At 41.6% G+C, this 65,959-nt stretch overlaps 2 protein-coding genes across 3 annotated transcripts; one reads left to right on the forward strand and one right to left on the reverse strand.

Moving 5' to 3' along the window:
* The first annotated feature begins 31,143 nt into the window (after positions 1 to 31,143).
* Positions 31,144 to 51,084, forward strand: LOC135539631 (syntaxin-18-like). 2 transcript variants are annotated; one of them, XR_010455651.1, is made up of 12 exons: positions 31,144 to 31,350; positions 41,782 to 41,849; positions 43,069 to 43,184; positions 48,004 to 48,081; positions 48,189 to 48,255; positions 48,587 to 48,699; positions 49,150 to 49,247; positions 49,395 to 49,453; positions 49,577 to 49,646; positions 49,769 to 49,849; positions 50,074 to 50,732; positions 50,815 to 51,084. XR_010455651.1 is itself a non-coding variant. In XM_064965628.1 (11 exons), the coding sequence occupies exons 1-11, from the start codon at positions 31,198 to 31,200 to the stop codon at positions 50,167 to 50,169; spliced, it is 999 nt and encodes a 332-aa protein (XP_064821700.1). In that variant the 5' UTR covers positions 31,144 to 31,197; the 3' UTR covers positions 50,170 to 51,084. The 2 variants fall into 2 exon arrangements, 1 of the variants encoding a protein (XP_064821700.1); XM_064965628.1 differs by having other exon boundaries at positions 50,074 to 51,084.
* On the reverse strand, positions 51,078 to 60,682 carry LOC135539632 (neuronal vesicle trafficking-associated protein 1-like). Its single transcript, XM_064965629.1, has 5 exons — positions 60,535 to 60,682; positions 60,034 to 60,187; positions 59,615 to 59,731; positions 57,901 to 58,011; positions 51,078 to 52,950 (listed from the first exon to the last, which is right to left on the reverse strand). Exons 2-5 carry the CDS (start codon positions 60,160 to 60,162, stop codon positions 52,759 to 52,761), a joined length of 549 nt encoding a protein of 182 aa, XP_064821701.1. The 5' UTR covers positions 60,163 to 60,187; positions 60,535 to 60,682; the 3' UTR covers positions 51,078 to 52,758.
* Positions 60,683 to 65,959: the final 5,277 nt, after the last annotated feature.

Genomic DNA, 65,959 nt, shown 5'->3' on the forward strand with positions numbered 1-65,959 from the left:
CCTCCTTGCTTGCACATGCTTTTTCAGTTCTGCCCACAAATTTTCTATAGGATTGAGGTCAAGACTTTGTGATGGCAACTCCAATACCTTGACTTTGTTGTCCTTAAGCCATTTTGCCACAACTTTGGAGGTATTATTGGGGTCATTGTCCATTTGGAAGACCCATTTGCGACCAAACTTTATCTTCCTGACTGATGTCTTGAGATTTTGCTTCAATATATCGATATAACTTTCCTACCTCATGATGCCATCTATTTTGTGAAGTGCACCAGTCCCTCCTGCAGCAAAGCACCCCCACAACATGATGCTGCCACCTCCGTGCTTCATGGGTGGGATGGTGTTCTTCGGCTTGCAAGCCTCCCCCTTTTCCCTCCAAGCATAATGATGGTCATTATGGCCAAACAGTTTTATTTTTGTTTCATCAGACCAGAGGACATTTCTCCAAAAAGTATGATCGCGTGGTCCCATGGTGTTTATACTTGGGTACTATTGTTTGTACAGATGAACGTGGTACCTTCAGGCATTTGGAAATTGCTGCCAAGGATGAAACAGACTTGTTGAGGTCTACAATTTTCTTTCTGAGGTCTTGGCTGATTTCTTCTGATTTTCCATGATTTGAAGCAAAAAGGCACTGAGTTTGAAGGTAGGCTTTGAAATACATCCACAGGTACACCTCCAATTGACTCAAATGATGTCAATTAGCAATTAGAAACTTCTAAAGCCATGACATCCTTTTCTGGAATTTTCCAAGCTGTTTAAAGGCACAGTCAACTTAGCGTATGTAAACTTCTGACCCACTGGAACTGTGATACAGTGAATTAAAAGTGAAATAATCTGTCTGTAAACAATTGTTGGAAAATGACTTGTGTCATGCACAAAGTAGATGTCCTAACCGACTTGCCAAAACTATAGTTTGTTAACAAGAAATTTGTGGAGTGGTTGAAAAACGAGTTTTAATGAGTCCAATCTAAGTGTTTGTAAACTTCCAACTTCAACTGTAAGCCTTCGTGGGGGCATTTAAGCCCTGAACAATGCCTGACAGGCAACCTTTTCTCCCATGCTGTGTGCCACCCCAAGACCACAGCCAATCGCATGTAAGCAACAACATAGTAAACTTGGCCCATTTTATGAGCATGCTAGCTAGTTAGTTAGCTAGGTTGTCTTGTTAGCTAGCTAGCTAGCTTGTTATCTATGCCGGTTGTTAGCTTGCATAGCTGATGTGTATACATTGAGTGTTCCAAACATTCCATGACAATTCGTCAGGGCATGTCCATGCCACAGTGATGCTGGCCCATGTTGACTCCAATGCTTCCCACAGTTGGCTGTATGTACTTTGGGTGGTGGACTATTCCTGATACATGGGAAACTGTTGAGCGTGAAAAACCCAGCAGTGTTGCAGTTCTTGTCACACTCAAACCAATGCACCTAGCACCTACCATACCCCGTTCAAAGGCACTTAAATCTTTGGTCTTGCCCATTCACCCTCTGAATAGCACACATTCACAATCCATGTCTCAATTCTCTCAAGGCTTAAAAATCCCTATTTAACCTGTCTCCACCCCTTCATCTACACTGATTGAAGTGGATTTAACAAGTGACACCAATAAGGGATCAAAGCTTTCACCTGGATTCACCTGGTCAGTCTATATCATGGAAAGAGCAGGTGTTCCTAATGTTTTGTACACTCAGAGTAATTGTAAGGGACACTTCATGTTTTGTGGATAATATAAACATGTACAGTGGGTGAGCTCCATTCCTGACAGGCTGATCAGATTCAATTTCAGCCTCAGAGGTTGATCAGATTTAATAGCAGACTCCGAGGATGATAAGTCGGGATTCTGCTTCGTAGGCTGTTTCATAGGTAAAGCTCCTTGCAGGCAGGTTAGCAGTCAGTGCATTATGTATATGATCCAGAATGAGTGAGCTCTATTCCTGGTAGGCTGATCAGATTCAATATGATGCTGCCCTGTAGGCTGTTTCATGGGTAAGGCTACATAGGTAAGGCTACTACACTACTACATTAATAAAATATTGCCCTTTTGCTTGATGACTAAAACCATAGCGAGACAGTGCAAACCAGCTGTCAGCTCATAACTAGCTACCTAGCTAACAAGACTACCTAGCTAGCTCACAAGAATAGGGAAATTAGCTGTGTTGCCACAGGGCTCCTTGATTAAGTGGTTATCATGCACCTGAACGGTGGTACTTTTGATTATTTCGTGATCCCGACAAAACAACTTTTGTTATGTAGTGATCATGACCTAAGAAGGGAAATTAATTTTTATTCATATGTCCTCTCTATGCTTCTGTACCATAACAGCTCAAACCACAACAACATTTTACATGAGATCCTCTCTAAGCTTTACAGGAATATGGCTCTGAACATATACCGCAACACCTCCTCCATAGGCATTCCTGTCTTTTCTGTAGATGTTATATCCTTGTATTGCTACTGCTGTATCATCAAAGGAATTGTCTAAATGAGTTTCAGAGATGGCCAATAAATGAATGTTATCTGATGTTAAAAGTTATTGATTTCATGATACTTATTTCTAAGGCTATCCGTCTTAATATGGGTTATTCTAGCCATTTCCTGGGTAGCTTGTTGGAGATAGACGTAATATTAAGCTACCCAGCAAATGTCAAGAATAGCCCATATTAACATTATGGAGAAAAACATTATTTAGATAATAGTCAGTCAGTCAGGTGCTTGTGAGTGTCAGTTGGGGCGTGTGTGTGTGTGTGTGTGTGTGTGTGTGTGTGTGTGTGTGTGTGTGTGTGTGTGTGTGTGTGTGTGTGTGTGTGTGTGTGTGTGTGTGTGTGTGTGTGTGTGTGTGTGTGTGTGTGTGTGTGTGTGATGTTGGACCGAAGCTACTGACCCAGGAGATTGGCTCTCACACTCCTCCCAGGCTTTTGGGAGGGAGGGTGGACAATGCGCTTGTCGTAGCGGAAGTAAGCAATGTCCCCACGCTCTCTAGCAGCTTTCATAGCTGGGATAAGTTCTTTCCACGAGATTGACCCAAATCCTGTTAGCAAAGTCAGCAAAAAGCTCCAACTTCAGAGCCCCTCAATTTAGCCTGTGAAGGGTAATAGTCCAAACATTAATGAATTTGAAATCGCAACACTTATATTTTAGTGGATGACTCGCTTCTGAGATTCAAACAACCGGACAGGCCAGGGTCCTAATATGTACCATCTGACTTGACTTGGAGGCCCTCCTAACCGCTTACAATTTACTGGACAATCAAGGATCAAATGTGAACAGTTAAAGTGATGGTATAAATTATTGTAGTTACTTGGAGTAGATTTGTTTGTTATAATAAAGGGCCACTGGAAATGTTTGTTTCTAATAACTTCACTAACCTCCATGTAGGTATGACATTTTCTGTATTTTTCCCACGTTGCCTTTCAAATCACTTTACAGCGAGCTAAGGGAACCAATTGGATTTGAAAGATATTAAAGTAGATTGCTACAGGAATCCGAAGTGTTTTATGTTCCATATTTTATGAGTTTTTAATAAAGATACACATATAACTACAGTATAACTACAATGGTTCAGTGTTACTATTTTTGAGATATTTCAAACACACACAAAACAACACACTCAAGAAATTCAAATTTCCTAAACTCACCCTTAAATAATCTGAAATTACGTTAATTGTCTTGAAAACATATGTATTATATGGATTGATAAAGGTAACCCTTAAGAATACTACTAACGTTAAAAGTCCATTGTAGACTAAACTTGCCAAATTGCATGCACAATTGCTCATACATCACCAAGCAATTACAAAGGTCCTTCTAATAGGCATTTTCACAGTGTCCTATTGCGCCAAACACAACATTAGGTCTACCTACCACCCAGTTAGCATGTCAGCTAGTTAGCTCTGTTTGCCTAAGCCCTCTGTTCACGGGAGAAAGTTGAGAAGTGAAGAGTGAATGCATACCGCAGCTGTTGTAGTACTGCGGTGGGAGGGCCAAGAGATCAAACTCACATCAGTCAGTGGATGTGGTGGTGTGTCAGCCGACAGAACGACAAACAGTCAAAACAGAACTCCATCTCAGCCAGGGCAATTACCAGTGTTTGCTTAATCTTTGGGAACATGCTGTCGAGTACCGGGTCAATTACGCCCGTTTGACTCTTCTAGCGACTAAGGGGGATTATTTCTCATTAGGACTTCACAGTTTTGTGTTGGGTGACTAGGGGGCTGGCGTCAAAAGGCTGGCACTCCTCCCCACCCTCCAAAAAACACACACACGCACATACACACACACGCGCAAACAAACAACACACACACACACACACACACACACACACACACACACACACACACACACACACACACACACACACACACACAGAGACAGACTGACAAGCCGTCAGGATTGCTGGAGGTGGAGAATTTTGCATTTTTCAAACACCTGAAACAGCTTTTTCCTGTCATTTAGAGCCATAATCATTATGCTTGATTCTATGTCAAAAAATATGTATATTTTTCTGCATATCTAACCATACCTCTTAGCTGTCTGTATCCTGACTGGTGGTTCTTTTTTTAAAGAAACTAAATATGCTTCTCCACATCTCTGCTAAAATCTGGGTAAAAGATTGAATGGAATGTGAGTGTTATTCAGTACATTTAGTAATTGCTTGCTTTTGTAAAGTCTACCAACCTTGCCAGAAGGCATACCAGTTAATATAGTTAGACAAGCTATGTACTCTAACTTGATTGATAGCCTGAAATGGCTTCTTGGTAGATAGTTATGAGGTTGGGAGATTGGGAATTTATCTGGGTTAGATAAAACCAACTTCAAAAAATTGCTATGTGGCAAGTAGTATTAATTTATTTTATTTTTTTGGCAGCACAAACCTGAGGTGGCACGTGCCCCTGTGTCCCCTATGGGCATTATGTCTCTGCAAAAAGACAGACAGACAGACAGACAGACAGACAGACAGACAGACAGACAGACAGACAGACAGACAGACAGACAGACAGACAGACAGACAGACAGACTCACACATACAGTGCACATACTGATGGAGCTGATGAACATAAGAGCTCTTTCACTGTTCTTTTGTATACTGGCATGCAACAATGTGTCTCATTGGAATACTGCATCTGTAATCATGCACAATATGTAACTACACAGTAATAACTATAACAAAAAGCATACATGTAACATATAGTTACATAGTAACTGCTTTTGCATTTAAATGGTAATAGTTTTTAGCTCTAGGTAAAAGGCATGGTCTTTGAGTCCCCATACATTGTGCTTTTAGCTATAGTGTACATGCCCTCTCCATTTTTGTTTGTGTGACTGTGAATGAATCCAACATTCAGCTAAACATTCACATATCCTAAATGGTGTTATCTGTGTAGTGCCTCTTTCTCCTCTGCAATTACATCAATATGAAACTCCAACCACCTGCAGGCCCATTTTACTATACAATTAAGGTGGCGTGACACCCGAGTTTTGTTAGATCTTGATTCCCGTGCCACATTTAAATGACAGTGTAAGAACCCCTCGGAGGCAGTGTGAATGGGTTTATTGGGATAGTTTAGCATTAGTAATTACCTATAGTAATTACCACTAATTCCACCCACTCCTAAGAATCTCCCAGGTTACGTATACAGTTGAAGTCGGAAGTTGTCACGCCCTGACCTTAGAGAGCCGTTTTATTTCTCTATTTGGTTAGGTCAGAGTATGATTAGGGTGGGCATTCTATGTTTCCTATTTCTTTGTTTTTGGCCGAGTGTGGTTCCCAATCAGAGACAGCTGTCTATCGTTGTCTCTGATTGGGAATCATACTTAGGCAGCCTTTTGCCCACCTGTGTTTTTTGATAATAATAAAAATCAAGAACACTATTCACGCTGCGCTTAGGTCCACTCCTTCCGAAGACAGGTGTTACAGAAGTGTACATACACCTAAGCCAAATACATTTAACCTCAGTTTTTCACAATTCCTGACATTTAATCCTAGTAAAAATGCTCTGTTAGTTAAGGTCACCACTTTATTTCAAGAATGTGAAATGTCAGAATAATAGTAGAGAGAATGATTTATTTCAGCTTTTATTTCTTTCGTCACATTCCCAGTTGGTCAGAAGTTTACATACACTCTATTAGTATTCGGTAGCATTGCCTTTAAACTGTTTAACTTGGGTCAAACATTTTGGCTAGCCTTCCACAAGCTTCCCACAATAAGTTGGGTAAATTTTGGCCCATTCCTCCTGACAGGGCTGGTGAAACTGAGTCAGGTTTGTAGGCCTCCTTGCTCGCACATGCTTTTTCAGTTCTGCCCACAAATTTTCTATAGGATTGAGGTCAAGGTTTTTGTGATGGCCACTCCAATACCTTGACTTTGTTGTCCTTAAGCCATTTTGCCACAACTTTGGAGGTATGCATGGGGTCATTGTCCATTTGGAAAACCCATTTGCGACCAAACTTTAACTTCCTGAAGACTTATGTCTTGAAATGTTGCATCAATACAACCACATAAATGTCTGGCCTCATGATGCCATCTATTTTGTGAAGTGCACCAGCCCCTCCTGCAGCAAAGCACCCCCACAACATGATGCTGCCACCCCCATGCTTGGGATGGTGTTCTTCGGCTTGCAAGCTTCCCCCTTTCTCCTCCAAACATAACGATGGTCATTATGGCCAAATAGTTATATGAGGACATTTCTCCAAAAAGTACAATCTTTGTCCCCATGTGCAGTTGCAAACCGTAGTCTGGCTTTTTTATGGCGGCTTCTTCCTTGCTGAGAGGCCTTTCAGGTTATGTCGATATAGGACTCGTTTTCCTGTGGATATAGATACTTTTGTACCTGTTTCCTCCAGCATCTTCACAAGGTCCTTTGCTGTTGTTCTGTGATTGAATTGCACTTTTCACACCAAAGTACGTTAATCTCCAGGAGACAGAATGCATCTCCTTCCTAAGCGTTATGACGGCTGCGTGGTCCCATGTTGTTTATACTTGGGTGCTATTGTTTGTACAGATGAACGTGGTACCTTCAAGCATTTGAAAATTGCTCCCAAGGATGAAACAGACTTGTTGAGGTCTACAATTTTCTTTCTGAGGTCTTGGCTGATGTCTTTTGATGTTCCCATGATGTCAAGCAAAGAGGCACTGAATTTGAAGGTAGGCCTTGAAATACATCCACAGGTACACCTCCAATTGACTCAAATTATGTCAATTAGCCTATCAGAAGCTTTTGGAATTTTCCAAGCAGTTTAAAGGCACAGTCAACTGAGTGTATGTAAATGTCTGACCCACTGGAACTGTGATACAGTGAATTGTAAGTGAAGTAATCTGTCTGTAAACAATTGTTGGAAAAATGACTTGTGTCATGCACAAAGTAGATGTCCTAACCGACTTTCCAAAACTATAGTTTGTTAACAAGAAATTTGTGGAGTGGTTGAAAAACACAATTTAATGACTCCAACCATAAGTGTATGTAAACTTCCGACTTCAACTGTAACTGTGCAAGGAGAGAAACTCTGTCACCACATGTCCTAGTGAAGCCTACTACTGGCCTAAAAAGTATACTAAAAAGTAACTCTTACTCTGATGGTCATGTTGGGTAATTTTCCTCTAGCCTGATGTCATCTCTTTTTAGCCACCACACCCTCTCTTATTCATTCCTCTTCCTGCTTCTCCTCTTCTAATAACTTTTCTAACATCTTTTGACTTGCTTCTCTCTCTCCCGTTCCCCCCCTCTCTCTCCCGTTGCAGACCCTTTCTCTCTCCCGTTCTCTCTCTCTACTTTTCTCTCTCATCTCTTTCTCGTTTTCCTTCTCTCTCTCTGATCTGTATCATCTGTTCAAGGGTGGCAGGTATCCTAGTGGTGAGGGCATTGGACTGACAACTGAAAGGTTGCTGGATCAAATCCCTGGGCTGACAAGGTAAAACACTGTTGTTCTGCCCCTGAACAAGGCAGTTAACCAACTGTTCCCTGGTAGGCTGTCATTGTAAATAAGAATTTGTTCTTAACTGACTTGCCTAGCTAAAAAACTTTTTTAAAAGTCTACCATATCTCCTCTCTGGCTATCTTGTGTTCATGTTTTGACTTACCAGGGGGTTGACAAGAGGCTTCCTGCCGACAGGCTCAATCAGACAGGATGTCAGTGCACAGTGGGAGGTTGCTAACTAGGGAGAACATCAAAGAACGACTAAATCATTTCATTCTGATGATTTGCTTAGAAGTAATTACATTCCTCTAAATTTAACATCTAAAATATGTAGGAACAATGTTGTCTCTGAACAGACTTAGATCTCATTAGAAATATGTCAGATTGTTGACATTTAACCATACTAGTTATATGTCACTTGTGGTGACATATAGGAACATTGTTTTCTCTGACCCGGTAGTGAAAATATGTAGGACATTTTGAAATATTTAGATTTAGAACAGTCTTTCTCTGTTCTGCTTGCTGTTATTGCTCATTATTGCATAACTTGACAATTACGGAGATGGCAGGTGAATTTGACACCCCCAATAATATACCATGATGAGTTTGAATGATTTGAAAACATTTCCCTACTGTAAAGCGCCAAGGAGCTACTAGCTTCAGGCACGTGGACAGATAGGGGTCTAGTCTACTTGTGCCCGAGCACCTGCCCCTTAGCTCTCCCACCAAGTGCCCGTATAAATTTCTGTTGTTGTTCTGATCCCACTGCCCCCAAGTCGTCGTGATATCGTCACATTTTCCACCCCCCATCCCTACCCTGTCCGTTGGTCTGTTCATACAGAGCTCATGTTCCATGTTGTGCCTTTTTGCCAGTCTGCTCGGTATCCAAACATGCGTGGCTTGAGATGCCATCCCACCTGTCAAGTGTGTGTAGCAAGCTACCTAGTGTAACTATCAACAGTACTATCACAGCAGCAAATCATTTGATTAACACTTGATAACACTTGATTTATATCATCATCAATATTCGGTCCTGTTGGCTGATTCAGGCAGCAGAGAGAGGCGGAAAGACATTGATAGGAGCAGCTGCCTCAACAACCCTCGCTCTGATCCAACTCAATTCTTTCCTCATTTGGCAGCAGCAACACAGGTAGTCTAGTCTCGAGCTAACTAGCATATACTATAATATCCACAGAAACCACTCGTCAGCCATATACAGCGCCGTGAAAAACTTACTTACCCCCTTTCAAAAAAATATATACTTTTGCATATTTTTGATACTGAATGTTATCAGATCTTCTGCCAAAACCTGATAATGAATAAAGGGAACCTGAGTGAACAAATAACACACAAATGATGTACTTATTTCATTTATTTTATAAACATAATTATAAAACACCTAACACCCCTGTGTGAAAACGTTATTATCCCCTTACACTCAATAACGGGTTGTGCCACCTTTAACTGCAATGACTCTAACCAAACACTTTGTGTAGTTGTTGATCAGTCTCTCACGTCCCTGTGGAGGCATTTTGGCCCACTCTTCCATGCAGAACTGCTGTAACTCAGCGACATTTGTGTGTTTTCAAGCATGAACTGCTCATTGCAAGTCCTTCCACAATATCTCAATTGGGATTAGGTCTGCACTTTGACTAAGGGGATTCCAAAAACTTCAAATGTGTTGCTTTTGAACCATTTTCAGGTAGACTTGATTGTGTGCTTTGGATCATTGTCTTGCTGCATGACCCAGCTGCGCTTCAGCTTCAGCTTCAGCTCACAGACGGATGGCCTGACATTCTCCCGTAGAATTCTCTGATACAGAGCAGAATTCAGGGTTCCTTCTTTTAAGGCAAGTCATCCAGGTCCTGAGGCAGCAATGCATCTCCAAACCATCACATGATCACCACCATGTTTGACCGTTGGTATGAGGTTCTTACTGTGCAATGCAGTGTTTGGTTTTCACCAGGCATAATGGGACCCATGTCATCCAAAACGTCTACTCAAGTTTGCCAAAAAGCACCTGGAAGCAACTGGATGATCATCAGAACTCTTGGAAGAATGTTCTATGGACAGATGATTCAAAAGTCTAACTTTTTGGACAACATTTCAACACTTTAAAATTATTTATGTAAGGTAACTGACAAAATAATGGAAACACCAACATAAAGTGTCTTAATAGGGTGTTGGGGCACCATGAGCCACCAGGACAGCTTCAATGGGCCTTGTCATTGATTCTACAAGTGTCTGGTAGTCTATTGGAATGGGGTGATATGATTCTTCCATGAGAAATTCCATAATTGGATGTTTTGTTGATAATGGTGGGAAATGCTGTCTCAGGTGCCTCTCCAGAATCTCCCATATGTTTTCAACTTGGTTGAGAGCTGGTGACTGAGACACACTCACTCGAACACACACACACACCCTTTAAATCAACGTTTCTCCTTTGAGACCCCTCTTTCAAAGTCAAAGAGAGAGCCATGGTAGCCAAAATAATAGGCAACTCACCCTAAGCATGATGGGATGTTAATTGCTGTGTGGAAGCACCTGCTTTCAATATGCATTGTATCCCTCTTTTACTCAAATGTTTACTTTATTTTGTCAGTTATCTGTACATTTATGAAAAATGATTTGAATATTATTCCAATGTTGTCCTTATTAGAGCATTTTTTAAATGTGAATTTCTGACTCAGTTGACAGCCCCATTAATCGATTTCAGCAGTAGGCCTGCTCTTATTAGCCTTCTAAATCACCATGAAGGAGAGTAGAGTAGACCCATGTTGGCATATCAAAACATAAAAATAAACAAAGTGTTTTAATTTGGGACATTTCCTCTTCAGTCTGGGACGGTTGAAATTGCACATTTCATAAATTTCCCAATGTTGTTGTGTAAGTAGTGAACTATTGGTAATGAGACAATATTGTGTAAAAATAGTGACTCAATGCTAGGTTGGCAATTTTAGCTAGGCTAACCTTAGCTAACTAGATAGCTAAGCTAGCACCAAAGCTAGCACAATGTCTGAATCTTCCCCTTTTCCTTTTCAACATCAGTATCAGATGAGCAGAATCTAATTTATTGTTAAGGCCAGCCATTTTTGTAAATGATAATGGAATTTGGTCATATGATTATGGCAGAGTAAAAACTAAGAAATTAGTTATTCAAGACCATGTACTAGCCAAGCATGGTGAAGGGTACACAAATAGAATAACGAGTTTTACATTTAAATGTAGTTAAAGCAGGGGTGTGGTGGTGATTTTTTTTAAACTGTTAAGAGTAAGAACAGAGTTGAATCCTTAACCTTTTACTGCAGTGGGCTAAATGAGGGACACAAATAATGATTATTGGTATTCTTAAACAAATCTTCTTTGAAACAAAAGCATACACCTCAAAAAATAAGATTTTTATTTATCTTTATTTTACTAGGCAAGTCAGTTAAGAACAAATTCTTATTTTCAATGACGGCCTATGAACAGTGGGTTAACTGCCTGTTCAGGGGCAGAATGACAGATTTGTACCTTGTCAGCGCGGGGATTCAAACATGCAACCTTCCGGTTACTAGTCCAACGCTCTAACCACTAGGCTACCCTGCCGCCCCAAGATAACTGTACCATGTCAGATATAGTGTTTAAATGTGTTACATTTTCAGTTTGTATTCCAATGTTACACTTGACATCTATCACAGAAGACTAAAATATAACAAAAGTGTTTGATGTAGAAACACCCGATTTTCGGCAGTACATTTTTTTTACATGTTTTTTTTAATAACATTCCACCCATGAGGAAGAGCGCGCTTTTGGTCATTGACTGCCGGAAAGTGCTACGAGTCTATTGACGCATCATCCATCAGTTTAAGCTAGAGATATTTGGGATTTTTCATGGGCTGCATCTCAATCCATCTGCGGTGTAAGGTGTTTGAGCTCCAGCGGTGTTTGTCGGACCATGAGGCATCCCGAAAATCAGTGAAAACATCTGCAACGTTCGAACGGTTTGGCAGGAGCCCCGCGGGACTCGTCTGAAGTTGGTAGAAACTGATGTGCCAACTTCTGACTCTGCCCTGACTCCTTTCTGACTCTGCCCTGGATTACTGACCTCTGCCTGCCCTGACCCTGAGCCTGCCTGCCGTTCTGTACCTATATGACTCTGCCCTGAATTACTGATCTCTGCCTGCCCTGACCCTGAGCCTGCCTGCCGTTCTGTACCTATATGACTCTGCCCTGAATTACTGATCTCTGCCTGCCCTGACCCCGAGCCTGCCTGCCGTTCTGTACCTTTCTGACTCTGCCCTGGATTACGGACCTCTGCCTGCCCTGACCCCGAGCCTGCCTGCCGTTCTGTACCTTTCTGACTCTGCCCTGGATTTCTGCCCTGGATTACTGACCTCTGCCTGCCCTGACCCCGAGCCTGCCTGCCGCTCTGTACCTTTCTGACTCTGCCCTGGATTACGGATCTCTGCCTGCCCTGACCTGTCTTTTGCCTGCCCCATTTCGGTCAATAAACATCTGTGATTTGAACTGTCTGCATCTGGGTCTTATCCTGAGTCGTGATAGAAAATGATGAAACCTTATGATTTTATATATTTTATATTTTTTTGCCATTTATTAATGTGTTTTTCAGCTGTGATTGGGGTATATTGACCAAGTCATGAGGATGTGTTTGTAGTATTTTCCTTGCAAAATTAACCAGAAACAACTATTTTTTTATTATTCAGAAATCCCCCGAGAGATTGACACCGAAACCCAATGACCCTGAACCTCAATATCCAAAAGAAATGTACGCCCTTGCAAAGTGCAGCGTTGAGTCAGTAAAACTGCCTTTGAAATCCTACTTATTTGAACCTCTGTAAGCCAGGACATCCCACTGAGTAGACTCTGAATATGATAGCCTGGGTATGTAAGGCATGTCTATTATTAGTTCTCTGTCCACATTATCTTTGCTACCTAGTATCACAATTTCAATCTGAGGTCCTTTCTACATTATGTCATATAGGATATAAAAGTGTAATCTCTTACAGATGTAATCTAACAGATGTGTTGCTCAGCACTTCTGGAAGTGTCTGAAACAGCTGTAAAGGATATGATAGATGTGCATACATTTTCTGTTCACACTAGACAGTTGTTAACAGATGATGGTGGAATCACAGGTCTAATTTAGCTTGCCTGTTTTTACCTGTGAATTTCAAAAGTATTTGTAAAAAGGAGAGAGAGAGAGAGAGAGAGAGAGAGAGAGACAAAGATGAGTGTAGTGCTTGTCCATTCAAGTGTGTGTCATTATTTTTTGGCCCAACACCTCGTGAGAATTGACTTGCATTTCACCACAACCATTTTTGTTCACACACCCTTCAATCCAGTTCTTCTATCCTGCACTCATTGCTTGCAGTGTAGACACATATATCATTGCTCCCTTACCAATGGTCTCCAGCGCTACAGCTGTCTTCACTTTGCACTTTATTGTGTACCCTTTTCATTGGCCTGGCAGCCATAGTACACTAATAGCCATCAGGCTGACTTTACACAAACCGCCATTCTCAAAATCATATATAACACTCAGCGCAAAAACTGAGGGCTCCATGGACTCTCACCCCTTTTGAGTTGCATAGCGAAAGTAGACGCGAAAAATATGTATTTATTTGGTGAAGGCGTCTTTCTCTCTGTCTGTATTCCCCACAATTCAAAAAGTGACATAATGAATGGTCAGATGAAAGTTGTGAAAAATAGACACTGAAAGATGTTCTACTGCCAGACGTTCCACAATTCCCAGCCATAAAACTGAATTATTATGCCTCAAAAACATCTCAGAAATGACCTTGACTTGATCTGCTGTGGTGTGGACAGATACATTTGAAGATTTAACACATCTGGGACACTGAAGTGGATATCAGGTTTTGTTGTTGTTGTTCAGTATACAGTTGATCATTATCGCTGTCATATATGACGCAGTCAGGCAGTGCTTTGACAACACCAGCCCCTCCCCTTCTCTTACACATTGAAACCGTCCCTAGGTGTGCGTGAGTAAACATTGACTCTATTTCATTGGCCCAGAGTTATTCGCCTCTCTGTTTCATAGCCTCGTCATTGTGCCCCACTGCCCCTTCCTTTCTCATTCATTCCAAAGGACCCCTTATGACTTTGTCCCACCCCCCAGGCCTTTAAAGTCCTAAAGTCTCCCCCACTACCCCCATGAGTCTGTCAAGCACTGAACAGGACCTGCTTTGACTGTCAGTTAATTACACACCGTTTTACTCTGCTGTTTACCAGTCAAAGGTAAGGCTGGCGGGGGCTGCATGGGGCCTGCGTGGCATTCCTTCTATCAATGTCGGCAGGCCCACAAAGGCCACAATGGGGATGAGTCCCTTAAAGCCGTGGCGTGTCCACCGCTCAAAGCCACCCATTCCTAATTGCCTTCAGAGATGGCTGATAATACCTACTTTGAAGTGAAAATGGGCCCTAATGAGAGGAGAGGGAGAAGGGAAGAGGAGGGAGGAATGGAAGGAGAGAGGGGGGTATCCAGTATCATGAAGTGAAGGAGTGGAGGAGGGGGAGGCAGGGGGCGTGGAGGGAGAGGGAACGGTATAGGGACACTGTCCTGCTTGCAGCCCCCACTCTGTGCTCATGGGAGCGCGGAGGAGTCGAAGACGGGCCCCTGAGACGCACTCCCAGTGGGGGTCCCTCTCCATCCATCTTTCGGGCCCCTGTCAGCCCCTGTCTCCTGCCATGGCCCACAGGCGCCTGACCCCCCCCCCCCCCTCCTCCCTCCCGCCATCGTTAGCAGCGCCTCTCTCTTTCTCTCCCTCTCTCTCTCCTTCGGTCCCACCCTCTTCCTCCTGCCCTCCCGCTCTCTGTGTGAAAGCCTCAGAGGAAAGGGTGACAATAGCACTGCCACTAGGTCTGGCGACAGGAGTTCCCATCAGAACTACATTCTCTTCACCGTCTTGCACGGTGTTCAGGAGCCTTGCAGTTGTAGACTGCTGAAGTTGCGTGCATCACATTTTTTTATCCTCACACTTCATTATCAAGCTCTTTGTCTGCTCTTCTTACCTTGTTGTCATTCTCATTTAGCCCACCCTTTAATCTTCTCTTTTCATCTGATTTGGTTTAACTCTCAATAAAAGACTATGCTTATCAACATAAATCTTCCTAATCTTCCCAAAGCATATCCTTACACACAACAGATACAATTGAGTGAGATGACATATCCTACAGGTTTAATGTCTACATTTTCCTAACGTTAGACCTACGAAAGGACAACAGAGTCAAAACATACAATACATGTACAACCGCCGCTTTCTAACCTGATACAACCCAACAATAGGGTTTCATGGACTGTGTGGCAAGATGCAAGTCATCCCCCTTTGAACAGGGAGTATTCGGCAGTTAAGAGCCTCTGTGTTGAAACCTGCCCTTGTTACGCCATAAAACAGAACTTGTTTGGATAATGAAAAGACTCAGTTAACTATAATCTCCCTTTATCAGGCAAAATCAGCCATTGTGATCCACCTCGGGTTGTGTTTTCCTATGGCCTGCCAATTCAAAGGAACTCTCTGCTCAGACAAAGACCAGAGCCACTGGGTTTTAAATGACAATGCTTTCAAGAATCAGTCAGTATTTACTACCAGAGCAGTACAGTGCATTAAGGCTCAGGCCTGATTGTCTGCTCTGTTTGCCTGTACTAATTGCTTAGAAAGCAGTAATCAGAAGGAAGGAGAGGAGAGGGAGGCTTACGGGGGAATGTATGCAGAACAATTGCAACCGCATAAGGCGTGACCCATACAGAAGACAGAGCCCGAAACAGTTCTTATACAAAGGTAGATCAGGCTTCAAGGTGTGTGACCCCAGTTCATTGTATGCAGAGGGGAAGTGTGGACGTGAAGCATAATGCCTATGATGATGCATGTGTCAATGCATGCGATTATGTGACCCAGTGGCCATAACAGGCTCTGCGTTTTCTAACACTGGCCTGACAAAGCAGAGGTATGCTGTAAGTAGGTCCTCCGAGGGAAGGTCAGAGGTGATATTATCCGTACAACTGTGCTTGGCTTCTCTAATGGGTAATTCAGTGAGAAAAACACAAGTTGCCTTCTGAATCATTATTCTTCATACTTCATAACTCAATCATTTACATTAGGACTGAATGATAATATTTTCTTTCTCTGTGTGTTGCCTTTGCAACACTTTCAGGGGTCCCTTGTAGTCACATGCCCTGTCCTTCAGGAAACCCTTAGAGGTTGTCACGTCAAAACATGAAGGAAGGGAAACAAACGGCCAGCGGACCTGGTTCCATCTAACCACTAGGCTCTAGTCTAGTTAGTAATCAGGACAAGCTGTGCGAAGACTTGGCCAAGATCCACAAAAGTCCAACCACAATTTCTGGCTCCGGGTGGGAAGATGAGGAGAAATAGTAGAAAGAAAACAGTTGGAAAATAGTAAAGAATTATGCTGGAAGAGCAGAAAAGTAGCCATTCTTGTGATGTTTATGGAGAAGGCAAGCCACAGGTCTAGACTGGGGAGGTGGGGTGGTATGGAGGCGTGCATCAATTCATTTTTCTTGCTGACGCAAGCCCCTGGAAAACAGAGAAGCTACTCATCAGATTCTAGGTCAGAAAGAGCCCAAATTGACTGTGTGACATACAGTGAAGGGTAGAGATGGGGGGGGGAGGGGGCAAAATAAATCTATGCTAAAGCCAAAAGGCGGGTTCCAAAATGGTCATGGTTGAAACTAGTATTCACAGCGAATTTCCGGCCACAGTGCCATGTCTAAGTCCCCTGATTATTTTCTGGTTCAGAGGTTGCTTCATTTCAAAGGCCCTCTCTACCCTCATCTACAATTTGGTATGTTTCAGGGGCCTATAATTCATTGGAGAAACACACAGAGAGACTAAATTAAATTAAAAGTGACTTATCAATCATACAGGGTCCACTGTACTCAGTTGCGGTGCAGTGTATACCTCAGTTCACAGTCTGTCTAACATATACTAATACAGGTATTTGCTGAGTGGGGTTTTGCAAGAGAGAGATATAATATAAACATACAAAGGCTTAAATTCAACCATGTTACATTTCCTAGTTCAAATATTCACTAGTGAGAGGGGTAATATATAAAGTGTGTTATAGAGCTTATTTCAGAGGATAAAATAAAAAATAAAAATAGGCCCTATCAATTTTGTCTATTCAGACCTAGGGCCAGATCAGTGGCAGTCGTGCCGTTTAAGATCAGTTAGTACAATTTATTTTTATGAGCATGGCCTTATTTTAGGGTTAGTATCACATTCAATACTGCCTTGCACACTCTTGCTTGCATCTAGATGATCTAGGGTGTAACCATTAGTCCAACAGTTGCAAACAAGAGTTTCTATTGGACAAATTCAAGTATGTTCATCCCCGTTTCGTTCCATTTGCTTCTGTTTAAGAAAAGCTTTTTCAACAGAATCGGCGGAATGAATACAACTTTGATCACACGCAAACAGTTCACTTTCATAACCACATACAAACAGCTTGTTGTCTTGCTTCTCGAATATATGCGTTCTCCTCTTCTCACCTTTCCCTTCGGTTGTGGACTTTAATGCACAACACATCAGCTGTCTGTGACCAGGTGAAAAAACCTTTCCAAGCCAATCCGTCAAATCATAACCACTACCCACAGCCAGTCCACCTGGCCGTGCTGCTGCTCCAGTTTCAACCGTTCTGCCTGCGGCTATGGAACCCTGACCTGTTCACCGGACATGCTACCTGTCCCAGACCTGCTGTTTTCAACTCTCTAGAGACAGCAGGAGCGGTAGAGATACTCTGAATGATCGGCTATGAAAAGCCAACTGATATTTACTCCTGAGGTGCTGAGGTGCTCACCCTCGACAACCACTGTGATTATTATTACTTGACCCTGCTGGTCATCTATGAACATTTGAACATCTTGGCCATGTTCTGTTATAATCTCCACCCGGTACAGCCAGAAGAGGACTGGCCATCCCTCATAGCCCGGTTGTTCTCTAGGTTTCTTCCTAGGTTCTGGCCTTTCTCTGGAGTTTTTCCTAGCCACCGTGCTTCTACACCTGCATTGCTTGCTGTTTGGAGTTTTAGGCTGGGTTTCTGTACAGCACTTTGTGACATCAGCTGATGTAAGAAGGACTTCATAAATACATTTGATTGATTGATTGACATCGTTGTCACCATATTAACTAAAGTAACATCATAGTCAACATACCTAATAGAACTAATACGTTAGTAAACCTGCTACAATCTTGCAGTACAGTCAGTAAGAAGTTCAGCAGTTACACCGACAGGTCCCGGTGGCAATACATTTGAAAAACCAAAAGCTTACCTTGACTTGGAAGAGTTCCAGTGTTGGATAGTCAAAGCCAGCTAGCCAACATAGCATCCCTCTATTTGAGCCGGGTGTTTGAGTAGGCTAAACTAACTAGCTGCATTTGCTAGCTAATTAAGTGATAGTGAAAGTTTAAAAAAAAAAGACGCAATATAGCTACATATCTCTCTTTCTCTCTCTTCACTCTTTTTATTATTTATTATTATTATTTATTATGAAATTCACTGAGGAGGATGGTCCTCCCCTTCCTCCTCTGAGGAGTCTCCACTGAGCTAGGTTCAATCCGATTGCATTTTGTCTGCTATGCATATTCATGGTAAACGGTAATTAATGTTTTCTGGCTCAATCGGGAAAATGACCTTTAAATGTCAATTGTGCTATAACGCGATCTTCCGTGGTCCGGATTGAATCTAGGCTCAGTATTGCTACTGTAAAATTTGTAGAAGTGAAAAAAGGGCAAAGGAGTGCTAATTCGTTATGGTTAGAGATTGTCTTTCTCCAAAGGTCATCACAGGGTAAAGGAACGGCACTCCAGTGAGTGTGGGAAGACATATCAAACTGTAAACGGCAAAGCACAAGAGATAAAATGACAAAAATGTCCCATTCAGATGAAGGTGGCAAAGTCATTTCCTCCTCAGATCCCACATGTACTTTTAAAATCATGATCACTATGTTCTTTGCCTAGCCATGGACTAACCTTCTCCGCTTGCAGTCTGTTCATGAATGACTCTGACATGACACAGAATGGAGATTGCTCAGCTCTGAGGGACGGCCACGCTATATTGTCACAAGATGAGTTACTTTCTTACCAATACCCATATGGTTCTAGTCACATATTCATTCGGGTTCCTCTCCACTCCCTGCCTATTTATAAATACATTGAGTCTCTAGCAAATATTTAGCCTTGGCCAGAGGGGGCCGGCCTGAGGTTAAGAATGAGAGAAATCATGTAAACACAAATTAGTTCAAGTTAATTTCCCTGTGCTGCAGAGGGCTTTGGTTTTGCAGCAAGCGATTTAGTCGAAAGTGTCCATATAACTTTAATATCAGTCACTGTTTTCTTAATGTTACTTAGGTCATTTTTCATTAAGAGAAGCCTACTGTGCATTCGCGGAAACAAAAGAGTCCTACTTCTACTGACCTCAAAATGGGCCAGTTGTAGTCGTGGTAGATTGAAGTGCTGAAGTGACTGTGCTGTTCAGCGTCATGTCTTGACATGTCTTAACTTGTCCCGTCTGCTCTAATGGATCAAAGACTCAACATACAGTAGCTCATAAGAGGGGTGGCAGATAGCCTAGTGGTTAGAGCGTTTGGTCAGTAACCAAAAGGTTGCTGGATTGAGTCCCTGAGCTGACAAGTTTTGAAAAAATTGTTCTGTCCCCGTTCAAAGCAGTTAAACCAACTGTTCCCTGGGTAGGCTGTCATTGTAAATAAGAATTTGTTCTAAACTGACTTGCCTACTTACATTTTTATTTTAATAGAATAGTATTCCATTATCAGAATAGATATAGATTTTATGTGCGCCTTGTGCTCTGATGTTTGACTACAGTCATACTTTCTGTATGTACTTTTTGCAGCCATCAATGCACTGAACACTGTAGCTACCTTTTCTTTGTCACATACACGCAGTGAAATGTGTTGTTTTACAGGGTCCGCCATAGTATTACGGCACCCCTGTAGCAAATTAGGATGAAGTGCTTTGCTCATGGGCACATCGACAGATTTCTGACCTTGTAGGCTCGGGGTATTTGAGCCAGTAACTTTACGGTTACTGGCACCATGTTCTAACCGCTAGGTTACCTGTTTCCCATTGACTTCAGTAAAAAACCGTAAGTGCCTAAATGAGTTCATATTTCAACAATTTGTTTTATGTGAAAGCTGTCCTATTATGGTGAGGAAATGGGACAATCTATGATCGATTCTGTACATTTTTCTGTAGAACAGTTTTCCCTCGAAGGGTATTTTGTCATAATGAATAAACACTGTGTGCTAATTTAGTTGTTACAGGTAGCTCACCAGAGACCTGTTAAGACGTAGTTGCCCTCCAGGAAGAAAATGGATTGAGTAAACATTGTTTCAGCATTATTTCAACTCACCTTAGTGAGGCTAGTTGGTGAGAATTGGCAAGTCATCAATGCACAAAGGTTTTGTTTAAATGAGATGTCAACCACAAATAAACAATAAGGTTTTCAAGGTTTTATTTACATTGTAGTTGAATTCTGCAGTAAAACAAAACTTGCTGCAATTCATGAAATGGCTGCATTTAAAATTGGTACGTGAAGAAATGGAGGAATGAAGGAAAGAATGAGACAAACATAAAACTCAATACATTTTGTGATTAACAACTATAATGCGTGGATTAGTACACCACATCTCTGTAAAACAAGTAAGTGTTGTTTGCATTGTGGATGAAGCTAGTGCTCTCATACAAAGGCTCATGTCAATTACATTAATTCAAGGACCAAAAACATGTTGCTATCGAGGATGTCGGACAATTTTCTCATGATTGCTTGATGAAAGGTATAATTTAGAACTGCCACGGGAACTCAAGTTCCCCTAATGTCATACTACCTAGGAATGTGAAAAAAGACCATGCATAAATTATGCTTTTTATTTGTACATACATTTTTTTTAAACATTATACAGGGGGAAATTATCTATTAGTTTAATTACAAAGAGGATCCCCTTTCATTGGTGGGCTAGTTGATGTCCATTTTTAGGACTGACTATTCCTATGAAAGATCAAGTAAGGTACAACTGATCTGCTCTGCCTGGATGCATTGCATTGTACACTACTGGTCAAAAGTTTTAGAACACCTACTCAAAAGTGAATGTGAAGAGAAAAAATATATATATATAGCTAGCTAGCTATCTCTCTCTCTCTCTCTCTTTCTCTCTCTCTCGCTCTTGCTCCCCGTTCATTTTTGAAGAAATTAATTTGTTCAAAACTGTTCAACTATTGTCTTTTTCTCTCTTTGAGTCAACTACTCACCACATTGTATATACTACAGTGCTAGCTAACTGTAGCTTATGCATTCAGTACTAGATTATTTAATTGGGTGGACAGCATGTCAGTTCATGCTGCAAGAGCTATGATAGGTTGGTGGATGTCCTCTGCAAGTAGTCATAATTACTGTGTAAGTCTATGGAAGGGTGTGAGAACCAGAGCCTCCTAGGTTTTGAATTGAAGTCAATGTACCTAGAGGAGGTTGGAAGCTAGCTGTCCTCCGGCTACACCATGGTGCTACCCTACAGAGTACTGTTGTGGCTACTGTAGACCTTCATTGCAAAATAATATTTTAATCAATTATTTGGTGACATTAATATATTATGTATAGTTTCCTTATTCTTATTTTTATGAAATTCACTGAGGAGTTTTTCTCCTTCCTTCTCTGAGGAGCCACCGCTGATCTGATGGTGTTATTTTTGAACATGTGTGATATGTGACATAGTCAACATATTGCACATAGGACCTTTCGTAGATTTATTTATCGAAAGTTCCTAGAGTAAGATGTGCAGCAGAGGAAAAACTCATGGTATTGGAGACAATGAAGAAATGATCTTCAGGGTTCTTAATGAAACATGGGCCATTGGAAAGTTTGCATTCATATTAAGCATTTTGTTTGTGCGTGTGGTAAGGCATTAAGACACAACCAATCAAGTATAGGCATACTTTGTTGTATAACCTCGTGAAGGTTTTCTTTCATTAAACATTTTTTTTCCTGTTCTTGGCTGTCACTGGGGCCAACAAACAAAAAAACGTAGAAATGACAGTTAACCCGGAGAGCGACAGCAGTGCGCCTGCAGTCTATTTGTAATGTCTAGTAAAAGGCAATGCCCAACAACAGACATGTATTCATACGCATGGGAAAACAACTCACAATTGTTCATACACTTTGTTTTTAGAAATAGTAATCAATGTGTCAATATGAACAGTTTGGGTGTTTACAGGGATTGGTGTCTGGGTACCTGACAGCTATGCTCGTGCCAACTCAGTTCATCTATGACCTAACTCTCTGAAATGACTACCATGACTTCCTTTCCTCATCTGCTTGCTGTCATGACAGTTGATCTGAGGGGACTATAGATGGGTTAAATCCCATGAAGGCAGGGCGGAGTCGCCACCCCCGCTCTCACCTGTCAAACACTGTCAGACCATGGGCCACGAAAGGAAGCAGACGGAGAAATGAGGTCATTGTAAGACTATTGGGACTAAACCAAGAGTTGATTCGTCAGTCGCTGAGGCTGGAGGGGTGTGGCGACTAAGCATCCACCTCAACGTCAGTTGCCTTACCAGGTAAGCGGTTACCATCAGATCTAACCGCATGGAATTCTTCAGGAGCTTGCAGAAACTTAAGGAAGCCATTAACTCAAACCAGGGAAGGTGTTGGTTATAGGGATCACTGTCTGCATTCCAATAAAGGTCTTTGAACACCCATTTCAGTCTTATGGACGAAGAAGAAACTCAACTTAATCTTGGGTTTAGATCTTTACCATTGTTTTAGCTATTATCAGGGATTGAAAAGTGACAAAAGTGTTTTGGTTGAATTCATACCTTATTCCCAACTCTACCTCTACCTGCTAATGTTCTGAAGTATGTCTTCACACAATTACATATGATGCATATCCAAAATATGAGATGAACCAGCAAACAATATCCATCCCAAAACGTTGTGTTCAAATCCTGAAACCATTCCAACTGGTCAGAAACAGGAGAATATAGCTGCAGGGACCAAAGATAAGGGCCTTTGATATAATCTAGCCACGTTGAAACAGTCAATAAATGAGCCCTCTGAAGATAAAGTGGCCAGGACTGACAGGCCAGATAATAGTCCAGACAAAGAGAAAGTGAAGATTAAGGGTAGGAGTTAGGGCTCCTTTTCAGTGAGTTAAGTGGTCTGCCCAGAGGACACTCAACAACATGGCTCATCTGTCACAGAGAGAGTGACTGAATACTATGACCAAGCTACGCTTCTCCCGCTTGTCAAAATAAAGATATATATCAGGGTATTTCTCTATCAAGCATATCACCTACTTTTCTTTTTGGCAGTTTGTGGATTTCATGTCACATGGTACTGTAAATCAGTCCCACTCAAACCTTGTAGAGGACCATTTTTGTTTGGGATTTATATGAAAATACTAGAAAGTGCAATTGATAGAATCGCTTTCTCTATTCAGCAAATCTGCAGTTGATAGCCTGTATATTGAATGTAATAGCATATCTTGATATCCTGCTCTGCAATTCATCAACCTTCTTTACTTAGTCATAGACATGACAAGGCGGAGGTTGTATGTTGTCATGAGAAATACTTTGTCTGCAATCAAGTCAGATAATTAACAATGGTACAGTAGGTTAGGCTGCCAGTGCAAATTTGTTGCCAAGCTAACCACCCACCCTGACATATAGCCTATCATGACAGAACATAACTGCCGCATCTACTATGCTAATGTCAAGCAGCCTTGAAGTTGGAGTGATCATGCAAATAGTTTTCTTTTCATTTTTGTCTTTATATTCCATGATGGTTATTTCTCCGCTGGGCATTCTTGACACCACTGAATGGTCAAGGTGGCTTAGCAAGAACTACCATGGCTCTTAAAGAATGCATGCATTTCCTCTATTTAGAATACCATGGTTGGATACCCCTCCAATGAACATATTGGGGGTCAAACCACCAGTCTTGTCACAGTTTTGTGTCCATATAGCCTCGGGTTCATTAAAGGACTATCTCTTTTAACAGCTCTGGTTTTCTTTCAATATTTGAATACTTCCTTTTTTATGTGTTCAAAAGCATGACATTCAAAAATGTAAATTCAATCTAATATACTGGGTTTTATTTACTCCGTTTTCGTAATATTTACTCTCAACTTAAGAATTGTACGTTTTTGCAACAACTTTCCATGTGGCTCCGTTTTTAGAGGTTTGTGGATAATTCAACATTTTTAGACTTTACTATACTTTTACACAACGTTATGTGCACATTTGAAGAAACAAAAGCATACTTCTATATTAGCATTAAGCAGAATGTGTGCTATGAGGCAGTGTTGTATTACTCGAGTCCTAGACTAGGCCTAGAGTCCGTCTCAAGTCTCGATTTATATGACTTTTGACTTTTGGTGACTCGGACTCACTCGCCTTCCCGTGACTTGTATTTGTACTTGGACTGGATAGGCTACTATGATAAACAGAATATTAGCAGCAGTGGGGTGTGCAGCACAGCAACAAGGGATCTGTTCTCTTGCATTCATCCCTTCAAAACATCATTAGGCTACCGTTCAAAAGTTTGGGGTCACATAAAAATGTCCTTGTTCAAGAAACAAAAAAACTAAAAATTGTCCATTAAAAAAACATAAAATTCATCAGAAATAGACTGCAGACATTGTTAATGTTGTAAATGACTATTGTAGCTGGAAACTGAAGATTTTTTTATGGAATATCTACAGAGGCCCCTTATCAGCAAACATCACCCCTGTGTTCCAATGCCATGTTGTGTTAGCTAATCCAAGTTTATAATTTCAAAAGGTAATTGATCATTAGAAAACCCTTTTGCAATTATGTTAGCACAGCTGAAAACTTGTTCTGATTAAAGAAGCAATAAAACTCAACAGTGAAGAGGCAACTCCGGGATGCTGTCCTTCTAGACAGAGTTGCAAAGATAAAGCCATATCACAGACTGGCCAATAAAAATAAAACATTAAGTTAGGCAAAAGAACACAGACACTGGACAGAGGAACTCTGCCAGCATCCCGGAGTCTCCTCTTCACTGTTGGCGTTGAGACTGGTGTTTTGCGGGTACTATTTAATGAAGCTGCCAGTTGAAGACTTGTGAGGCATCTGTTTCTCAAACTAGACACTCTAATGTACTTGTCCTCTTGCTCAGTTGTGCACCGGGGCCTCCCACTCCTCTTTCTATTCTCGTTAGAGCCTGTTTGCGCTGTTCTGTGAAGGGAGTAGTACACAGCGTTGTACGAGATCTTCAGTTTCTTGCTATTTTCCGCATGGAATAGCCTTCATTTCTCAGAACAAGAATAGACTGACGAGTTTCAGAAGAAAGTGCTTTGTTTCTGGACATTTTGAGCCTGCAATTAAACCCACAAATGTTGATGCTCCAGATACTCAACTAGTCTAAAGAAGGACAGTTTTATTGCTTCTTCAATCAGAACAACAGATTTCAGCTGTGCTAACATAATTGCAAAAGGGTTTTCTATTGATCAATTAGCCTTTTAAAATTATAAACTTGGATTATCTAACACATTGGAACACAGGAGTGATGGTTGCTGATAATGGGCCTCTGTACGCCCATTTAGATATTCCATTAAAAATCAGCTGTTTCCAGCTAAAATAGTCATTTACAACATTAACAATGTCTACAGTCTATATCTGATCAATTTGATGATATTTTAATGGACAGTGAGCCCAGTGACCTCAAACTTCTGAATGGTAGTGTAACTATATTAAAATAAAATGTGTGTGAGCCTGTGTATGAAGGACTTCTTTGTTTCATAGGCTATTATTTGTTTGCGGGCAATTATGACCAGAGGAAAATCTTTGCTTGACTTCAATGGTCACATAAAAATCTTCCCGCTAGCCCGCCACTAGTTGTTGCTAAGCAGATTTTCTCGACCAAATCCAGGCCAAATCCATAAAAGTGTGAATCTAGAAACAGAGAAGCATCGAACCAGCAAGCCGGCAGTATAAGCAAACAAAAAAACAGCAGTAACCAAACTACCAAATATGTCTAAAGTACACAGAATCAGTTGTTTTGCTTCCAAAAGTAAAAAAATATATATATATGTGCACACAAACCAATGCTAATGTGGTATTTTTTGTTAAACAGACCCAGTGACTCAGACTTAAGCACTTGGACCACTGGGACTCGGACTTCAGCCATAGAGACTCATGACTTGACTCGTGACTCGACCATTGATGACTCATGAAATTGGACTCAAACCTAACTCGGACTTAACCATAGGGACTCTTGACCCGACGCGAGCACAGGAGACTTGGGACTCGACTTGGACTGGAGGTTTAATGACTCGACTGCAACAATGCTATGGTGTCACGGGTCATGATGAATGGATATCAAAACCATCCGGCAAATTGACATTCAAAGATGAGACCTCCCAGTCCCACCATCAACAACAAGCTCATTGGCACAACCGCACACAGCCTTTAATGCTAAAGGCACATGCAGCATCTTAAAATGCTTTCAGTTCTACCTCCACTGACTACTAGTGGAATGAGAGCTGTGTTCAGCAATGCCTGCTTAAGTGGGGAAAAAAGGCAAATAATTGAAGACAAACATTTTTTTTTACAAACATTAAGACATGATCACTGAAATGAACTGATCAAAAAGTTCGAAGTAGATGTTATGAATAATAACAATTTTGGAATTGATCAAATTAAGTTGGATCTCAGCAGCAACAACAAATATGCTGGGCTCAATATATTAGTGTTTGTGAAACACCAAAAGCTAAGTATATTATACACAAACAACACCTTATGTTGGAAATACTCAAAAAGCTGATACAAATTGTTACCTAATTTAAAAAAAAGTCAAAGTAAAACCAGCTAAATGTTTTTTTACAGTGCAGACTCCTTTAGGGGAAAAACATTTGAGATGTAAGCAGCTGAGTGCTGAAGCTGCAGAAGAGGAGACAGTCACACCACTCTACTGTTTGGCACAACACTAACAAAGGAAATGAGCAAACCGCACAGAAAATAACAGTATTTTATTCAACACGTTGGGCTCCTACACTTACATCTAGGTGCCAACCCAAGTGTGAAATATTATATACAAATTACTACATTCGTCTCGACAGGACATTCTTTTAGTTTTACTTAACTTGGTAGCGTTGTAGTGTCATTTTTAAAATAAATATCTGTATTGGTGTATGTCAAACATTTACAACGTCCAAATATGCACGTAAGTATACATCACATACCTAAGCAATTAAATGACTTCACCATTCAAAATTCTACAGTGTACTTAGGTAAGAATCCTACAGCAGCACTGAAACTCTTTGTCAATTGCCTGAATTCCTAGCCTGGTAGCCTGGTTGCCAAGCTAGCAACAAACTGGTTACCATGTTCTCAGAAGTTAAGATATTAATGTTCTAGAAATGCTTCATGGGTCATTTTGCAAGAACATTTATTTGTCCAAATAAAAGGTTATTACACATCAGGTCTTGTTACTGTGATTGGTAATCCACTGATCTATTCATAGATCCTTGTCAATACTCAAATGCAGTGCTTTTTGCATGTATTTATTTCTCACTGTGTCCTTCCATGGGATTTGAACTCACAACCTCTTGATTCACAGTATTCTGAGCTCCCTGTTTAATTAACCACCATTTCCATGTATCAGTTAATTGGACTATTCTCATCATTTGATATGATTTACTTATTTCTGCAATTGAGTTGTTTTCTGTATAGTTGTCTAATGTTGGTGCGGGATATGAACCTGTTTAAATGACACTCCTGAATCCATAAAATATTTTTCTGGAGGGTACTTTTAGCACAGCTACAATTTACAGTACTTCAAAGTGCATTCTCCCTATTTTTTACCTTTATTTAACTAGGCAAGTCAGTCAAGAAGAAATTCTTATTTTCAATGACGGCCTTGGAACAGTGGGTTAACTGCCTGTTCAGGGGCAGAATGACAGATTTGTACCTTGTCAGTTTGGGGGTTTGAACTTGCAACCTTCCGGTTACTAGTCTAAAGCTCTAACCACTGCCGCCCCATTGCTTGCACCTATCAAGTTGTTTCAGATCTAAACAAGTGCCTAAGGAGGATGGTTTATGGTTTCTTCTGGTTAAATATAGTTATATAAAGGTTATGTAAAAATAAAAATAAATACTGGCGCAATAAGCACAGGGCTTAGATATACTGTGTCCCTTATTGGGACAGTGGTTAGGGTGTTTGTTGTTTGTTCTGGTGACCTTGGTTCAAGAGTTACTAGGGGAGTCTCACATTTTGATTGTTTATTTGGAAATATTATTTATGCATATTTGTTTATTAGCATAATGTGTATAGATTTCTCTTTTTTTTAATGTATGCATATCTCCACGCCGGTAGAGATATGCATCTGAAAGTAATATACATACGGGTTTCTTGAAAAAGTAACTAATAATATTACAATATTTGAAGACAGTAACTCGTTATAGCTCTGTTACTCATAAAAGTATAGTGCCGTAATATATTCTGTTGCAATTTTGTGAAACTCTGTGTTGTGTATTGTTTTGGTATAACTGGTATCATCATTGCTTAAATGGCAAATGTGAGAAAGTACAAATATGCTACTGTAAATGTGCACATTTCTGGTATTCTGAGAATATGGCTTGAAGTTCGTCAGATGTTGGCGGGAGGAAGACCCCATCTTATGATCCGACCTGCAAGCGGTCCCCTGGCAGTATTACCACTGGTTTCCAGAAATACATCGGTCCCTTCAAGGTTGCTCAGGATTTGCCAACCATGTTCTGGGTATGTTTCTATCAGGAAGACACACTACCACCTGGGCCATGTTTCGGCAACAAATTAGGAACGTTACAGATAGAAATGCAATGACAAGAGCTGATGATTCCTTGAGACACATGTTTGTTCTATGTGATATTTGTGGTGTGGATTTCAAAAAGACGATAGAGAGTTCTCTGAGATGCTCAGCTATCTAGAATTCTACCAATTCCCATTTTTTTCAATGAGAAACCATTTGAATTATATCAGATAGGTGTGTTGTAACTGTTGTGAAATAATGACATGAACATACAGTATATTACTAAGAATGTGAGAGTAGGGTGACTCAAACCCAGGCCAACAGCCCCCATGACAAACACCATAACCACTGTGCCAATAAGGAATATCATTAGGGTATGTGCTTATTGTGCCAATATAGTGAGGCCCTGTCCAGTATTAACCCTAACCTCTACTCCTTGGGCACTTGTGTAGATATGAAATAACTTGATAGGTGTAATCAACAAGATGAACGCACTTTTAATTCAATCTCAACTCTGTTAAAAGTACATTCAATATTTTTTTCTTCTGTATTTTCTTGATGTTGAATAATAATTACTGTATAAATGAACATGCACAATGTAATCACGTGTCAAAGTCTGTCAAATATGTGTGTGTGTGTGAGAGTATCCCTTGCCAACAGACAAAAAGAGCTGTGAATAGATCAGTGGTTCACAAATCAGGGCTTGGCAACAGTAACAAGATGTGATGTGTAGTGAGTTTTTCTGTGGGGGGGGGGGGACTTTTCTTTGGGACCATCAGGCGACGTCCTGACAACTGATACACAGAAATGTTCTTGCAACATTCCCACGAAACATGTCTATTCTCAGAACATTGTAACCACATTGTAGATAAGTTCAGCTTGACATTAAGGCAATGTTATCCTAACTCTAACACCAAACCCTGCTAAAAAAGGTTCTCAGAAGGTTTTTAGCTATCATAAATAGAATGTTCCCCTAACTAACAGAAAACTGGAGACTCAAACATTAGGGGAACATTACAGATAACATTACAAAAACATTATCTCCCTAGAATTGTTAGCTTGGTCTATGCTTTAGCTAAATGTATTCATAAATTTTAAAATGTGGTTAATGTACATTCTAAACATTAAGACCACCCTTGCATAATAGTCAGCAACTCTTCCACAAAATATTGGGGTGAAATACATGCTATTTATTTTATTATTTTTCTGTTGCACTTTTGATCCCTCGATAGTCTTTTACTGGAATGCTGCACACGTGTCAAAGATTTTTTTATAACTCATTGTTCTACAGTATCTGTGCTTAATTATACAACGGGTGGTTCTAATCCTGAATACTGGTTGGTTAAAACCATATTCCCGCTTATTTAGTCCCGCTTATTTACTCTGTTCCATCTGACTGCGCAATCCACTGTCTCATCAGCCCAGCCAGGCAATTTATAAACTTGATCTCCACTATAAAAAGCATCTAGACATTATCTCACATTGCACACTAACATTTAGTTTTCAACAGTGGACATTTGTGTATAAACCTTGCTATCTGTCTTTCCGACATTTGCAACATTGTTTCAATATTCAAATTTGATCTCCAGCTGTCCCATAGTAATGAACGTGTAGGCAGTCTGGATGAGACAGACAGGCATGTTTATGGATATATACAAATAAATGTAAATTAAAAAAGGTCAAACAAAATGAAGTGCAGCTAGTTTGCATTCTTTCCAGCTTCAGTTTGAAGTGATTATGTTAGCTGTGTTGTTGGCTAGCTCCTCTGAAAAATAGTGTCCTGATGAAGGATCACATTTTCTATATCAGGCGAAATTGCGCCTCATTAGCTCATTGTAATGGATGCGTTGAAATAAATCTCACTAGAAAACAGGTTTAAACAAATGCAAATGCAGCTACTGTTGTTATTCTGGCTGCAGTGTTTGACAAGACTGTAAATTAACTGTAGTTGGCTAGCTAGCAAGCAAGGGATAAGAACGTTGGCAGCCAGTTTGCCAGTATTTAGAACGAATGACTGGGTCGCGTCCATAGATACAGAACAAAAAGACTGAACAACTGGGTCGCAGCTCTGGCAACTGAATCGATAGAACGAATGGCTTGGGGAGCAACCCTAAATTTGTGTCAGGACTGTCTCATGTGGAAGGATAAAATACTATGAATAAATTCCACAAAATAACCTTTTTTTAATGAAAATATGTCAATCATTATTTGAATATGTTGGTAACCTTTTGTATAAAAGTAATAATGCCCTCTAACCCGGTGTTTGGAGGATATATTTGCACGGTTTGCCTACCATCGACCATCGAGTCTCGGGCCGAACAACATCCTGCCAATATATCCTCCAAACACCCGCATCTCCGATATTGTCACTAAAGTGGCCAACCATTCATGTTTCGAACGCACCCATACGTCGCAAAAATATGACGTTGAATGTGGTGACGTGTCGCTGTTGACAGTGGCGTGTGCTGCCGTGCTACTGACAGAAATGGCTGTTGATATAACTGTACTGTTCAAAGCCAGTGTCAAAACGGTAAAAACACGAAATAAAGCTATCGGAGTAGGGTTTGATTTGCCTAAAGATGAAATCTTCAAGAAGAGCAGACCCAAACATGGATTTTCTCTCAAGGCGAAGGAAGTGGTGAGTGACACTCACTGCACAGGCTAACGTTTGCCTTGCTAGCTAACGTTAGTTAATGTAGCTCATTTATTTTAATAACAGTTGTGTAGAGATGGAAATTGATAAGAGTTCGCGTGCCGTTATAGCAAATGGTAGCTAGCTAGCTCGTCAGTTAGATAACGTTAGCCGAGTCAGAGGCTAGCGTGCTAACGACATTAGTCAAATGTATCTGGAAGTCGTGAAAGTTAACACCTAACGTTAGCTAACAACTAGCCAGCTATCTAAAAATGCCTAGGTCTATGATGTGCTCGCTACTTATATCGACCTCTAAGTAAACAGTAATACTTTGCTCAAACGTTCAGAACTTGGCATGTAACTTAGCTAGCCACCTACTACTTTTTGCATTTGACAGGTTAGTGGTGCGTTCCAGATCGCTTTACATACCGTCAGTGTATTCTACTAGCTAGATAGCTACACATTTTCTGCGCAAAAGTGGACAGTCACAGATTGTTGGACTGTTGCCTCATGTCGTTGTGGTTCATAAGACTAACACATTCTTGAGCACAATTCGATTTACTGAGTACAACTCTCCATATTTTCAAGCATAGGTGTGGCAGCATCAGGTTATGGGTATGCTTGTAATGGTCGCGAATAAAAAAAAAACGGAATGGAGCCAATCACAGGCAAACTCCTAGAGGAAAACTGCTTTCCACCAGACACTGGGAGATGAATCCAACTTTCAGCAGGATAATAACCTAAAACATAAGGCCAAATCTACACTGGAGATGTAGAAGACTGAATGTTCCTGAGTGGCCGAGTTACAGTTTTGACATAAATCTATTTAAAAATCTATAGCCAGACCTGAAAATGTTTGTCTTGCAATGATCAACAACCAATTTGACAGAGCTTGAAGACGTTTGAAAATAATAATGGGCAAATATTAGGCTTGGGTGTATTTGGAAATAGCCACAGGATGTTTTTTCAATACTGTTTTGAAATGTTTCTATACATTTTACTACTTGTAGCTACTTTTTTAGGAAATACCTGCCATCAAATTGTGCAATATGTTAGAAGATAAAACAGATTGCGTTCTTCATTTCACCTGTCACATTATTTTGCATTATGAAGCTTACCATAGTTCCCCAGAACAGTTGAGCCAGTCACGTGTTTGTTTGTAAATAGCACAACTGGGGAAAGCAGGAGCAGTCGAGTCCAGCTGTGTATTGACAGGGGTCACATTTTATATTGAAAGTCGTGTTTTTTTGTTGTTGCTTCAATAGAGTTATCGGATGTACAACTATAGTTTTTCTTCACAAAAAATACTTTAGTGCAAGCACAAAATTAGTCTGATGCCGGAGCAGAAATTACAATAAGAAGCATTTTAGATTTGCGTTTACAAAACGCCGCAAGATATGTATTATGCGTTTAGAAAAAAAATCCTGCATGAAAAATGAAGAATTCTGCATTAACATGACCCCTAAATGTTTTACTTACTAGTTAGCTAAGTAAGTGGCTGAATTAATAAGGTGTCAGGGCATCATATTGTGTCGTCTTTTTGCCGTGTTTGAGAAGTCAAATCCCTTTAGATAAGTTATCTTTTGATTTCCTTGTGTTTTTTTCTCCTCCGTTTTCTGCCCATCTGTTCGGCTGTAACACAACAAAATGTGGAATAAGTGGAGGGTATATGAGTACTTTTTGAATGCACTGTAGGTAGGGGTGAAGTGACTGGGCAACAGGATAGAAAATAGACAGTACCAGCGTATGTGCTGAGTGGGAAAGTGTGTGGAATCAGTATGCATATGTGTTTGTGGGCATACAGTGCATTCAGAAAGTATTCAGACCCCTTTATTTTTCCCCCCATTATGTTACGTTACAGCCTTGTTCAAAAATTGATCAAGTTGTATTTTTCTCATCAATCTACACACAATATCCCATAATGACAAAGCAAAAAAATATATATTAAAAATAAAAAATAAGTATTCAGACCCTTTACCCAGTACTTTGTTGAAGCACATTTGGCAGTGATTACAGCCTCCAGTCTTCTTGGGTATGACACAACAAGCTTGGCACACCTGTATTTGGGGAGTTTCTCGCATTGCTGCACAGCTATTTTCATGTCTGTCCGGAGATGTGCGATGGGGTTCAAGTCCAGGCTCTGGCTGGGCCACTCAAGGACATTCAGAGACTTGTCCCGAAGCCACTCCTGCATTGTCTTGGCAGTGTGCTTGGGTCATTATCCTGTTGGAAGGTGTACGTTTATCCCAGTCTGAGGTCCTAAGCGCTCTGGAGCGGGTTTTCATCAAGAATCTTACTATGCTTTGCTCCGTTCCTTTCCCTCGATCCTGACTAATCTCCCAGTCCCTGCTGCTGATCCTGCCACCACCATGCTTCACCGTAGGGATGGTATTGGCCAGATAATGAGCGGTGCCTGGGTTCCTCCAGATGTGACACTTGGAGTTCAATCTTGGTTTTATCAGTCCAAATAATCTTGTTTCTCATGGTCTGAGAGTCTTTAGGTGCCTTTGGGCAAACTCCAAGCAGGCTGTCATGTGTTTTGGTACCCTTCCCCAGATATGTGCCTCGACACAGTCCTGTCTCAGAGCTCTACGGACATTTCCTTTGACCTCATAGCTTGTTTTTTTTCTCTGACATGCACTGTCAACTCTGGGTCCTTATATAGACAGGTGTGTGCCTTTCCAAATCATGTCCAATCAATTGAATTTACTACAGGTGAACTCCAAGTTGTAGAAACACCTCAAGGATGTTCAATGAAAACAGGATGCATCTGAGCTCAATTTCTAGTCTAATAGCAAAGGGTGTGAATACTTATATAAATAAGGTATTTGTTTTTTAAAATATTTAATACATTTGCAAAAAATTCTTAACCTGTTTTCGCTTTGTCATTATGGGGTATTGTGTATAGATTGCTGAGGATTATAAAAAATAAATCAATTTTAGAACAAGGCTGTAACGTAACAAAATTTGAAGGGGTCTGAATACTTTGCCGAATGCACAGTATGTAGTGTGTGTTGGGTTGTCAGGGTAAGTATGTGTGGGTCGAGTCCAGTGTATGTACATAGAGTTAGTGTAAAAATTGGGTCATTGCAGATACTCCGGGTAGCCATTTAATTAGCTATAACCTGTCTCGTTTGGTAGTCTTATGGCTTGGGGGTAGAAGCTGTTCAGGGTCCTGTTGATTCCAGACTTAGTACTTAGTGCATTAGTACCGCTTGCTGTGCGGTAGCAGAGAGAACAGTCTGGCTTAGGCGGCCGGAGCCTGAAAAAGTTTTGGGCCTTCCTTGATTAAAGCCAGTTCCAATGTTAGCCTAATAGGAAACACCCAGTGATGGACCGTCCTGATGAGAGGCTGTGTTTCCACCCCCACATCTTCCTCTTTTTTTTCTTACATGTCATTCAAATGCAGTAGGTTGGGGATCGATCCATGGATCTAGATCTGTGGTCTTCCCGGACTTTCAGACTCTCACCACCACATAGTCGCGACCCATCATTGGTGTAGAAATAAAGAGGACTCATTGAAAGCGACTGGCAAATAGAATAAGTGCGCCACATGCAGCATGACCACTATGCAGAAGTGAGTATCATGGATACAAGCCCTATCAAAGGCACCTTGAAGAACTCCTCTGGATTTCCCCAAGGACATCAGCTCTTGATCCATACCTGATGTCCCCACCAACCATAGCCAGGAGAAACAAGCCCAGTCACTCAGCTCCACACAACTATGCTTTGTTATGCCTCTCGCACCCCTGTTGCAACGATATTGGAAATGATGGTTTAATGAAAGCAGGGATGCTGATTTGAGGAAACTCAAACCTAGCCTGTGGTGCCCACTCCCCGACCCTGGGCCCCCACCCTCCCGCTGTCTCCCCTGTGCTACCGATATCATCTGGAACGATCTTGGTGAACCAATGTTTGGAGAAATTGAAATTTTGGAATGTCCTCACTGCATACAGTTATGTGGTGGTTTTCATCTGCCCCCACCCCCTCATCCTTTTCTCTGTAAGACTTCAGATACAGGATCCATTTTTTTTCTGTGTGCGAGCCCTCTCTTCACATGTTTGATTCCATAAACATGCTGCAATAACATTTTCTTTCAGCTTTCTAACAATTTCTTGAGGAAAGCCGATCCTCCCAAGAGCCAGTGATTAAAGGTGGAAGATCAAAGCAGAGAAAACATTAAATTAGGTCCCAAGTAACAATGTTGACGGCCGGCCCCTAATGCTGAACATATGTGGGCGCCCTCCAAGACATGCACTGCCTTCTCAGTTCCCAGTGACACTTCACAAAACAGATAGGGAGGAAAAACTTCAAAGTAAACAAATATAAAGTAGCATGTATGGGTTGTTTTTTTTTCTCTTAAAACTTTACCCTTTGCAGCAAGTGAACCTTTTTTATGGCGAAACAAAATGCTTGATGGACTAGTAAGAGCGGCTAGTAAGTGTCTGGGGTGCGGTGATCGGGAGGGAATCTTTTACCTCAGGGGTCGGTTTGGGGCACTGTGATCTCAGTTTCACGGCTCTCCTCCTCATCTCCACAGCAGGCTGCTCTTCTCGTGTTTAAATGCAGGAGGTCACCCCGAAATTGTTCAAATCAGGAGCGCCGTTCCACAATGGACTGCTTTTTACTGTGTTTTCTTTGAATGTCCGAAAAGTGAGGTGATCAGCCAGCACTTAGAAATATGTGTTTATTACCCAACTCGAGCGAGGTAGGGGTTGCCCTCTCATGGCGTATTTTGAAATGGAAATTATGATCTGGTATATTCTCAAAACATTGAGTTACATTTTGATAACCTGGGTGCATTTTCAGACTTTATTTTTCTGTTCGCAAGTGAACTGTCAATGTCTGAGAAATTCCCTAAAACAGTCTCTCCTATTGGGGGAAAAACACTTTCTGTCAAAATCTAAGGATTTTAAGTGCTTACACAGGGTTAGTAAATGTGATGCTTTGATGGAATGTAGCTGCTCTAAAAATAGAAAGCCATAGTCTAACTGTTAGGCTAAGAGATAAGGTACAAGCCTAGGTTATATTTGTTGGCCACATTACCTGAGAATCACACACCTAATTTGAACAAATCTCTTCACCCCATTTGCTTCCTCTTCTCCCTTTTGACACAGAGCAAGTTTTTGCATGTTATCCCACAATAATTGCCATGAACCTGCATCTGCTGTCATGATCAGTGATTTATGTTTTGTAGTCTCACTAGTCTTATCTCCCACAAAGTTCTTTTTTAAATTTAAAAAAAATACATCTATATTTCTCTCACTCACTCAACTGCATTCTCTCACCATCAGGTTGGGATTTGAGGGGATTTACCTGATCTGAATGTCCTGCTAAACACTGTCTTTACCAGTTGGTTTAATCTCTGCTCTGTTTTCGCACGGAGGTCAGAAAAATATAATTTTGAGGCATCAAATGCAAGTGCGGAATACAATCTTATCTAGCATTTCTCCACAGACATTTCAAGAAAGGGGATTTTGCCAGTTTGGTAAAAAAAACAAAAAATAAAAAATAAAGTGTAAAATATGGAGACGTAAATGCACAAACACAGGTCTGTGCACGAGTGTCAAACTTAGGGGGCAGCGAGATGAAATCCAGATACTTGGCAGACTAAACAGTGTAATTGTAACGAAAATATTGTACTGCTTCAGAGACACAGGCTTTATCGGCAAAATTCAGATTGATATGAGCCATAACGTCATTATTTAATTAAGCAATGAGGCTCACTCCTTGACAAATAGGCCTAGGTCACATAAGACAATAAGTAATCAATAGGATAATTGATTACTCAAGCATTCTCAATTAGGTTATTATTTAACATATCTGTATTAAAATAGGCAGAAAAATGTCCTCAATCACAAACTAGGGAACATCCACTCTCAGGCTCAGGGACAACCAGAACAAACCTTAGAGGGGAAAGTGACTTTTCTCAAAACAATTGTAAACTTTTTCAGGGCTTTTGTAATATGACAAACAAAAAGGTGTTGCATAAAAGCTTGCTTCATTTAAAAAAATATATATTTTCACCTCATCATTTGTTCCGTACAAACCTTTTTCACAAAGACACGATAAACATTGAACATGTGTCAAAGAATTAGGCAAACCTAATTACCAGTTAACATTTGCATTTGGGTAGCCTACATTAGTTTAATCTAGTCTGTTCTACCGTGGTCACCATATACACAGGCCTCAAGGGGAATGTGTCCATCTGTGTGTTTCATCAATGAATCCTTGAAGTGCAACAAAACCAAACATTAGTGTTGCTCAACTACCCAACAAACAACACAACATTAAGGTTTGTTAGTCATGTTTTCCATTAAAGTTCAAAACAAAGACTGGGCTAAAATAAGTGAAGGGGTAGAGGTTCTGAGGGGAAGTCTGATGTGTCCCCAATTTCTTTCTTTCTCAATGAAGCTTGAATATGACATTGTTCGCATCCATTGTCGTCAGGAGAAAGCGCTGCTTTGAACAGGATTAAAACTCAGAGCCTTTGTTCATCAAGTGAACACGTTCAAAAGGAAAATAATGTTTTTAAATACAGTGATGTGCACAACTTGGATGCATTTGCAGAACAATATGCTGCTGTTGAGTTTTCAGAAACAATTTACTTGTCGAGGGCAAAAACTCGACATCTGACATTAGAGTAACAGGAGAACGACAGTGGCCTCCTCGTTAAACTTGTACTTTTGTTCTTTGTTTATGCTGCGTTGAAGTATGTGACTCAAAAAAGTCTGATTGGATGGCATGAAAACTCGTGGACTACCGTACGTTACTTGGCAGTTGGCCTGGCTAGCTGGTTAGAAGAACACGCTAACTTACGGCCAACATTTGTAACTGAATAAATAAAGCACTTTGAACCACAAAGTGGACCCAGTGGATGGTATTTTGTGGCAGAATTTGCTGTCGTCATCTCATTGAAAACAGTGACATCCGGTATCATCCTGCCGCCATGAGTCTACTATGGGAACACCGCAGTATTCATAGGCCTAGTTTTAACTAAAACAATAAAACTTATTTTGGTTTTAATGTATTTTTCTCTATTTCTTTTGAAATCTGAGATGTTTAGGAATGTTTGCTGTAGTCCAGATTATTACCCTACAAAATGCACATTCTTTGACAATTTTTTTTTTAAAGCTCCTAGATTGGCTTTGAATGCGAGTGTAGATTATTGACTGCGTTGCTGTGACTGACCAGAAATCTCCATTTCTAATACACAAGAGTAAATGCAGTGAGAAAAATCAATGTGGCGACGTCCCCTCCACTGCATAGAGCTTTAAGTGTTTCTCATAGTGTCTTCTTTGAACAATTAGGCTAGTTATAGTCTATAGATCTCAAATCAGATTTGGACAGGCTTCAAAATGGACAGCTCAGGGTCAAGCAATGGAGTCTGGGTGATCATTATCAAATTGTCTCAGTTACCTGGTTTTAGTCAAATAAAGAGCCTACCCAGACTGACTTAAGAAAAAATCAGCTGACTAAGTCTTTTACATTTTTATAATAATGCACTGTGATGGTTTGTTTGCGCTTCGTACAGGCTGAGGGGCAGGAGAGAGTGAGAAGATAAAGTGGGGGTCCTTGATGATGATGAGATTAGATGTAGCCCGGCAGACTGTCTCCTCCTGCTGCCTCGCTCCAAACACAACATACGCGCACAAGCACATTTCATATACATTCGCATACTTTGGCAGGGACACACACGCACTCTCCTCCAGCCGCAAGCACAAGGCTACCCCCTTCCTCATTGTTTAGGTATTACTAGCTCTTTAGAGTCTTAAGTTACAAGAGCAATTGATCCCGGTGACCCCCTGCAAACCCTGGAGGTTGCAGTGGGAATCTGAGCCCAAATGTATACACACAGGAGACAGATCAACCCCCCCCCCGAACCAGCACTCTTGACATCTTCTCTCTTCTCCTCTGTTCTCTCCTGAAAGCCAGTGGGGATCCAATACTGGCAGCCTATTGCTACCTGCTGGTGAGAAGGTGTGATACAAAAGCAGAATGTAGCCCATTATTTCAAATAGCACATTAGTAATCTATTATAGGCCAAAATAGCATGATATGGGTTTATAGCTGCGATTTATATAGTCAGTGTCTGGGAGAAGAGGAAAATAAAGACACTCAGGCCCCCGAGGATTGGAGTTGCCCATCCCAGACAGGGCATTTATCTTGAATCTAACGACACAGACTGCAGACAACGACGCAGACAGCAGACAGCGAGCGACAGCAGACAACGACGCAGACCGCAGACAACGACGCAGACCGCAGACAACGACGCAGACCGCAGACAACGACGCAGACCGCAGACAACGCAGGCCGCAGACAACGACGCGCCGCAGACAACGACGCAGGCCGCAGACAACGACGCAGACCGCAGACAACGACGCAGACCGCAGACAACGACGCAGACCGCAGACAACGACGCAGACCGCAGACAACGACGCAGACCGCAGACAACGACGCAGACCGCAGACAACGACGCAGACCGCAGACAACGACGCAGACCGCAGACAACGACGCAGACCGCAGACAACGACGCAGACCGCAGACAACGACGCAGACCGCAGACAACGACGCAGACCGCAGACAACGACGCAGACAGCAACACACTCCTGCCTTTCAACCATGGGAACATTGTGCTTCACTCAACCCCTTCACAAGTGCTCTGAACAACGATTAACTTTTGACCCCTGATAATTGTATTATTACAAGGGTCGACTCACCGCCACAGCCCTTTACTCGGTTATCTTAAACCTGCTCTGTTCTAATTGCTCTGAAGCAATGTCACACCTCGAGTCATCTATGCTTATTTGCTTCCTAGGAGAGGTGATGGGTTTCAAGCAAATTGTAGCTGTATTTTATTTTTAACCTTTTCTTTTCACAGTCCTGTCGTTTTCTTCTCGTTGATATTTTTAGAGTCGCCATTAGAGACCAAGACCCAGGTCGTGCTTTACCACTGCAGCAATTTGGTAATTACGGTCATTAGAAGAAAAAAACTGGACCGAAGACGGCGTAGTTTGGCTTTAGAAAAATAATCCCGCTCGCCCTGGGTCTCTGTCACAGTCGAACTCATTGTGTCATTTTCAACATGGCGCTTGTCTGGATTCTCTCATAAGAAAAAAAGACCTATATTTTCACAAACAGAGCCTGCTGTGTGTGTAGTCTGTCCTTCTTGCGCTCCACTCTGTGGATGGGGAAGCAATTAAGGGTTTTTCGATGTTAACCGAATTATAGGAGCAAATATTGGATTCCACAGAGTTTCCTCTGGTTTTCCTGTGCACACATCTTCCCGGACATTTTATCTGTGATACATAGTTCGACAGATTATACATTTCAGGCGTATTTAAATGTTTTCTGTCAGGGAGCAACAGTGTATAGAAGAGTATAATTTTATTTACCTGAGCTAGGCTAACAAGAAAATTGGCAGTTTGAATTTGGTATGTCCTGCGGTAAACAAATATGAATTTGTAAAATTCAGAATGGATAGAGCGAGACAGATGGACAAGTTGGCCTGTCACAGTCAATGACTGCTAAGTTTTGTCATTTTAATGGAAGGCCTAACTTGAGACCTGCAAGCAGGGCCTGAATCTAACTCTTTGGTCTACCAGTGAATGAATGAAATCCACCAACCTCTCAGACATGTTTGCAGCATTCGGCTGTGCGAGACATGTAATATTGTCATCTTCAACCTAGCGTTGTTCCTATGGATACACTCGTAATGGCTACCAGTCCACCCATTATGCCGTTATTGACTTGAATGGAGACACCCGTTCTATTCATTCTATTTCTATGGCAGCACATGCAGTCAGGAGCGGAGAAAATGTGTAATAATAATAATAATAATAATTATATACATACATACAGTACCAGTCAAAAGTTTGGACACCTACTGAGTCAAGAGTTTCTCTTTATTTATTTGATTTACTATTTTTTACATTGTAGAATAAAAGTGAATACATCAAAACTATGAAATAACACACATGGAATAATTTAGTAACTAAAAAAAGTGTTAAATCCAAATATATTTTGTATTTGATTTTCTTCGAAGTAGCCACCCTTTGCCTTGATGACAGCTTTGCAAACTCTTAGCATTCTCTCAACAAACTTCATGAGTTTGTCACCTGGAATGCATTTCAATTAACAGGTGTGCCTTGTTAAAAGTTAATTAGTGGAATTTCTTTCTTTCTTAATGAGTTTGAGCCAATCAGTAGTGTTGTGACAAGGGTGGTATACAGAAGATAGCCCTATTTGGTAAAAGACAAAGTCCATATTATGGCAAGACCAGCTCAAATAAGCAAAGAGAAATGACAGTCCATCATTACTTTAAGACATGACAGGGACAAAATCATGAAGAGGAAAAGAGATGTGGCCCACAAATAGAGAGCGAGACATGAAGACATTGATAGACTTCTCTAATGTGTTTTCTCTTCATTTTGACAGATCTCCAACATCACCAAGCTGAAAGACTTTCTGCTGCAGCACAGGAAGGACTATGTGAATGCTGGAAGGTAATCCTCGTCTCAGGTCACCAAACCCTGCCCTTTTTACTGTCTGTTTTCAATGGTGACTTTCATGTGGCTATAAGATGTAGGGCTAATCCCTTTTCACATGTTTGTCCTAAAGAAAATCCTCCAGGAAAGGTTCAGCTCGGCCTCCACGTGGAATGGGATGTATCTAACCTTTTGACAACTTGATTGAGCTTTTTCCTCTTTGAAACATCAGTCTCATAAAGGATCCAAAAAAGGTTTTAACCTTCTCAACCCTAGAGCCTTCATTGTCAAAGAAGTAGATGGCATTAACTAATCACCATAAGCCTAAGCAGTAGTTATATAGGCTTAGGGGCCAAATTGGGCGGAGCGTCTGTCTGTCCTGTCTGGTCTGTCTGGTCTGTCTGTCCTGTCTGTCCTGTCTCTGTGTCTGTCTCTGTGTCTGTCTCTGTGTCTGTCTCTGTGTCTGTCTCTGTGTCTGTCTCTGTGTCTGTCTCTGTGTCTGTCTCTGTCTCTGTGTCTGTCTCTGTGTCTGTCTACAGAGTTGACTGCAGGCTGTGTTGCAGGCTCTAAGGTCTGACTGGTCTAATTGAGGTGGGTGGTTGGGAAAGTTAGGCGCTGGCACAAGGTCAGTAGCGAGTGGGGTGGTCTTTTGGAGACTCAGTCTAATTGGGTGGAATAATTGAGCTGCAACCAAGTGAAGAGCAAATCACGCCCTGGGACTAATCATAGGCTTCATCTGGTCAAGGCCCCGAGGGCAGTGTGTGCGCGCTCGCAGGGCGGGCCTTGAAAAACGTTTTCACATTTTCTTGCCTTAGTTTAGAGCCATTAATTTGGATCTATTAGCCCCCCCCCCAAAAAAAATGTGATTTAAAAACCTGTCACGTGCATTAAAAATGTAATAAATTAAAACATAATAGTTTACATGGGAAGAAGTACATTATGTGATCTTCCCATAGAATTTACTTAAGTATTTATTTGGATTTTTTAAAAGTTATTATGCACTGCAAACACAGAAAAGGTCTGGGTGCCTTTTTTCATGTTTCTTTGACAGAAAATGAAAAATGAGCATGTCAGTCATCCTGAACTGAGGGAATGATCTATGAGCTGTAAATTAGGAATCCACTAGAGGGCAACATAGGCTTAGCACTTAACTGTAGAGAATCTGCAGACCTTCATTACAGCAAATCTGGGTCCAAATATGATTTGTTTCCTTTCAATTGCTTTGTGTGTTTTGTAGTCTCATCTCGTCAGACCTAACCCGGATGACAGACAATGAGCGAGACCAGATCGACCAGGACGCCCAGATCTTCATGAGAACCTGCTCTGAGGCCATCAAGCAGCTCCGCTCTGAAGGTGTGTGTGTGTGTGTGTGTGTGTGTGTGTGTGTGTGTGTGTGTGTGTGTGTGTGTGTGTGTGTGTGTGTGTGTGAGAGTGAATCCATTGGGTAGCATGTACTGGACATTTTTATTTTATTTATTTATTCCACCTTTATTTAACCAGGTAGGCAAGTTGAGAACAAGTTCTCATTTACAACTGCGACCTAGCCAAGATAAAGCAAAGCAGTTTGACACATACAACAACACAGAGTTACACATGGAGTAAAGCAAACATACAGTCAATATTACAATAGAAAAATAAGTCTATATATAATGTGAGAAAATGAGGTGAGATAAGGGAGGTAAAGTTTTTTTTAAGGCCATGGTGGCGAAGTAAATACAATATAGCAAGTGAAACACTGGAATGGTAGATTTACAGTGGAAGAATGTTCAAAGTAGAAATAAATAAATATTTCAGGGGAAGAGGTAAATACAGTAGGGGAAGAGGTAGTTGTTTGGGCTAAATTATAGATGGGCTATGTGCAGTAATCTGTGAGCTGCTCTAACAGCTGGTGCTTAAAGCTAGTGAGAGAGATAAGTGTTTCCAGTTTCAGAGATTTTTGTAGTTCGTTCCAGTCATTGGCAGCAGAGAACTGGAAGGAGAGGTGGTCAAATGAAGAATTGGTTTTGGGGGTGACCAGAGATATACCTGCTGGAGCGTGTGCTACAGGTGGGTGCTGCTATGGTGACCAGCGAGCTGGGATAAGAGTGGACTTTACCTAGAAGGGTCTTGTAGATGACCTGGAGCCAGTGGGTTTGGCGACGAGTATGAAGCGAGGGCCAGCCAACGAGAGTGTACAGGTCGCAGTGTTGGGTAGTATATGGGGCTTTGGTGACAAAACGGATGGCAATGTGATAGACTGCATCCAATTTATTGAGTAGGATATTGGAGGCTATTTTGTAGATGACATCGCCGAAGTCGAGGATCAGTAGGATGGTCAGTTTTATGAGGGTATGTTTGGCAGCATGAGTGAAGGAAGCCAATTCTAGATTTAACTTTGGATTGGAGATGTTTGATGTGAGTCTGGAAGGAGAGTTTACAGTCTAACCAGACACCTAGGTAGTTGTCCACATATTCTAAGTCAGAACCATCCAGAGTGGTGATGCTGGACGGGCGGGCAGGTGCAGGCAGTGATCAGTTGAAAAGCATGCATTTAGTTTTACTTGTATTTAAGAGAAGTTGGAGGCCACGGAAGGAGAGCTGTATGGCATTGAAGCTCGTCTGGAGGGTTGTTGACACAGTGTCCAAAGAAGGGCCAGAAGTATACAGAATGGTGTCGTCTGCGTAGAGGTGGATCAGAGACTCACCAGCAGCAAGAGCTACATCATTGATGTAGAGAAGAGAGCCGGCCCAAGAATTAAAACCTGTGGCACCCCCATAGAGACTGCCAGAGGCCCGGACAACAGGCCCTCCGATTTGACACACTGAACTCTATCAGTGAAGTAGTTGGTGAACCAGGCTAGGCAATTATTTGAGAAACCAAGGCTATCGACTCTGCCGATGAGGATGTGGTGATTGACAGAGTCGAAAGCCTTGGCCAGGTCGATGAATACGGCTGCACAGTAATGTCTCTTATCGATGGCGGTTATGATGTCATTTAGGACCTTGAGCATCCTAAACTGAGGTGCACCCATGACCAGCTCTGAAACCAGATTGCATAGCGGAGAAGATACGGTGCGATTCAAAATGGTCGGTAATCTGTTTGTTAACTTGGCTTTCGAAGACATTGGAAAGACAGAGTAGGATAGATAAAGGTCTGTAGCAGTTTGGGTCTAGAGTGTCACCCCCTTTGAAGAGGGGGATGACCGCGGCAGCTTTCCAATCTTTCGAAATCTCAGACGACACGAAAGAGAGGTTGAACAGGCTAGTTAGTAATAGGGGTTGCAACAATTTCGGCAGATAATTTTAGAAAGAGAGTGTCCAGTATGTCTAGCCTGGCTGATTTGCCGGGTCCAGATTTTGCAGCTCTTTCAGAATATCAGCTGACTGGATTTGGGAGAAGGAGAAATGGGGAAGGCTTGGGTGAGTTGTTGTGGGAGGTGCAGTGCTGTTGACCGGGGTAGGGTTAGCCAGGTGGAAAGCATGGCCAGCCGTATAAAAATGCTTATTGAAATTCTCAATTATAATGGATTTATTGGTGGTGACAGAGTTTCCTATCCTCAGTGCAGTGGGCAGCTGGGAGGAGATGTTGTTATTCTCCATGGACTTTACAGTGTCCCAGAACTTTTTTGAGTTTGTGTTGCAGGAAGCAAATTTCTGCTTGAAAAAGCTAGCCTTGGCTTTTCTAACTGCCTGTGTATATTGGTTTCTAACTTCCCTGAAAAGTTGCATATCACGAGGGCTGTTCGATGCTAATGCAGAACGCCATAGGATGTTTTTGTGTTGGTTAAGTGCAGTCAGGTCTGGAGAGAACCAAGGGCTATATCTGTTCCTGGTTCAACATTTCTTGAATGGGTCATGCTTATTTAAGTTGGTGAGGAAGGCATTTTTTAAAATAACCAGGCATCCTCTACTGATGGGGTGAGGTCAATATCCTTCCAGGATACCTGGGCCAGGTCGATTAGAAAGGCCTGCTCGCTGAAGTGTTTCAGGGAGTGCTTGACAGTGATGAGTGATCGCTTGACCGCTGACCCATTACAGATGCATGCAATGAGGCAGTGATTGCTGAGATCTTGGTTGAAAACAGCAGAGGTGTATTTAGAGGACAAGTTGGTTAGGATGATATCTATGAGGGTGCCCGTGTTTATGGCTTTGGGGTTGTACCTGGTAGGTTCATTGATAATTTGTGTGAGATTGAGGGCATCAAGCTTCGATTGTAGGATGGCTGGGGTGTTAAGCATGTCCCAGTTTAGGTCACCTAGCAGCACGAGCTCTGCCCCCCATCTATCTTCAATCAGTTCACATATGGTGTCCAGAGCACAGCTGGGGGCAGAGGGTGGTCTATAGCAGGTGGCAACGGTGAGAGACTTGTTTATAGAGGTGGATTTTTAAAAGTAGAAGTTCTGTTTGGGTACAGACCTGTATAGTAGGACAGAACTCTGCAAGCTATCTCTGCAGTAGATTGCAACACCGCCCCCTTTGGTCATTCTATCTTGTCTGAAAATGTTGTAGTTAGGGATGGAGATTTCAGAGTTTTTGGAGGTCTTCCTAAGCCAGGATTCAGACACGGCTAGGACATCCGGGTTGGCAGAGTGTGCTAAAGCAGTGAATAAAACAAAACATTAGGATGCTTCTAATGTTAACATGCATGAAACCAAGGCTATTGTAGTTACAGAAGTCATCAAAAGAGAGCGCCTGGGGAATAGGAGTGGAGCTAGGCACTGCAGGGCCTGGATTCACCTCTACATCAGCAGAGGAACAGAGGAGGAGTAGGATAATGGCATGGCTAAAAGCTATGAGAATTGGTCGTCTAGGACGTCTGGAAACAGAGAGTAGTATGTGAATACAGTGCAGGTAAACCTAGGCAGTGAGTGATGATGAGAGAGATATTCTCTAGAAACTTCATTGAAACCAGATGATGTCATCACAATGTGTGGGTGGTGGAACTGAAAGATTGGATAAGGTATAATGAGCAGGGCTAGAGGCTCTACAGTGAAATAAGCCAATAAACACTAACTAGAACCGCAATGGACAAGGCATATTGACATTGAGAGGCATGCTTAGCCGAGTGATCATAAGGGTCCAGTGAGTAGTGAGGTTGGTTGGGGTCACGGCGATTCAGACAGCTAGCCGGGCCATGGGTAGCAAGCTGGCAGAGGATGGAGGTCTGTTTTTAGCCACCTTGTGCGTTTCCGTCGGTAGATTAGTGGGGTTCCATGTGGTAGAGGGGACCAATCCAATTGGCAAAATAGATATAATTATAGTGACCCAAGAAAATTGTCCGATGGACCTATTCAGATAGCAGCCGATAAGATGGCTAACGATGAGCGGGCCACAGATAGGCGTTCAGGTAACGTCGCGACGGAGGGGCCAGTTGGATAACTCCCTCGGGCAGATAACGTCGGTATTCCAGTCGTGAAGGCCAGGTGGGGCTCCGCGTCCGTAGTAAAACGGGTCCGGATAGGTGATTGTAGCCCAGGAGTGGCTGATGGAACTCTTCAGCTGGCTAGCTCCGGAATAATTGATGTTTGCTCCGGGACCGACGTAAGCCAATAGTCACTCGGATAGCAGCTAGCTAGCTGCAAGATCCAGGTGTAAATATCCAGAGCTTGCGGTAGAAATCCGGGGATATGGAGAGAAATAGGTCCCGGTATGCTCTGGTCTGAGTCGTGTTGTACCAAACTGGTGATAGCTTTTCGAGCTAAAGGATAGCTGATGACCGCCAACCGTGGTTAGCTGAATACTAACGTTTGCCAGTGAATTGGCTAGCTTCTGTTGTGGATTTCAGATTTGAGGTCAATAATATTTTTTTTTAAATGAATTGGTGAGGCGGGTTGCAGGAGAGTGTTTTGAAGTTGAGTTTTTAGAAGAAGAAAAAAAGAGAATCCACCATAATTTGCAAATAAATTCATTAACAGTCCTACAATGTGATTTTCTGGATTTTCTTTCCTAATTTTGTCTGTCATAGTTGAAGTGTACCTATGATGAAAATTACAGGCCTCTCTCATCTTTTTAAGTGGGAGAACTTGCACAATTGGCTGCTGACAATACTTTTTTGCCCCACTGTATATACACGTGACACGACAAGACGAGGACAAAGGGCGTCTGACTGCTATGCCATCTTGGATGATGACGAGACATACTGTATAATACACAATAATAAGAACCCTTTTGTCCTTTATTGTCGCCCTTCCAGCCGAGAAGCAGGTGTTACCGACACAGATCAGAGAGCACAGGGGGGCGGTCCTCGACCTCATCGAGATATATTTGAGAGGTGGGCTCATTGGCGACGTCACGATATATTTGACGTCAGTGCATATTGTAAGTACTTTGTAATAATGTCGACAATATCGGATTTGTGTTGATCATTCCTGTTTGTAGGAGTATGCAAGCTTTACTCCGAGCAGAGGGCTATAAGAGTGAAGAGAGTGGTGGACAAGAAGAGACTGTGAGTGTTTTAAAGATATTTATGTATTTATTTTTATTTGAAGTTTAACAAATTGCAATGGAAGGTTAAAAGTAATCACATCTATTATGGAACAAAATACCTTGAGTTATTCATGTATTGACAGAATTCTTGATTTCGGGGACCGTTGAGTTAATTTCTGACAAATGTATATTCATAACACATCGTTTATTTGTGAATGATTCTTCATTCATTGACAACATTTTGGCAGTAAGCTATCTCCATAATATATGCTGTGACCTTGCCTTGTGTTTTTTTTCGGGGGGCTTTTAGGAAGCCTGACCTTGTCTTTGGTGTTTTGCTATTACTCCAGGTCCAGACTAGAGCCAGAGCACCACCACAGTAGGGTGGCGGTAGAGAGAAGCTCACCGGCGGAGCAGCACAGCGAGGAGAAAACAGCTAAGGAGGAGAGCAGCAGCGGTGGTGGTGAGTACAGAGACCACGACGAGTTCACAAAGAGACTCTGGCTGGAAAGAACATATATTTTGAGTCACTACAGCCGACTATTTATATGGTGTTTGTCTTTATTTACAGCCCCACACATCTCTACATGTAACATGTTATTCTCTCATGGATTTTCATTTATTTACTACTGCCGGTATAATCATTTGACATTTAGAGCTATTTGCACGTGGAAATCTTACTAGTGCCTAAAATTCAAATGTTTGAATGAAAATTGGTCGACTTCTGTATTTAAAATAAAGCAAATTGGATAGAGGTAAAGGGATGGTTATGAAAGGAGTGGCTTTGTGTGATAAAGGGAAATGGATAGAGCGGAAAGTAAATGGCTATGACAGTCACAGGAGTGACTTGATGTTTGCGTGAGCTTGAAGTGAAGATGGGGTGTATTTCTCCCTTTGTGTTTTCTCCCTGAAGAGCGGAGCGTGACGGAGGTACCGGAGAACATTGTGAGCCTGTGGGAGGAGGGCCAGGGCCGTGTGGAGGACGAGCTCTCGCCTGAGGAGATGCAGATGGTATGGAACTATGGAACAGAGATGTTGTGTATGCTTCTATGTGCTCTCCCTCTCTCTCCGTGTGACTTATATTATTGCCTTTATGTTGTTGTCTGATGGGTCAGATTCTACACAGCATTTACAATACATGTGTTTCACTCTGTCTAGTTTGAACAAGAGAACCAGAGGCTGGTGAGTGAGATGAGCAACCTAGTAGATGAAGTCAGGTGAGTGTCTAATCAGTCCTTCAGACGATTTTATTTTACCACTACATTTCTAGATATGACTGAGGTCAAAGATGAAACAAAGGTGAAAAAGACGAGTCAATCTCCTCCCCGAATGTCTTTCAGGCAAATCGAGGGCAAGGTCGTCGAGATCTCGCGACTCCAGGAGATCTTTGCGGAGAAGGTGCTAATGCAAGTGAGTGACCTCCATTTGGCCATCCCTGAAGGAAAAAGCCTCTATTGAAAAGAACGCCCATCCCACTTAATAAAGTGTTATTAGTGTGTGTTACTTATTTCCTGTCGATGCATTGTTCACAGGAAACTGAGATCGACAGTATCCATCAGCTAGTTGTGGGAGCCACTGAAAACGTTAAAGAGGGAAACGAGGACATACGAGAGGTAATGGCAGGTTATGCTAAACAACCCCAGTAGTTTGCCCTACTCATTATACTGTATATTGTTGTATTTTTAGATTACGGTAGTATCCATAGATTTCCATTGGATATAACTTTTATAACATTTTTTTTAACCAAATATTCAGAACTGACTCTTGAGGTTGTTCAACACAGCCAGTGATCTGTTTTCGCTCTGTTTGTTTCATTGTACGCTTAACTTGTTTCCAGGCCATCAAAAACAATGCTGGATTCCGTGTCTGGATCCTCTTCTTCCTTGTCATGTGCTCCTTCTCTCTGCTCTTCCTGGATTGGTACGACAGCTAACCCCCTGAACCTGGCAGAACCAGGAAGTGACATCAGCCCGGGCCTAGCCCTTCACATTGAAGTATATGGTTGGATGGACAGAGTGTTGGGTATAGGACCAGCTTTTCCTAAACCCCCCCCCCCCAGAAAACTGACCCCAGACCAGTGCTTTGATGACGACTTCACTACATGTCAACCGTACTCGAGCCACTAGAAGTCAGTGTAAATGCATGTTACTAGGTAACTCTTCCTGTTCAGCAAAGCACGCTTTTGGCCGAATACAAAGTGCTGTCATCCACCTGCACTGTGTATATATGGGCAGTCGGTATCGCATACATACTGACCACTACGCTTGTTATTGCATCAACAGCAACTGTCCTCTGCTGTCTTTCTCAAAAGAAGGAAGTGGTTTCTGAACTATTAGTCTTTCTTTCTGTATTGAGATCTTGATATTGTGTACTTATGCTTTGTTGAGATGAAGAAAATGTTTTTTTTTAAACCCTTGTGGTCTTTCATATGTATTTATTCAATGGTATGTACACATTTAGAAGATATGAGATCATTAAGCAATAAGGCCCGATGGGGTGTGGGATATGGCCAATATACCACGGCTAATGGCTGTTCTTATCCACGGCGCAACGTGGAGTGCCCAGACACAGCACTTAGCTGTGGTATATTTTGTCATACCACAGCTTTCAGGGCTCAAACCACCCGGCTAATAATTACTAATATACCATGAGTTAAGGCTAAGCTTTTGCAGATGGGATATTATCAAGAATAGTTATTGAGTTACAATGAGCGTGTAAGCCTTTTGTTTGTGTGAAGATGGTGGTTATGATCAATCAATGGGAGTATTTGTGTTGGTATAACTTCACATTGCACTGCTTGTGTAAAAACCTGGTCCAATCACCAATAAAATGAAGCACTACTTATGAATGACATTTTCCATTTTTTTTCTTATTTCCCCATATTACAGCAAGAAATCCACACTTTCACGAGTTGATATATTATATGGATTGTACTTCAGCCATTCTCTAGTCTAGTTCATGGCAAAACAATAGTATCCAAATTATATACAGATCTAGAAATCTGGGCCTATGGTATGAACCACAATCCAAATAATTGCCTTTGGAAATGAGCATGAAGGAACTTCATCGCTTTTTTTTTAACATATGATGGATTACTCCAAGGTTGATGTGAAATGTGTGCATTTTAATAGATATTTGGTGTACAGTTCAAAGCCAATCCATTTTCCTCAATTGTCCCCAAAAAAACAGCATCAAATGTACTTCTGTTTAAGTCATTATCGTTGAAAAAACTAATGACACTTTAAAAAAAAACATTTTTTAAGTAATGAAGATTTCTCCTGTCAAATATGACGTTTAGAGTTGCACTGCACGCTTCCCTCACTCTGGTATATCTGTATGACTTGACTGCCTTTTAGGGTGACTGACTACTATAGAACCCTATTCAATGGCATTACACGTTACATTCAAGAGCAATGCAAAAACATTCAGTATCAACAACAAGACATGGGATATGCTATGCAGTGACAATAAGCATTCACATGCTTTCTGAAGACCTTGACATAGTGCCTGATCAAACCGTGTCCACAATAAAGGTGAGCTCTACAGACATATAGTGAGCGTCATATCAGGGCCGTGTTCAGTATAGCACCGCGTTGCAAAGTGTTTTGAAACGGAAACAGAAAATTGGCATTTCTTATTGGATAAGTTTAGGTAGTATCTCCCCGTTTCAAAATGTGTTCCCCTGTTTCATGCTTACTGAACAAGACCCAGAATTAAAACTCATCTACACATTGGAGTCATTTGACTTCCAAAACATCAATAGGACATGATTTTTGATCATCAAAATGCATCTTCAAGTGAGTCATACCCCATTCATCCACAAAAGGGGAGGCAAAACGGTATTTTTTTAGCAGTCATTTTAGCTGGATCTCGAGGGCTAAACAGGACATTCTCTGACAGTACTTCATGTGTATTTTTGTAACAGTCTGCTTGTGTGAAATGCAGAAGCCTTGTAAAGTCATGCGTGCATGTGTGGTTAAACCAGCTCCACAGACACTAGATGGTTCAGTCAGTTTATATTTGGGTTACTGAGATTTTATTCCCCATTTTACGTTTGTGTAAAAATATGTTTTGTCAACGAGTATGTGGCAAGATGTGTTTGTGTGAGTATTCTCCCCTCAAATAATTTTAACTAACCGCGGATGCTATTCAAGCAAAACCAATATCCCTTCAACCCCTGTTCCAGTCTGCTTACACAAAGGCATCTGTAAAATAATTGAACTGATTTAAAACAATACTTTTTCTGATATATTGCAGTTCTACAATAACAATTAAAACTGGTACAGCTCAGGAACAATCATTTTAGTTCCAACGCTTTTCCAGATTTGGAGTTTTTCACAGGGCTTGATGGTGATCCTAGTACAGAAGGCTGCAACGTTACAGAACGCTGAGATAGAAACACATTTTGTAGCACAAATATGATTAGCGCTCATGTAGAATTGGGCATCAGGTCGGCTCTATTCATTGCAATTGTATCTGTAGCATTCTTAACGTTTCACCTCTCTGAATACAGCCCAGTGGATTAGGCCAGCTTCTGGTGGGTCTCGGTCTCCTGCTGGGTGACCTTCTCCTCTAACATGACGGTCATCCACGGGGACACGGACCGGGTGATGGTCTGCTTGGCCATGTTGTAGTGGTTGATGATGGTGAAGAGACGCCCGCGACCACCAGGGGGGTAGTAGCCGTATATCCCCGTCGGCATGCACCGACCTTGCTGCAAGAGGGAGAGAGCGATTTTAGCATAGGAACAAGAGGCAGAACTCTACAAATGTTGACAAGATAAGACCTGGAAGTGCTTGTGAAAACCTGTCGTTGTCGTTACTGAAAAGAAGATAACATCAAGGTGCCAATAATATTTTAAAAAATGAGAATTGATTCAAGTTCTGTCTTGCAAGTGCAACTGTATGCTGCATTGTTTTTGAAAGAAGGTCTTCATTGGTACCTACAAGAGGCATCCCACTGGGCAAACACGGGTTGTTTCAACATCATTTATCAATGCATTGTGATGTGGAATCAACGTGGAAAAATACATTTAGATTTTTTTTTAAATATCATCCGCAGCGTCATTTTCATCTTATTTCAACCAGCGTCGTAAGCATTGAAATAAGAGTCAAACTTAATTATATTGACTACACCTGACGAACAGGTTGTTACGTCAATCTAATTTCAACATAATCTTCAGAACTATGTATACATTGAAACGTTGGGTGGTTGAAGTTGTTTCATTTTATATTACCATGTTTCTGATGGAAGCCACTCTTCAGTAAAAGGCACATGACAGCCCGCTTGGAGTTTGTCAAAAGGCACCCAAAGGTCTCTCAGACCATGAGAAACGAGATTGTCTGGTCTGATGAATCCAAGATTGAACTCTTTGGCCTGAATGCCAAGCGTCACATCTGAAGGAAACCTGGCATCATCCCTATGTTGAAGCATAGTTGTGGCAGGATCATGCAGTGAGGATGTTTTTCAGCGGCAGGAACTGGGAGACTAGTCAGGATCGAGGGAAAGATGAACGGCGCAAAGTACAGAGAGATCCTTGATGAAAACCTGCTCCAGAGCACTCAGGATCTCAGACTGGGAAGAAGGTTCACCTTCCAACAGGACAACAACCCTAAGCACACAGCCAAGACAATGGAAGAGTGGCTTTGGGACTCTCTTCGGGACTCTTCGACAAGCCAGAGCCCGGACTTGAAGCCGATCGAACATCTCTGGTGAGACCTGAAAATAGCTGTTCAGTAACGCTCCCCATCCAACCTGACAGAGCTTGAGAGGATCTGCAGAGAAGAATGGGAGAAACTCCCCAAATACAGGTGTGCCAAGCTTGTTGCGTCCTACCCAAGAAGACTCGAGGCTGTAATCGCTGCCAATGGTGCTTCAACAAATGGCTGATTAAAGGGTCTGAATACTTATGTAAATGTGATGTTTCAGTAAAACAATTTGTGTAAGTTTGCAAAAATGTCTAAAGACCTGCTTTTACTTTGTCATTATGGGGTATTGTGTGTAGATTGATGGCGGGAAAAACAAACAATTTAATACATTTCAGAATAAGGCCGTTAACGCAACACAATTTGGAAAAAGTCAATACTTTCCGAATGCACTGTATATACCCTGCTTGGCTTGGGAAACAAGCTGTGTACGTTTCGGCTGAGCTATCATGTCAACATGTTCAGACATTGATCAGCTTCCATACTCATTTGCATAGACTACCTACATAACATTGAATAGTTAAAAGTAACTAACTTTTCTTACACAAGTGTATGTGGGCCCAAGCCCTTAGGGGGTCCGAGGCAGAGAATAATAATTTAAAAAACTGACAGGAGCCCACTTTCAATGTTCAAAATACAGCAGAGAGCATAATTTTGTTTCTAAAACATTATAAAAAAAGAACTGTGGATTAAATCTTATGACAAGCACATACAAGTAACAGCCAAAAAAAGAGCCCCAGAGCCTATGATTTCTTAATCGGGCCACTTATAATGAATACCAGAGATAATATCCAAAGGTAAACGTTTTCTACTAATATCATGAATTTGGCATCCCATTTATAGGGCTAATGGTAACTACTTCGAAAGATACAATCATCCATATGCCATGAACCAATGATTGTCCTTTGGGCAAATCAGATGTCAATGGAGCCTAGATAAACCCAACCTCACTCCGAATTTACTTTCACATAACAGTTTGTGGAAGAACCGTTAGAAAAAAACGTAAGAAACGTCATGAGAATGACCGATATAAAATGCGGAGAAAAGTTCTTATTTTTTAATGGAATGAAATGCTTGTTGTTGTTGCATTTTATTATTTGTCCTGAAGAGGGCACTCTTTGCATGGCTATAAGCCTATCTTGCTTTGGTGCGCTACAGCAAGACAGGACACTACCACCCTACACAAAGTTACAGCCCTTTAGTGAAGCCAGCGAAATCTGGTGTTATATTTGCTCTTTGCAAAGGGCCTTCCTCAAGATCTGTCATTCAATTTTTTTCAGAGACACTAAAAAAACATAGCAGGTTACAAAGTAGCGCTTGCTAACTACGTTTTGATGTATGGACTCATTGTCACTTGATAGGCACTGGTTCAAATTCACGTTTCACTAATCGCCATTTCCATGACGCGTGCTAACTAACTAGCCAGATAACCAGCTGTGTACTTGACGGCGTTCATGGAGGGTTAGTGATATCTGGGATCCTTAGGACATACATATGTTAAACCCGAACCGTAACCATTTTAAATGTCAACTTCAATGGAGTAGGGACAACCCAAGGATGCCAGATAGCAAGGACCTATCACTGAGGCAACGCTGTGCCATCGGCGCATTTTGGGACTGATATTTTTCATTTCAAGTGAAAACTACCAGAATTCAGTGGCAATAGCCTTACAATTGATGAAAACATAGGACACATTTTCAATGTATTGCTATCTAGCTATGTCGTCTCCCAGCATGAGGCAGCTCAGTTTTCAGAGCCTTGAGAAAAATATTTTTGCTGGAATCAGTGCAGTTTATCCTCCTTTCACTAGAGTAACAATTTCCATTAAATAATCTCAGTTTTCTGGTGCACTTAAATTCTGTGTGGCACTTACATTAATGTCATTTCCTCAAATTTAAGAAATCAGCAGCTTTCTGAGTATTGTCGAAGGGCTGTTTTAAGCACAATCCATACAGAAAAATGTTTTTTATTCTAGCTATAATAATAGACATATTGGCAGATATGGGTTATGTGTGAATATTTCCACTCTAAAATTTGAATCGATATCGGATCCAAAAATCCCATATCGTTCATGCTCTATTTTCAGCTTTGCATGGTCATTTAGGTTGTCTATGCAAAAGTGTATGAAAGCTGATCAATGTCTAAATGTGTTAACATTATAGCTCAGCTGAATCGAACACAGCTTGTTTCCAAAGCTAAACAGGAAACATAGAGGAATGAGTCTGGATGGTAGACTTATTCTCACTGAAGTGCATTACTCCTCATATTCCAGTAGGAGTCCCTGTTCAGTCAGGAATGATTGGACTGTGGCTTCACATTTGATTTAAATATATCTATTTATTTCGGTTGATAGAATGATGTTGAAACAATGACGTTGATTCAAATATAATTTTACTATCAACAGTGAAACCAGGTCAAATGTCTAATCAAATATGAAATTCTACAGAACTTTAACCACCCAATATATATTGATGTAGGATTTTTTTGTAAATAAACATTTCTACATGGAATTGTCAATGCAATTTCAACATATACATAGTTCTGATGATTATGTTGGAATTAGATCGATGTGAAAACTTGTTAATCAGGTTAAGTCAATGAATTTAAGTTGAGGTTTTACCCTAATTTCAATGTTTACAATGCTGGTTGAAATGAGATGAAAACAATCCTGGGCCCGGTTTCCCAAAAGCATCTTAAGGCTAAGTTAATCGTTACAACTTCTGAGCTGTTTCCCAAAACTGTCTTTATTAACGCTGTACTTGAAATTGCTCGTAATCTAATGCCTTCCTCAGACCCCTCGTAGAACAGCTAAGTGCATCATTAGATCACCATTTACCCACTTTACACATAGAAAATCTCAGCTAAACATAGAATGAAGATGTTTATCTGTCTCTCTGTGACCGACGAAAACGTCATAGTTGAATGGCCTAAAAAGTGTGCAATGTTTTAACCAAGCAAAGCAAGGATAAATTTGCTTTTTTAATGAAAACTGAAATAGCATAATAATCTAGCAATTATATATTTAGGTTAAATGTTTGACAGCACTTTCATGTTCAATTGATAGACCTACCTCGCATTAAGCCATTAGGCTACATCTGAGTCTATTCCATATTCGTATCTATTAGGCCTATAGGCTACTATTATCTAGAATCTGACGCATTTCGTTGTAACCTAACCAATAACCTAAAGGTCAACATATTAGGTCTATAGCAAAGTTGCTTAACTTGCTACTTCATGTTTAATTATTCTATTTGTTTAATGATTTAATTGTAGAATATCTGTTAGGCCTACTTGAAGCCCAATTCCTGCCTGCCATTAGGCTACAATGATTTGTTGAGCAATTACGAAAACCATTGTCATCATATCCTATTTTTTAGGTCAAGCTGATATTGTCTACAGCAAACAAACAACTTGTATTCATTCTGGCTCACAGTTTAGACACACTGAACAATTCAGATTTTACTTAATCAAAGATTGCTTACAAAAATGGTACGAGTAAACACTTATAACACATGACAAACATAATACAAACACTTACATACATAATAGACTACAGAACATTTATTCTCACGATGGGAAAACTATTGCGTAAAAAAATAACCATAAACAATTTAAGAGCAACAGGGAGCTCTTTAGACTATATTCTGGAATCATTTTCAGCACAATACAGCTCCTGAAGCGACTCAGTTAAGTTTAACTTTGTAACAAGTGCACTGCGTGGTGTTTTGGGAAACGGGTGTGACATCTTCAGAAGTTCTTTTTATGATGCATAGTTAAGCCTAAGGTCCATAAGCCTAAATTCCATCCCTATCGGGAAACCGAGCCGAGGTTGATGACTTTTTTCAAATCCAATGCATTTTCCACATTGATTCCACGTCACAATACGCTGACAAATTACATTTAAACAATGTTGATTCAACCAGTGTGTGCCCAGTGGGATGCTTACTGTAGTAGCTTACCGTGTACATGAAGCCGTCTGGACAGGGCTGCTCATACTGGTAGACTTTATAGACCACCAGAAACATCACGCAGACCAGAAATGCCAAAGCACAAATCACCAGCAGAGTGACCTAGGAAGATGAGAGTCACAAACATCATCTCTGGGTTATTGATAGGTCACACTATGCCCAAGCCCAAATCAATCCCTAGACGGCTAGCCACTAGATACTACTCTGTGGTAGATTACTGAACGAGATGGGTGTAAGAAATATGACAGAATCTGCATTTGCCCAACCACAGGGATAGGCGGAGTTATTACTATTTCGCATCTACCAATCCAATTATTTCATGGCCCGTATTTATAAAGCGTCTCAGTAGAAGGAGTAGGCATGCTGATCCAGGAACAGTTTTCCCTTTTAGATCATAATGAATAAGTTTACATTGACAGGGGGCGATCTGATCCTAGATCAGCTCTCCTACTCTGAATCACTTTATAAATATGGGGCCAGAGGGCTAATTGCACCTATCCTATTACTTCAGCTCTACTGGGACTCATCAAGACATGTCTAAGGGTTTGATTAGGGAATAGGTATTGGACGTTTGACCGAACAGAGTGAGACTCATGATGTCTTTAAAAGAGTAAAAGTACATTGCACTGGCATCTCCATGGTATTATGCAATGGCTACAGGCATTTCAAGGAACTGAGGAGGCGGGGAGTGGGAGAGAGTTGTCTGGAAAATCACTTTGTCAAATATGCCAGCCTCAGCTATGAGGCCAGGGCCCGTATTCTTAAAGCGTCTCAGAGAAGGAGTGCTGTACTAAGACCAGTGTAATAAAAAAGGCAAAACTGGTCCAAGATCAGCAACCATACTCTGGAACGCTTGATAAATATGGGACCTGATTTTGTCTTGATCACGGGCCCAAACTTAGTGTATAATATCATCGATTTTTATTGACACTGAGGTTTACTAAGAGTTCCTTCTGATTTTCCAGGATGTAGATGATGTCATATTTCTCTATTAGAGTTAGAAACATCTCGCGGAAATCATGAAAGAATTGATATCAAGGGCTGCTCTGCAAAACCAGCATGGAGCCAGACAAGAAAGAAACCAGGTAGGGAATGTCCCTTTCAATTACAGTGTGCATATTGCCTACAGAAAAGTAAATGTCTTGCCCTATCTGATAACAGATTATGCCTTAAGACTTCAGATACAAAGATATCAGCATAGCGAGCTGGAAAATACCACAAAGAGCATTTGATATAGAAATCAATTGTGCTATGGGATGTCATGGATTGCATTCGCACCAATGTTTTTGATGGGACCACTCTTAGATAGTGAGCAGGTATGGCTTCTTCGGGTGATCTGTAGCCTAGCAATTTGCTTCTCAAAGACCTCTATGTAAACTCATCTGTTGCTGCCATGCTATGTTGTTGTCTTAGGTCATTCTTTATGTACTGTTGTGTTGTCTCTCTTGTAGTGATGTGTGTATTGTTCTATATTTTTATTTCATTTCTTTTTCATCTCAGCCCCCGTCCCCGCAGGAGGCCTTTTGCCTTTTGGTAGGCCATCATTGTAAATAAGAATTGCCTAGTTAAATAAAGGTTACATTTTAAAAAACAGAGAGAAAAAAACTGAGTGAGACACGACAATTACAAGACCATTGTCATGGCAACAGTTGAATTAATCAAGGGGGGCTTGGGTTTGGGTGAAGAACAAGAAAACATATCTTACTTTGAGTCGCTCAGATACCCCTTCAATGATGCTTATTGAGAATGCTGCTATCTTGGGGGAGTGCAGCTTGCTCTTCTTGTGCTCCCCATCATAGTCGGTTTTGGTCTTTACCACCACCTGAAACACAATGGCAAATGCCAAGATGTAAATAAATAATGCTGATCATAGGCCTGCACGAAGGTGTAACATTTGTAGGCTATATCCTTCATGTGTGTAATGGTGAATAGATTGATAGATTTTTATTTGAGGCTATTAACAAAATAGTGGTTACATTGACACGTTTATTTCTATTGGATCCTTAGATGGTCACATTCATATTATTTCATCCTGTAAAAAATAAAACTCCATAAAAACATTGACGATGGGTAGAGTAGATATACTGCACCAATAGGCTTTCAATTCACTTGAATAAATATTACCTTGTCGAGTACAGGGAACTGCAGTTGACTGGCATCTAAGGGTGTTATGAGGGGAATGGTGTCGAATCCATCTTCTGAGACGGTTTTGGCGTTGTTTTTGTCACTTAAATTATTCCCCAATTTAACCATTTTTCGAGACGATAGGGTGTAAAACCTGTTCGGAGAAGGACATGGCGTTCAATAGTGATTGTATGATGAATACATGTAGACCTATGCGCCGTCTAAATTATGAATGGCATATGATTGTTTTAGTTTTATCTTAACGTAGCCAATCATTCCTGAGCTGAAACAAAGACACGCCTGCATTTCAAACACACTGCAATTGATAACATAGATATGGAACGTGGATTATTTTGTTAATTTCATTATGATACCAGAAGGAGCGCTCGCAAATAAAACATCCTTTGTAGTATCCTTTGGATGTTACTTTCAATTAGCACTTATTATCATAATAAGAACGATAAACTTGTATATGACATTGAATAATACATCAACCCTTACCTGCTAACGTTTTTTTATTTTAATCCTTGTTGATGGTCGTATTTTATTGTTATAACTGAGACCGCCGGTGTAGGTGTGACTCGGCCGATTTAAGACGTTGTTGATGCACAATATGGACAAGCTCTAGCTGATGCTCCTCAAAGGCGGACCCTCTGAGCGGATGCTGCTGCTGGCAGCCAAGTGATGTAACAACATTAGCCTACATCCCATGCATAGGCTACGCACGAGATAACACATGGGAGCAGGTCTAGGGAAATAATGGTTTTACATCTAAACTTTGAAAGACTATTTTAAATCTAATCAAAAGAAAGAAACATTGATACTGAGCTGAACATTTAATAAAAAATGTTTTCCAATGCCTCGCAAAGAAGGTCATCTATTGGTAGATGGGTAAAAAAAAAAAACGTTTTTAACCTGACAATGAATTGTAACGCTTGTCGTCTGGGGAAGGAGAGGAGGACCAAGGTGCAGCGTGGTAAGTATTCATATTATTTAATGAAATATGAAACACTAGACAAAACAACAAACACGACAGACAAACAAACAGTCCTGAACGGTGAACCAAAAACACTAAGCAGGAAACAACCACCCACAAAACACAATGGAAAACAGGCTACCTAGATATGGTTCTCATTCAGGGACAACGATTGACAGCTGCCTCTGATTGAGAACCATACCAGGCCAAACACAGAAATAGAAAATCATAGACAAACTAACATAGACAACCCACCCAACTCACGCCCTGACCATACTAAAACAAAAGACAAAACAAAGGAACTAAGGTCAGAACGTGACATGAATATCACTTTGAGCATGGTGAAATTATTAATCAATGCACCCAGTCACTACAAATATACAGGTGTCCTTCCTATACAGTATCAATTGCCGGAGAGGAAGGAAACCGCCCAGGGATTTCCTTGGTGACTTTAAAACAGTTACAAATATCAATGGCTGCGATTGGAGAAAACTGAGGGTGAATCTTAACATTGTAGTTACTCCACAATACTAATCTAATTGACAGAGTGAAAAGAAGGAAGCCTATAAAAAATATTCCAAAACATGCATTGTGTTTGCATCAAGGTACTAAAGTAATACAGCAAAAAAATTGGCAAAGCAATTCACTTTTTCACTTGAATACAATGTGTTATGTTTAGGCAAATCCGATACAATCCCATATTTTCAAGCATAGCGGTGGATGCATCATGTTATGGGCAGTGGCGACGCGTCGTTCAGGGCAGGTGGGGAATGTTATTTTGGCATTAATACGTGTCACATATCAGTTTGCAAAAATATAAACATGGTCTCTTTTTTGTTTTACTGAGTAAGGCAGCTCCAAAATGCTGGTGTTTCAGCCTAGCTCAGTGCTTTCTGTGGTGGTGGGGCAGCAAGTGGAAAATACGGAGCGTATGTCACACTTGATCTTTTTCACCTGTCTTTGTGCTTGTCTCCACCCCTCTCCCGGTGTCGCCCATCTTCCCCATTATCCCTGGTGCATTTATACCTGTGTTCCCTGTTTGTCTGTTGCCAGTTCGTCTAGTCTCGTCAAGCGTACCACTGTTTTTCCCATACTCCTGTTTCTTGTTAGTTCCTGTTTTCTAGCTCTCCCGGTTTTTGACCATTCCGGTTTTTGACTGTCTGCATCTGGATCTTATCCTGAAGTCTGATAGTACGAACTGGCCATGACGGACCCAGCAGACTCGGACCAGCTCCGCAACGTCGCCTCCTCCCAATGAGTCACCATTGGAAGGCATGAGGAGTTGCTTCGTGGTGTCATGGAAGGTTTCTAGAACTTGGCCGAACACCATGACCGCGCGCTGGATACATTGCTGGAGCAATTCTGCGGGTTGTCTGTTAGGCAGCCAACTATGACGGGTAACCTCCCAGCCCCTCAGTTATCCAGCTGTCAGCAGCGCGCATCTCTCCCGGCCACCCCGGCTTCCCGAGAACCCCGCTTACCTCCTCCGGAATGCTTCGCTGGAGAGTCAGGAATCTGTCGGGCATTTCTCACTCAGTGTTCCCTCATCTTCAAGCTGTAGCCCTCCTCCTTCCCCTCGGACCGCTCGATTATAGCATACCTCATCACGCTGATGTCCGGGAGGGCTCTCGTCAGGGCTACAGCAGTGTAGGAACAACAGTCTGCCGTATGCTTCAGTCTGGAGCAGTTCATGGCTGAGGTGAAGAAGGTTATCGATTCTCCATTGTCCGGGAGAGAGGCTGACCAGAAGTTACTCCAGCTTCGGCAGGACTCCCGCAGTGTGCCAGACTATGCGGTGGATTTCCGCACATTGGCGGCTGACAGTGCCTGGAACCTGGAATCGTTGTTTGACAGGTTCCTGCACAGATTATCGGAGGAAGTTAAGGATGAGCTAGCAGCCTGGGAACTACCGACGGATCTTGACTCACTCATCACCTTGACCATCCAGATTTATGGGAGGCTATGGGAACGTAGGAAGAAGAGGAGGTCTGATTCCACCTCACCTCCGAGGCATCCCGGAAATCCCCGACCTCTACATTTCCGCGAAAATCTGATGCTACCCAAGTTCCCCTGAGAGTCTCTAAAGTCTGCCGATTCGCCTCTTCCCGAGCCGATGCATCTAGGCAGAGGTAGGTTGTCTCCAGCCGACAGTTTACGCAGGCTTAACAGGAACAGTTTCCTGTATTGCATGTCCAATAAAAGACAAGGTTCACCGGTAGGGGCGAGTACTCTGGTGGGCCATACGGAGAACTTTCCCTCTCCGCTTACTCGCACCCCTCTCCACGCCATCCTGCTATGGGGGAAGCAGTCGAAAACTCTCCGGGTACTCATTGACTCTGGGGCCGATGAGAGTTTTCTTGACGCCACACGGGCATCCGAGCTGGGCATCCTCACTCAGCTCCTCTCCATTCCCATGGATGTTAGAGTGCTGATGTTAGAACCCACCTGCATGACCATACTGCCTGCACTGACCTTCAGCCTGCCTGCCACTCAATACCTTGTGGACTCTGACCTTGTTATGATCTTTTGCCTGTCCACAACCATTCTCTTGCCTACCCCTTGGATCATAATAAGTATCAGAGCCTCAAACCATCTGCCACCCGTGTCTGCATCTGCGTCTTGCCCGACGCTCTATAGGCAGGGTCACCCACAATACCACTCCCATCAACCTATGAGTATCAGGGAATCACATTGAGGCTATCCAATTCATGCTTATTAACCCTTTCACATGTACCATCACACGGGTGTGATCATTCTACAGTGGTCCCTGAAGCGTAAGATCACCCCCGTGTGATTAGAACGCTTATTTAGAACGCTTATTTAGAATGGCCAGTTTCGAATTACGCAACAATCAGCATTTGAGCTGACCACACTTTTTTTCAGAAACTATTTACACAAACACAGTCCTTACAAAGTTATATCCACAATGTGAGCAGTTTATTTTTTGGGATGCAGTGTTCAGATATTCACAGAAGTATCTATAGCATAACACAATCATCCAAACCGGGGAAAGAAAATATAGGCTACATTTGTCGTAGCGCTGAGGAAAGATTGATGCAACACACGTGGTCATATTTGTATAACTCTCAGCTGACAAACTACAATATGAATTAGCTAATAGCAATTACTATTTATAATTAATCACATCGCGGGTGAGCTCACCATTGATCAAAATCATCTAGTAAAACACTTTCTAGAAATCTAAAGTAATCCGACGATTAGTTTCAGTGCACTGCCATGCTTTTTTTCCTCACAGAAACCAAAGATAATAAGAGAAGACAAGATGAGTTTGGTCTGTTTATAGTATGCATTTTGAAGGGGTGTGTTTACCATCGTTCACATCTCACCATTCACTTCCTGAAGTTCTCAAAAAATGAGTGAACCCTTACTCACCTAATTTTGTTATAGCATCTTTGGTCCGAGAGACGATTGCGTGAAACCCAGAATGCATTGTATGCCAACAAACATGGCTCCACACACATCGCTGGAATTAGCTTAGCTCATCATAATCAGTACAACCTTCAAAAAATAATTTTACACACATAATACTGTGGGGCAAAAAAGTATTTAGTCAGCCACCAATTGTGCAAGTTCTCCCACTTAAAAAGATGAGAGAGGCCTGTAATTTTCACCATAGGTACACTTCAACTATGACAGACAAAATGAGGGGGAAAAAATCCAGAAAATCATATTGTAGGATTTTTTATGAATTTATTTGCAAATTATACTATCTGGAGCACAGATCCTATGTTTGCAACTCCCTTCTATTGTTACTATTGTTTGTATAGATGAACGTGGTACCTTCAGGCATTTGTAAATTGCTCCCAAGGATGAACAAGACTTGTGGAGGTCTAAAAAGAACATTCTGCGGTCTTGGCTGATTCCTTTTGATTTTCCCATGATGTAGGTAGTCGAAGGTTGAAGGTAGTCCTTGAAATACATCCACAGGTACACCTCCAATTGACTCAAATTATGTCCATTTGCCTATCAGAAGCATCTAAAGCCATGACATAATTTTCTGGAATTTTTCAAGCTGTTTAAAGGCACAGTTAAGTTAGTGTATGTTAACCTCTGACCCACTGGAATTGTGATATAGTGAATTATACGTGAAATAATCTGTCTTTAAATGTAACGACTGTTGGTGGAAGAAGGTGAGGACCAAAGCGCAGCGTGGTACGTGTTCATGTTAGTTTATTGAGACTGAACACTACATACAAAAAAAAAGCTACCTAAGTATGGTTCTCAATCAGAGACAACAATAGACAGCAGCCTCTGATTGAGATCCACACCTGGCCAAACATCAAAGAAATACAAAACATAGAAAATGAACATAGAATGCCCACCCTAGTCCCACCCTGGCCTAACCAAAATAGAGAATAAAAGCCTCTCTATGGCCAGGGCGTGACAGTACCCCCCCACCCCAAAGGTGCGGACTCGGGCCGCAAAACCTGATTCTAAAGGGGAGGGTCCGGGCGGGCCTTCTTTACAGCGGCAGGCTCCGGTGAGGAACGTGGACCCCGCTCCACCTTAGGCTTTGCCCAATTAGGTGGCGCCTCTCCCTCACCACCGACCCCAGACTGGGGACCCTCGCAACGGGCCCCGGATAGGAGGGCGACTCTGGCAGCTATGGACAGGAGGGCGACTCTGGCAGCTCAGGACAGGAGGGCGACTCTGGCAGCTCCGGACAGGAGGGCGACTCCGGCAGCTCCGGACAGGACACAGGCACAGGACTCACCAGGCTGTGGAGACCTACTGGAGGCCTGGTCCGTGGAGGAGGCACAGGATAGACCGGGCTGTGGGGGAGCACTGGAGATCTGGTGCGTAGCCTTGGCACCACTTTTCCAGGCTGAATACCCAATCTAGCCCGGCACGTGCGGGGAGCTGGAACAGGCTGCACTGGCATCTCCTGGGGAACTAGGGAAACCGTGCTTAGAGCCGGTGCAGGATATC

Source organism: Oncorhynchus masou, chromosome 5 (genome assembly GCF_036934945.1).
Source record: "Oncorhynchus masou masou isolate Uvic2021 chromosome 5, UVic_Omas_1.1, whole genome shotgun sequence".
Taxonomy (NCBI): Eukaryota; Metazoa; Chordata; class Actinopteri; order Salmoniformes; family Salmonidae; genus Oncorhynchus; species Oncorhynchus masou.

Coding starts and splice junctions, on each gene's coding strand:
- LOC135539631 (XM_064965628.1), top strand. CDS start 31,198: ATGGCTGTTGATATAACTGTACTGTTCAAAGCCAGTGTCAAAACGGTA. Junction 49,454..49,576: donor AACCTAGTAGATGAAGTCAG/GTGAGTGTCTAA, acceptor AATGTCTTTCAG/GCAAATCGAGGGCAAGGTCG. Junction 49,647..49,768: donor CGGAGAAGGTGCTAATGCAA/GTGAGTGACCTC, acceptor CATTGTTCACAG/GAAACTGAGATCGACAGTAT.
- LOC135539632 (XM_064965629.1), bottom strand. CDS start 60,162: ATGGTTAAATTGGGGAATAATTTAAGTGACAAAAACAACGCCAAAACC. Junction 59,732..60,033: donor AGTTCCCTGTACTCGACAAG/GTAATATTTATT, acceptor ATTGTGTTTCAG/GTGGTGGTAAAGACCAAAAC. Junction 52,951..57,900: donor CAGACGGCTTCATGTACACG/GTAAGCTACTAC, acceptor TCCCTCTTGCAG/CAAGGTCGGTGCATGCCGAC.